The sequence below is a fragment of the Rhea pennata genome, chromosome 5, assembly GCF_028389875.1.
Source record: "Rhea pennata isolate bPtePen1 chromosome 5, bPtePen1.pri, whole genome shotgun sequence".
In the NCBI taxonomy this organism is placed as follows: Eukaryota; Metazoa; Chordata; class Aves; order Rheiformes; family Rheidae; genus Rhea; species Rhea pennata.
The window spans coordinates 18,007,464-18,059,339 of record NC_084667.1 but is presented as its reverse complement, the minus strand read 5'-3'; the positions used below and the strand labels follow the sequence as shown (position 1 = coordinate 18,059,339).

At 48.7% G+C, this 51,876-nt stretch overlaps 1 protein-coding gene across 4 annotated transcripts; it reads right to left on the bottom strand.

Annotated features, from left to right (window-relative positions):
• Nucleotides 1–443: 443 nt before the first annotated feature.
• Nucleotides 444–50,176, bottom strand: CREB3L1 (cAMP responsive element binding protein 3 like 1). Of its 4 annotated transcripts, none has more exons than XM_062577797.1 (12): nt 50,043–50,176; nt 22,266–22,494; nt 17,323–17,483; nt 15,602–15,680; nt 14,521–14,681; nt 13,751–13,900; nt 12,972–13,030; nt 11,022–11,090; nt 8,500–8,599; nt 3,795–3,915; nt 3,081–3,327; nt 444–2,686 (listed from the first exon to the last, which is right to left on the bottom strand). In XM_062577797.1, the coding sequence occupies exons 1-12, from the start codon at nt 50,148–50,150 to the stop codon at nt 2,650–2,652; spliced, it is 1,521 nt and encodes a 506-aa protein (XP_062433781.1). In that variant the 5' UTR covers nt 50,151–50,176; the 3' UTR covers nt 444–2,649. The 4 variants fall into 4 exon arrangements, with proteins under 4 accessions (XP_062433781.1, XP_062433783.1, XP_062433782.1 ...); XM_062577799.1 differs by having other exon boundaries at nt 3,801–3,915; XM_062577798.1 differs by having other exon boundaries at nt 14,521–14,678.
• Nucleotides 50,177–51,876: the final 1,700 nt, after the last annotated feature.

The following is a 51,876-nucleotide window of genomic DNA, read 5'->3' as shown; positions in this document are numbered from 1 at the left end:
TACAGCATATCACTTTTTGCAGATGTAAATGAACTACCAAACATACAGGTTAAGAGACAATAAAGCCTCAAGTCTTTAGCAAAGAGAGTGCAGTTGTTCTTTTATAGTTAACTAAGGGATTTAAGTATTGCTTCAAAGGGGATGGCACCAGAGTCACAGAACTACTAGCATTGCCTTTGCCACACAGACTCCACTACAGCACAGACTTCCCTCTCATCAGAACAGCTCATTGCACTGTATTGATTTGTCCAGAACTGCAAAAGAAATCACAGTGCACGTTTGCAGTTTGCTTCTAGCCACAAGCACCGTGCATGAGGTCCCAGCACTGGAGCAGTTCTGCACACAGCTAGGGAATGGGACAGGCAGGGAGTACGAGGTGAGAAGCTGTGCCTGTGGGCTCACGTAACAACCATGCCTGAACAAAAGAACCCGTCAACCCAGGGTTAATGCTGCATCTTTTTATTTTATTTTTTTTTCTGCTTCTCTAAAGCAAACGCAGAGCAAGCGATAAGAGGAGGGGGAAAGGTGTCTTAAAAAAAATGGAGGAAAGAGGCAGCTGCTGGAGTATAGGGGGAAAGTGAGCTGCTAACAGGAAAAAAGTTCATAGATGCAAAGCCCGCATTAATTCTTAATAAAATACAATACTGAAAATAGGATCTGAGAGTCTCCAAAATACAATATCTTAAGGGATTGGCAATAATACAAAATAAGGTTCACTATGTACAAATGAGTTCTGCTCTTGGTCTCTGTACAACGGTGTGAGTGGGAGGCACGGGGGCAGGCACAGTGGAAATGTTGGGGTGGAGGAGGGTGTGCTTGGGCCCAGCAGTGGTTCTTTGTGCTGGGGTGGAGGAAGAGACCGGGGAGTGCAGTGGTATCTGGCGACCAGCGGATCTGTTGAACTTTAAGAGGCGCAGAGCTGTGCTGAAGGCCTTCCTTTTCCCCACCCTATTGGCCAAGCATGTATGGCTGAGGCTAGCTGCATCCAAATTTGTCCCAAAAGGCTTCAGGGAGCAAAACCATTTTTCAAAGGGGAGAAAAGAGAGAAGGCTCTGAGGCCCCTACCCTCACTTCTTCCAGTCCTTGAGTGATAGCCATCTCATGCTGCCTCTCCAGGGAGCCCTCTTCTCTCCCAGTCTGAGGGGAGAGGAGAGGCTGGTGGAGAGGCTGTAGCGATGTGGGGCGATACCTGGCGGAGCACACAGGGACTCCCACATACAAATATGGAGCAGCAGGCACATCCCTGATCTCAGGTGCTTGTGTCTCACATTGTCCTTCCAGCAAAAGGCAGCCAAGGTAATAGGAGTGAGGGGACACTTTAATCTTTCAGCAGGGCTTCTCCCGGGAGGGAGAAGGGACAGAAATGGATGTCTGGGTGCCAAAGGGGGATGGCACCGGCTTGAGATAAGGTTGTTTCAGCACCACATTCATCAAGTGTGGTCTGAAGGGCACCTTTGGTGCCAGCAATTATAAGAAAAAGCCCTAAAACAATCTTTGATGACCCCAGCCAATTCTACTCTCTGTTACCACTTTCTTGACAGAAGCACCTGTCATCAGAGCTGCCTGCATAATGTTCGTAGGGGCTTTCACAACAGTCTGCTGCATGCATGGAGGATGTGAGGGGAATGATGGCTCCCAGTGACAGCCCTCCCAGAGCAGAGAGCTGTCACTGCAGAGCTCTTCTTGGTGGTTCTAGGTCCTAGACAAGCCCTGTCTGACATGATGCAGAACTGGGAATGGAGAGCTGGGAGGGGAAGCAGGTTACAGGAGTGGGTTTCTTCCACCTGCTCTCAGAAGGAAAGCTGCAGAATGGAAAGTAGGAAGGCCACAGACCTGGTTAGCACCGCACTGTAGGGCCCAAGCTGGGGACAGAAAAGGAAATTTTTTTCAGCACCCACCAGAGCAAGGGTGCTCAGGAAGGGAAGTTGTGGGGGAAATTGTTTTCTATCTCTGAGAGCTCTGGTTGCCCAGACGCTGCCAGTTAATTCTGAGTTTGGGATCTGTCTCCCCCACTCCGTTTGTGTGCAGATCTTTGCAGATAGTTGGTCTGGAAGTTATGTAGGCACATCCATCAAGAGAAAACTAGAGCAATGAAGAACTAGATTTTCTCTCAACGGAGGCAGAAGGATATTAACAGATGGAGGGGAAGGAATGAGCTCAAATTCTCAGTCATCTCTCCAACCCCAGCATCACCCACCCCTGAGTCCCTCAGGCAGGGCAGTAAACCCAGCATTCACTCTCTCTCCTTCAGGTGCATCTGATGTAACCAAGGGGAACATGCCTGGGGACAGCCCCCTTGGTCTGGAGGCTTTGGGGAATGCACTGAATAGTTTGGAGGCTTCCCTCTGACCTCCTTCCATTCCAGGGTGAGCCCACACCCATAGGGTAGTGCTCATTCAAGCAGGAGACAAGGCCAGGAGGATAGGATGTCTCAGGACTTTGCCAGTCTTTTATTGCTGGTTCTGGCAGTCCTGCAACTCCCCTCAGAGAGATCAGTACTAAGGGGGCCATGGGGAAGGGGAGGAGCTGAACCCAAGGCCAGTTTAGGAGCATCTGAATGCAGCGTCCTCTCCCGCCAAGTCCCCTTGGTTGCTCGGTGAGGAGGGAATCCTGCAATCAGACAGATGAGGCCTTGAGGTCCAGCAGCTGCTACAAAAATTCAGCTGTCTCACTGGAGCTTGTCTCCCTGGGAAAAAGAAAAGACAAGGCATCAATAAATGTTCACTGCATCCTCCTGGGCATATTCCCTGCCATTGTGCCCATTGCTCTGATCAGGATGGAGCCCTTTCCCAGGGCAGTGAATGACCAGCAAACCTGAGACCATCTGAGTCACCTAGTTCCCAGCTCTATGCCAGAGGGACACCGAATGCTTTATGGAAGTCCCATTTGTTTGCTCTGGGAGACAGCCTTGCTCTTATGCCTCCTGCCATCAGTGGCCTCCTTCAGCCATTGTTCCTTAAGTAGCTGCCTGCCCCAGGGAGCTCAGCTGTCCTTAGCTTTGAGCAGCGGGGCATGTCTGGTGATCCCTCCCAGCCATCATGATGTGGTTTGGGGCTCTGAGGGTGGCCCCACCTGCTTACCTCTCATGGAATTGCTCTTTGAGGTGGGTGACAGTTGGGTCAGTTTGGTTCTGCTCAGGACCCTCCAGCTGGGATTTGCTCAGATATTTGCTTGTCTCATGTGTCCTGGCCAGATGAGGCCTTCGCTCTTCAGACTGCCCTTTTTCGGCCTCCCATCCCTCAGGATGGTCCATGGTTAGGAAGGAACTATACCTCTCTTCTAAGGAGCCAGCACCCTCATCATAGAATAGGAGGCTCCGCGACTGAACTGGAAACAAGGAGAGTGGGGGTTAACAGCAAGGACAAGGGCTCATGCACAGGGTGTGGGTCATAGTGGTAGTCAGCACATGCTCAGCCAGCTACAGCCTAGTCCATGTGCGACTGTGCAGGAGGCCTGCTCTACTTCCACTCCCCCCAGTTTTGTGAGGCAAACGCTCCCCTGGACACACAGGCTCTCCAGAAGACAATCAGTCTGCCCTGGGACTTTTCCTTTATGGTCTATCTATTAGTATCTGTCAAGTTTTGGGACAATGACTAGGAGAGAATGAAAACAGGTCCAGACAAGGTGCTGCTATCAGGGCTTGTACCACCAAGAGGCCAGGAACCTCCCCCTGCTAGGGCCCCAGCAGACAGGGCAGGTGCTGAGGGGAGAATGCTACCCCCGAACTCTCTGTGTCGGAAGAAGAGTTGGAAATGCTCTGAGAGGATTAATGGGAAGTGCTACGTTAGACTCACTCTTACTAGTTGTGTAAATGTCTGGTGCTGGTGTTGCTTTCACTGTCTGTGATGCTGAGGAGAACTCAGGGAGACAGGGCATCATGGATCCCAGGATCAGAACGAAACAGAGCGCCAGCACCTAGCAAGGAGGTATCAGAATACAGTCAGTGCAGCCAGCCACAAGGAATGCATCCCGCAGCACACAAACAGGAGGCTGTGAGAGGCCATGTGGTCAGCTGGCAACTGGGTCACCATTGCCGGTGACCAGCACTGGAAAAGAAAGGGCTTGCTCTGCTAATCTCTGCTGAAAATTTAAGAGGGGGAAGTCAGAAGCTTTGTCCTGTTGCTTTCTCTGAAGTTTTTCTGGTTCAACAGTGAGAGCTTGCCCATCCAGCTGACGAGAAATAGTGGAAGGCATAGCTGGGGAAAAATTTGGGAAGGAGGGAGAGGGAGGCTCAAAAAAAGAGATGGACTCTGTCTTGACCAAAGAGGACCTAAGCATTTGCACAAGAGCTGCTGAGGTGGGCTGCAAGAAAACAATCTCATTAGGAAAAATCTGTAAGATACCACAGCATACAGCAAAGTGAAACTATTCTGTATGCTAGGATAGAAATGACAGCAGAACTGCAGCAGCCCAACACCTGACAGCATGAACAGAATGTCAAAAGAAAAGGTCAAATTTATGCTTGCCAGCTACAGTGGTGGGCTAGTGGTAGCGGCAACAATAGGACATGCTTGTTCTCTTGAGTTGAAAATTCTCACTCCTGTGAGCCTAAGCAATGCCAAGCGGTTGTGCTTGTAACTGACTTGTCGGCTGAAGGTTTAATAGAAGTAAATGATAGATCAGGAGTAATAATTCCAGTGATCTCCATGCTTGATATAGAGTTGCAAGCAAAGCCAGGGGATTGCAAACTCCTGGCAGAAAGAAAAGATGGGTGTACCCAGATTTTTTGCTCGTGGGAGCACAACAGAAGTTGCCTGGTGGTATTTCCACAGACAAGCACAGCTCTAATCTGAAAGAGGAATGGATATGAGGCTATCACTTCAGCTCAGGACATGGTCATTTGTACAGGGCTCCCCCACATCTTGCCTCTACTGCAGGCAAGCAGCATGCGTGAAGCCTTGGAGATATGCCAAACCTATCATTTGTGCTGAGAATGGCTAAGAAGCATTTGAAGATTTGATCTGCATGTATGCAGTGCCATGTGTCTGGGCCTTCTGGCTGTCAAGCAGATCAGTCAGAGCTACTGGGCATGAGGAATGGCAGAGAAAAGCTCCCTGGAAATCTCCTCCTGCTAAGTATGCCCTTGGGATTGCTTGTCTGTAAATCCTACAATAACGGTTAAAGTTCATAATGAGAAGTCTGTGGTGATCATAAAGGGCTCTGTAGAGTCTAGGGAGATAGCAGGAGAGAGCAAGAGGGGATAAATGAGAAATGATAAACAGCCAGATCCTTATTACCTGAATACTCATGTGCCATGGGTGACATAATGCTAGCTGTCTCCAGCTCAGTGTTCAGCTTGAGGAAGTCCAAAGAGGCAATGCATCTGTTGGTGATTTCTACTACTTACATATAAACAGGCTAAACGTCACCTTTGGGGACAGGGATCCAAGCAGCATTTCTTGATTGCTTTTTGAAACAGTCAACTGTAGTATACCAATGAAGTGATTATTTTCAGCTCATGCCTAAGTAACACACAGAAGCTGGCTGGTACATCAAGGTAAGATTTACCACCAGTGCACTCCAGAAGATGTGGAAGACCAAGTAACAGCACAGTGATACTATGCTGTGCAAAGCAAGAGTTTAACTTTCCAGCTTCTTCATGGCTGGTTTTAAAGTCAATTAAACATGGACTGCATGGATGCTGTCTATGCACACCACATCAGGCACACAAGGCATTGAAAGTCCCCTACTCAATAAAGAATTTGTGAAGATAAGGGGAAAACAACCCCCCATCTGAATAGATGTTGCTTTGAATAATCATAGCCAAATACACAGCCTTCAGAAAGGGGAGCCAGCCCCATGAAGCCTTTTCTTTTCTTCTAAAACGAAACAGCTTTACAGGCAGAGAAAGAGAAGTGTACATAACATCTTGCTTAGCAAGGCTTTCCTTTGGGGCTTTGCAATCTCTCATTGTTTTTATTCTGTTCTATTTCAGGTTAACTTTGAGAGATACTGTTCTGATTCTGTTCTGGTTCAAGTTCTACAACATTTCTTAACAAAAGCTCTTGGTTTGAATTTGAGCACAGTTCCTCCTCCAGCTTTTGACCATCTCACATAATGTCATCTTAAAAAGCCAGGGAAACTAGTCTAGGCAAAACTACTGCAAAATCAGTTGGAAAAGAGGATGCAAAATTCATCAAAAAATAAGTCCTCAGAGAGTAGTTATCAAATGGTTCATAGTCGAACTGAGAGGATGTGGCAGGTGGAGTAGCAAAGAGATCTGTTGTGGCTCTTGCAAGAGTCAATATTTTTAAGCCTGACTTGGACAATAGACTGTATCAAATCCGCATTGGCAGACATGGCAAGCAGACTAGCTTTTGGTCAGGATTAAAATTCAAAATAATTTTGACCAAGGGGAAGAGAAGTCAAAGAGAACAGCTGGCAGATCCACACAGATGAATGCAGAGACCTGAGAGGTGACAAGACAGATAGATTAACAGAAGAAATAATACAGTGAATAATTGGTCAGGCAGCTGCTCTACAGAAGGAGATCTCGGACTTAAAGGGGAGCACAAGATGGACACAAGTTCGTGTCACTCTGCAAAGGGCAAACCTCAGCCTTGGGCTTATGAGCAAGACTTCTGGCTGATCAGCTGGCTCTGCACGGGCCTTTGGGTGAAACGCTCTGTCCAGTTTTGGACCCTGCCTTTCCAAAAATACGTGAGGCAATTGGAGAAAACCTGAAGAAGCGTACTGAGAATGAGCAGTGATTCAGAAACTCTGCCTACAAGAGAAGACTGAAGAAACTGTGATGATTTAGTAGAGCAGACTAAAGGTAGTTGCTTGAAAACAGTAGTTTTCTAATATGTAAAATGCAGCTGCATAAAGGGAGGATAAACTGATCTGCTTACAGTGAATAGAAGAGGTTTTAATAAGCTTAAACAGCTGCTAGGAAGAATTAGATGAGATATCTAGAAAGCTTTATCTGTGTAAGATAGCAAAGCACTGGACTCTCTACCACTGGAGAGCCTCAAGAACTGGTTGGACAAACATCCATAAGGAGGACAAACATCCAGAAGGGAAGGGTCCTCTATCCAACTCCCAAGCCACAAGGCATAATTATTCTACATATCTACTGTGATAAGGAGTGCTCTCCTTGAAGAAGAAATGGACAATGGAAACTAGGAGGCCTATGAGAGGAACTGATCGAAGAGAAAAGCAAATTACAAATTCCTGAAATGCTTCAAAGCTCAGAAGCCTGTGAGAGTTGGTGTGTGGGCTGGGATGCTGTGGAATGAAGGGAGCAGCAAAGAGAGATAAGACATTGCTGGGAAGCTAAATTAGGTATTTTATCAGCCCATAGCACAGGAGATGTATGGAAGGTACCTCTCCTGGATTTGATCATTTCAGGTAATAGTGATGAACTGCTATAGCCAGGGGTGCTCTGACGAGTTGCTGCATTAAGGAGCAATGAGTCACTGGGCCCAGATAGGTCACACCCAAAACATGGAAAGAACTCGGGAATGAGGCAATAGAGCAGCCAGTAGGAAAGACAGTCTCTCATTAAAATCTGTTCTGACATGGTAGCAGCAAAGAGTAACAAAAGTTTGAGCAGATTTTGAAAACAGAAAGTGCTGGGAATTACAGAGTAGGAGCTCTGGAACCAAGGAAACTGACTGAACCAAGACTGAACCAGTAAACTCTCAGGACACTGGGGGTACTGAGAAGCTGAAGCAAACATCTCACTAGTTGTATTTCATCACTGTTACCAGCACAGAAGTGATAGAGAGATGACTAGATAGCTTTGAAAAAGTTGTCACAAGTAGCTATCATGCCAATCTTTCAAAGACATCACAGAGTTGGAGTGTTATTTTTATCATGGGTCAAAAAATGTTCCTCAGGCAAAAAATAAGATGAGGAATAAACAATTGACCCTTATGGCCACATACTGGTATGCCCTAAAGTTCCACAGTGAAGCCAAGACTGCTTAACTATGATCATCCATGATGAGAAATGAGAGGCAAACAGGGATTGCCAAAACCAACAGATGAACCCAAATCATTTTGGTAGTCAAGAGAGCAAACAGGAAGAATTCCAGCTGGATTTAACAAAGCCTGATGTGCAGGCAGAGCAAGAGCAGATGCCATTTCTTGCTGATAAATGCAAGGTAATGCCCACTGGGAGGAATACTCAAACACTTTGCCTACCCTGCTGAGTTAAACATTAAGCATTACCAACCCAGCAAAAGAAAAATCTACCCATTAAGATGGGAGCTCACTAAATCTCCAATAGCTAATGAAAAGCTATCCAAGTGATCTTTTGCCCAAAGAACAAGACAGTGAAAATGCAGGAGTTATTATAATTCTGCTGCATAAACAACTGACAGCACTCACTGTATAACACAGAGCCCAATCCTGGTCACTCTAACATAAAAAGAGAGAGCAGCTATAACAGGCGGGTGATGGAGGCTGGACAGGGAAAGAGGGCAGAGACAGGCAATCGGACAAAGCCTAGAAGGGAAGCACATCTGATAAGCAAGGAAGAAAATGAAGCCCATACCATTAGGCAGGTCCCAGTCTGGGTGGAAGCCATTTTGTAAGGTCTGGAGACTTTCCCAGCCACGAGAGCCTGCAGCTTCTGTAACTGTTGTAGCAGAGTCCTGGGACAGGAAAAAAAATGAATCTTGATAAAGAGGTAACAGGCAGTGAGAGATGCAAGAATACCACTAACTCCTTCCTATTTTAACCCAGTTTTCACTTCTTGTAACAATACATCTCTCCTCATTGTTGTATCTTGCCCAAGTTCTCCCACCGTACAGGCTTGGGAAGCACAAAACAAAAGACAGTGAATTTGAGATATGAATTGTGCAGGAACTGGGTGAGACCCTCTTAGGTGCTGTGGTAACCTCCTGCACCACCTTCTTTCACAGTCTCCTCACTGGTACACCCAAAACAACCTTCATTACCACTGTTCATAGCTATGAATGTCCCATTCATTTAGGATTCCTGACTGTCTCAAAGTCCAGTCAATCATTTGCCAAAGCAATGGAGTGATGGGCTACCATGAAAATCAAACTCTGAGATGGAGGCTGAACTTTGCAGTTAGGGTCAGAAAAAGCAGAGAGGCCTGCCTGCTCCCACTCTACTCAGAGGCACATGCTCTGCAGTTTGATCTGTCCCCCAAACCATATGGTGGAGAAAGAAACAAAAAACAGTTTTGATCCCCTCCAGCTTCTTCACTCTTGGCAAACTCTACAGAGGGATGTGGGCAAAGCCAAATGCTGAGTTCAGAAATTAATTCATCCTCTGGCTGGCTTGGCTGAAATGCATGCAAAGGTCTCTCTGCCCCACTTAAATGAGCACAGGCATCTGCACACATAAACACAGAACAGTGGTAGATGTATTACTAAGAGCAGACGAACCTGTTGCTGAGTTGGTGGAGAAATCTGGGACAAGGACGTCTAACTACAGAGCACACAACTCACAAAGACCCTAGATTACCAAAATACAGACTATTGAGAGTTCCCTTCTGGGAGCGTTGGCTGTTTTATACAACTACGTTGGAGCTTTTATAAAATGCCATGTCCCAGAGTGAGGACATCACTGGACAATCTCAGTTTTGTCTCTTTCCAAATCCCCTTCTGCTCCTTGTACATATGGAGATAAGCAGTGAGAGTCCCCCTGGCAGCACTCAGAAACCAAACCCAACTAGAAAGAACAGTGTGTATTTTGAAAAAAAAGAAAAATCTCCTGGCTTTTAGGCCAGTCTCCTGCTTTTGCAGGGTGGAGCTCATGCTTTTTCAACATTGGGGGCTGCCTGTGCTGCTTGTGCTCTTGGTGAAGTCGGGGAGGCAGGCCATGCCTTGTGAGTGAAGCTGGGTGGTGATGTCTCCAGCAGATGGCAGGCTCCAGCCACCCACACACGTCGCCAAGGCCCTGCCCGACAGCCCTGGGGTCCCAGGAACAGCATCTGGCCTGGAAGCTGGGATCAGAGCACTCGTGTCGTGAATGAGAGGAAGGGCGTGTAACAGACCCTCAAGGAATGCTCTGCAGCCCCTTGCAAGCTCTAGTAGCAAGAAAGGGTCAGAGTTGGGGGGAGGAACTGGCTCCCTGACTATATTTCTTCTTGATCTGAGCTAGCAAGATGGTAGAAATGGGGCTATGGCAACGGGCTTTCTCCTCACCACCCCTGCAGCTGATCCTGCCCTTGCTCAAACCTACCATACCCAATAAGAGCTGGACTGTCCTCCAACTTCTGCAGTCACTCCCACTTTAGGGACATGAGTCTTCCTTACTTGCTTCTAAAGAAGCAAATTTGCGTGGCAATCAGTCTGGCAGCTCTGCATACTGGGAGCACAAACGCTCACCAGATTCTCGGGTGAGGGAGCCAGAAGCCTGCTTTGGGGCTGTGGGAGCAGCTTGCTTCTTTTGGGTGAGCAACAACAGCAGCAGATGGGAATGAGATCCTCCAGGCTTCCTTCGCAAGGGGAAGAGGCAGGCCAAGGGCTGGGGAGCTGCAAGGTTCCCACTGGTTTCGGGTGCAGAGGGAGCTGCCTTGGATTATGTGGGAGCTGGTATCTCTACCCCTGCTAGAGGAAGGCGCTTTCCTTATATCTGCCAAGTTCTGTTCAGTACTTTCTCCAGGGGAACCCAAAACAGCCACATCGTGCCGAAGGCCTTATCTTCCTCCAGGAGCCTGAGAACTGAAACAGCAGGTCTGAGAGGCTGGTGTTAGGGGCCTCCCTCAGTGCAGCTGCCCTGGAGATAGCCAAAGGCCTGTGGGGAAGGCAGTAGGAACCCAAAAGGCTGCAAGGAGAAGGAGGAAGAGATGTGAAAAATAACTCTTCCCTCCCTCCTCTCACTGCGGCGTGGCCTGGCTGTCCCAACACAAACATTCCAGGCTCACTAACCAAACCCAGCTGCCTCGCTGCTGCCACGGGCCGAAAACCAGCGCCTCGCCGAGCAGCACCCGTCCTGCCAGAAGATGGGGGAAAACTGCCTTGCTCTTGTTACCATGCTGCCTGTGCACTCTCCTGGCCTCCCTTCCTGCCCACATACCCCACAGAGTTTGGCCTCACTCACCTGTTTGCATTTTCTAAGGTCTCCACTTTTTTCCAGAGTTCATTGTTTTCTGTCGTGTATGTCTCAACCCTGCAGGGATAAAACCCAGTCAGTTAGTTTTGAAGGCCAGAAAGATGAAGCAAATGTAGTTCTTGCCTCTCTTGGACTGTGGAGGCTCAGCAGCCTCATCCATCATCTGCAGGTATGGTCCTGAAGCCCAGTGTTCATGACTAGTCTGTCTGCAGCCAGCCAAACAGATCAGAGGTAAGACTGCAGGTGGAATCCGTTATGTACAACAGGGCACACATACACCTTTGTTCTGGCTTTCACTAGGATGGAAGAGCTGTTAGCACTGCATTACATGCAGAATAAGTCAGGACAGACCCACGCTACGCAGGCACTTCCATGACTTCCAAAACCCCCTGGTACATGTGGGAAATGAACAGGAGGACAAATCCTCAAATGGAAAACCTGCCTTGGCTGTGCACGTTGCACATGAAAACCAGGCAGTTCTGTGCAAACGCTGGGCCAGCTTTGACTCTATGCACTTGAGGGCAGCAGAGAGTACAGGCTCCCTCCTACCCTTTCTCGGGGGAAAGTGGTTACACTGCACTTGGGGCAGTGGGAGGCGTTAGCTCCAGGACTGGAGGAAGAAGAGCAGCCGAGGACAACCATTCACACGGGAGGCATGTGCCCACGCCTGGACACACATACACACCAAGGAGCCGCTTATGGAACGGCATGAGAACTTGAAGGTGCCTTGAGCCGCCTGTTTTCATTTGGCATTTCTGTGCACTTAGACAAGATAAACACATACCATCAGGGAAAAGAGTTAATTAAGGTTGGGTTTGAGGTTGTTTTTTTCCCCCAATTTTCCATTTTGCTGCTCTCAGGCAGTATTAATAAACAGGGAAGAATTTAAACAGAAGTATTTAAACAGAAGTGCGAGTTTGCACCTGAATCCCTGCATGCTTCTTTGCTGGGAAAGCCCACTGGGGAGAGTCTTCTGTTTGCTGGTACAGAGAGGATCATGGGATCAGGCCCTCACGGGTTATTTTCTACCCCGTTAGTGTCAGGTGACATCACCTTAGGCTTGCATCTGCCATACAGGCAGGGACTGAGGGTTGCATGCAGAAAACGAAAGATCAAGAAGGGCTGGGTGGAATGAAAGTGACTGTGGGGAACAACTATAGCGCAAAGCTTTTCTTGCTATCGGATATTTGTGTCCACCCTCACAGAGTGAGGGAAGAAAGATGTGTTTAGTGCCCTGAGATGGCCTGCTCCCTGTGGCACATGCAAAATAGGAGTAACTTCCAGTGGGGAAACATGACTCTTATCCAAAATCCCACCTTATCAGGAGCCAAAATGGCCCGTGTTCAGCAGGAGATCAGCCAAACTAAGCAGCAGAAACACAAGGTTTCTAGAGCAATCTTCATCCTGCAAGAGGACTTCTAGGAGGGAGGGGATTTGGGGCAGGATCCCAAACCAAACTTCTGTGCAGCCAGACTTGCAAGGAATCGTATTCTTTGAGCAATTCAGTGGTGTAGTGTGCTGAAGCTTCTTTATCTGCAGTCCCCTTGCAAGTCCAGTGTCTGATGAACACTTCCCACTGGTTGTCCCAAGACAGGATCAGGTGCTGAGTCTCACAAGAAGATAACTGAGATCCCTGCTGCTCCACTGGCATTTAAACTTTATAACCTTTATAAGGAGAGGTTCTCTAAGTCAATTCCATTGGTGCAGTGCTACTGTCACTGGTGGGAGCAGAGGGTTTGGGACCATCTTTGTACCATACTGGGAATGGCAGGGGGAACCTTGACCCTGACTAAGCCACTTTTGAACTGAGATGTAGTGGGGAAGAACAATTACAGCTGAATGGGACTAAAAGGGCTATCAGAGCCAAAAGCATTAGGAAGTGGGGGCTGAGAAAAGACAGGATTCCTTCTTCAAAGGTAATTCTGAGATGACACTTACTTTTTCTCAAGACACTCCACATACTCCTTCTTCTTCCTGCGACTCTCTTGAGCAGAGATCTGTAAAGAAGTGGGAGCCATTAGAAAGTCAGTCTCATAAGTCTTAAGATACTTCTTTGTGGGTTTCTCCTCTTGTCTGTTCCCTGTACACATAGTACCCTGAAGTAAAGGGGGGAATCACCTCCCAGTTTCCCCTTCCTACTGGTTTCCAGGTCAAAACTGTGAGGGATGGAAACTGGAATCATGTAGTCCTCTTTGGCTTGTAGGTCACAACCATTTTTTGGAGTATGCCTGAACCCCTCACTGCTGAGAATATCCTTTAGGTTGTTCTGACCTCCTCTGACTCATATGGGTACGTGCTGTAGCCATCTAGGCAGATTCTGCCCCAGACCACTTCTGAGTCACCAAGTGACTAATCCAGGGTCTCATCAGTTCTCCCACAGGATGATTGCTAATCAGTCTTAAAATCTCACAGCTTCTGCATGGCTAATGAGCTCCATACATCACTCATGTCCTGCATCATGTAGTAACTCTTGTCTCCCTCCACTGGGCCATGCACTCTGAGGAGCCTGGCTAGAGGCAGACACCTCAGATCCAGCTGTGTGCAGAGCCTCATCCCACAGCAATCATTCTTGAAGGCTGAGAGATCTTGCCAGTGCTCTAAAGGCAAGGTCTAATCCCCCTGAGCTGCACCACAGCTTAGGGAAAATACAGCATGGTTGGCTAAGGATGCTCTGAGATCATGGGAATTGCATGTTTAAGTATTTCAGCAATGGTCACCTTGTTCTTGATTTTCCTCCTGACCCTCTTCAGTGCTTTCTCCTCTGCTTTGGTGAGGGGCAGCTTGGTAGGAATGGGGTAGCCCTCAGCAATCAAGGTGCGTTTCTCCTCTTCAGTCAAGAGCAGAGGGCCAGAGGTCCCTTGTAACTTCTGAAATACATAGGGAGCAGTTATCAGTGTCAGCAAGGAGTCCCATCCCAGCGGTCCTCCTTAAAGCCTGGCAGAGCAGCTGGGGGCTCAGTACAAATAGATCAGACAACAAACAGGCAGTGCTCTTCCCTGCTCTCAGCCTCCAGCTCCTGCACAAATCATCAGCAGCCTTCCTCTTTACCTGGGAGAGCATCTGCTCCCTCGTGGTGTGGCTGGTTAGATGCTTGCACTGCAGCATCCAGCCAAAGATCTTTTGGCAAAGGTTAAAACATGATCTGGTTATGGAAATTCTCAGTTATTCCTTCTTCTTCCCTTAATCTCCTGAAAGAATCCCCCAGTGCATAGGCCACTTCCCAAAGAATGGGATGAAAGACAGTACTTATTAAAACAAAGTAGCCACTGGTAGGCATTAGGCAAGACTCACTGGGCCTCTCCTAACTCCTGTGAACACTACATTGTCCCCACACCCTCATACTAGGATATCACATTGCTTTGCCAGGACATTTCAGCATGGAGACCTTAACAGGGACAGGATCCCCCACATAAGCCTCAGAAAGCCTCCTGCCCATTCTGAGCATGAAGGAGCCCTAAGTCTCAATGATGTCCTGCTGCCTCCTTACATGTGGTGCTGTGAGGAGAGGTGAGGTGGAGATGGCAGTGGAAGAGCGAGCAGCGGGTCGGGCTGGGCTGGAGGGAGGCAGGGACCGGGGGCTCTGGGATCCGTCGCTGTCACTGCCATGGCTGCTGGGGGGAGTTGGAGGCATCTGAACCAGGTCATCTACTGAGAAATAAGAAGATCAAGTCAATTGCTATCATGCCAGCCTCTTGTGACAGGCGTAGGGCTGAGAGTAGCACAAGGGGAAGGCATTTGTATAAAATAGGAGGTGATGAGCCTCACAAGAAGGGTGGTCAGAGAACATGGCTGGGCTGAGCTTTGCCCAAAACAGAGATGAGGATGATTTCAAATCTGCTGAACTAGGAACTGCAGGAATCATAGAACTGGCAGAGGCTCTGCCAAGACACTGAAGGTGTCTCACAGAGCAGAGAGATGCTCAATGTCACTCAAAATAGAGTACAAAGACTATGGTATTTTGCTTCATAGTCTGTTCACATGCTTAGAAAGCTCTGTAAGAGAAGAGCTCTCCCAAAAGCACCACAGGGCTCACACACTTGCCAGCACACATGACTGAAGAGGCTCTGGTCACTCAATAGTTTGGCAGGCACTTGAAAACTGTCCCCACTTTGTATCAGAGAGCCCTGGAAGTCTCAATGGAGGTGCGAATATGCCCAAGGAGCATCTCTCAGGAGCAGAGTGGGAGTTCCTATAGCACTTATATTTGTGCATTGGCAGATGCTTGGGTTTCTTTCAAATTAAACTGGATACTGAATTTCCTGACTTTCCAATGGGTTTTTTTTGGATAACGACAAGGTCCCTGTGAGGATTTTAAAGGCACCTTTGCATATTTCCAGCTCTGAAGTAGCCTATTTTGCCTGGGAGTCCCTGTCTGAACAACCCTGTGTGTGGCTGTTGGTCCAGACACTGATCTGTGCTGGAAAAGTGCTCACTCCTCTGTTAGTCTGTACCCCAGTATCACCTTGTATGCATAGCTCTGTTCTCAGATATTGTTTCTCCTCCCTTTGTAGGAATGATCTGGATAATTTAGGGGGATGTCTGTCAACCAGTAAGTTCTCTCTTCTTACCTGCAGGTACATTTAGAAACTGGTTCACCTCTTTGGGCTCAGCTTTGATCACAGGTGCTGGAGTCATTTCTATGGGAGTCTGTGGAAGAGAAGCAGAAGGAGCTCTTGGGCACTGTCAAATATCTGCCCTGCCTATAAGGCTCCCATCAGCTCTGCTCATAGCTCCCTACTCTCTATTCTGCCCCATCTGGGCTATGCCCCAGAGTTCACTTCCCACTGCACACAGCAGCAATCAGAAGTCCAAACTCAACCCCTACAAAGTCTCTGTTACTGGGCGCATAGAGTGCAAACACACATTTGCTGAGAAAGAGGCAAGGGCAGGTAGATATGTGGCCATCGAATGCATGTCTTTTCCTTAACCATTCTCCCCTTGCTAGACCCAGAGAATGCAATTTAAACCATCCTCTGCATTACCATGGGAAGTCTCTCTTTGATCTGCCTTCATTAGATATGGGAGTATAAATAGAGGAGTTTGTACAGAAAAAGAACAAAACTCCTGTCCTGCGCATATGATTTTTACCAGGGCCTTCAGACAGCTGTTTCCAGTCGGAGGAGACTGAGAGTTAAATAAAGAGTACTTTTCTTCCCAGCCAGGCTGTGCTGCCCCTGAGCTCCCAGGCTCGCCAGCCCCCAGACCACCACAGGCTGGGGGAGTCTTTACACTAAACAGATACATTGCAAACTGCCCCAGACTGTAAACACAGCTGAGAGAGTGCCATGATACAGCTGCTGAGCACACACAGAGGAGCTTCGAGGGCACAGCAAGTTTGAGCTGTGTAAATAACGGAGGAAGTTTGTGCACAGTTTTGGCTGGAAGTACCCATTTGTTTTGGATGATTATTTAAAAGGGAAGAAGCTCAGCATGAGTGAAAAAAAGGAAGTGAACCCCAGAGATGCTCTACTGTTATCTACAGAGCTGCTACAAGATATTCCAGGTCTGTGTGACACTGGCCAGATCTTCCTTTCCAACACAGCTGAACTCAAGGCCAGCCAAACTGAGCCCCAGCTTCCTCCTGCATACCAATGGCATAAATGAGTCTGCTTCACACAAACAAACTTTTAAAGATCTTAGATATTAACAAGAGACTTGGCCTGTTGTTTCTTAGAAATAATAGTCCTGTGGAGTCATAGGCAAAAGCAAGTGGGACTACCGTTTTCAGTGAGCAGTTCAGAAAAGTGTGGTAAGCCCAAGGCCATGAAAAAAGACAATGGCAGAAAAGGGGTCTGTACTCAGGAACAGCGGGGTCACTGGCACCAAATTAACTGACAAGATCCTCCCAGGCAGAATGGAATCCCTAGTTGATGAAAATAACAGTGGCTACAGAAATACTGGCAGATTGGAGGGAAAGGCCTCCAGCATATGCAAGCTTAAAAGCCTTTCGGTTCTGTGCCAAGGAAATAGGCTTGTATTTAACCCAGATTATAAAGCTGGAGAAAATCCTCCTTCCATCATTTTCTCTGGAAGGATAAGCTAGCTGCCTTGTACCTTCACTCAAGAGATCAAGAACACATTTCTAACTACCATCAGGTCTGGTACTGCCATTTCAAGAGGGGAATGATAAATAATGCAATATTTGGGCTTTGGCTTTGCATCACCTTCCTTTTTCCGTCCAGTAGCTTAAACACCTAGCAAGACCCTGCAGTGACATGGCAGGGTCCACATCACCTGGGGTGCCGCTCTGTTAGAGCCGTGGTTCACAATGGATCTTAGATTGGCTCACCTCCTCAGGGGCTGGCAGTCTCTGCAGAGGGTTGAGGTTCAGCATTGGTATGGAGCTGGCAGCTAGCTGGGACTCAGGCAGGTCTAGAGCCAGGTTCTGTTCCTGTTTCACCATGATGGAGCAGAGCTTGGGCCCCAGAGACCACACTCCATTCTCCAGCTCTGAAACATGCAGCACAACGTGAGAGTCAAACTCTGTCAAGAACAGGATTAAAAAAAAAAAAAAAAAAAAAAGGAGAGAGAGTCCCATGCAGACAGCATCCCCCCGTCTGGGAAGGCTGCCTTTCCAAGTCTAGCATTCACCACACAAGCATGCACAGGCCCACAACACAGAGCCCAAAAAGGAATGAACTCCCAGCATGCAACGACCAGACAGGATGGAGCTAGAGGGATCATGTCTCTTTTTTGCTCTCCTCTCCCTGCACAGCCAGAGTAGTGGAGGACAGCTGCAAGGCTTCTTCCTGCAGTGATATCTTGGTTTGGTCCTCTGGAGCTTATTTATATTTAGAGCTCAGTAAGAGGAAGATGCTGGCCTGCTGCTCCTTAGCAGTTATGGCCAGCATCACAGAGGTGCCAGCTAGGTTAGGAAGAATGGTACTACCTCTGTGCTAGAGAGCAGGCAAGCAGGCAAATGTGATGACAGCAAAAGGCTGACAGGAGGCTATACATGCTGCTCCAGCCTTGTGCCGACAACACTATAGCAAAGAGAAAGCTGTGTCGCATGACAGGAGGAGAGGAAGAAGGACCATTTCTGTGGAAGGAAGTCCAGTGTGACACCTCGTGCATGGCTGTTCCCATCAGTTGCACCTCACAGGTCCCCTCATCCTGCATGCATGGCTCTGAGGGCCTACTGCTCACAGCTATGCCTGGCTACAGTTGCCAGCAGATTGAGGAGTAGCATGGAGGTAAGGGAAGTGTCTGAAGAGAACTGAATGGAGCTGTGTGGGGATGCTTTGCTGTCCCGTGCCTGCTCTGTCCCCACACACGCTTGTGATATGAACCTGCCTGGCTAGCAGCAGCAGAGCTCCCTGAACTATGATGCTGGCAGTGGAAGATAAGCTGCAGTTCACATAGGCAAAAAAAAATAGCTAGGCAGGAGAGCTGCCTGGGCTCTGCTTTTAAGTTTTGGTGCCCTCATTGCTCTTCAAACACTTCAGTCTGCCAAGAAGCTACTCCCAGCTGGCCTGGAGCCTATATGCTTCTCTCTAATCTTCATCCCTTCCTCTCCTCTTTTATCTGACAACCAGAAATGCATTTGTCTTGACACATGACAAACTCGTGCTAAGTGTGTCGCCAGATAGTGACCCGGTTGGCTCAAGGCACAAGGCCAAATCTGGGCTCACTTGCAAGCCCCTCTGCACTGCTCTCTCCACTTACAGCACCCATGGACTAGATGTTGGCTACCCAAAGTGGCTCTTCAGTGCAGCTCCCAGTCTAGTAGACATCCTGGCAAGAAAAGAGGGGGGGGAAAGGTCTTCCTCAGCTGTAGAACAGCCTGCACAAGAAAGAATATAAAGCAGCAGCTGTTCATGCAGGAGCTGCCATCCAAACTAAACTTAATGGCAGCTTGATCTCATCTTTGCCCATCTTAGGCTATGTGGCCCTTCAGGAGAGGATAGTACAGAATCCTGCCTCTGGCTTTTGCATGTGCATAGTGGGCTTGAAGCTCAGACAGGAGTCTTATCAGTTAATACAGTGTTGTCCTTGACAGTGGTATATGTTGTCTTCTTGTCTTTGGTTTGGCACCTCTTATTTTGCTGTCTGGACAGGTCTTTCTGGCTGAGGGTACTTCTTTCCTGCTCCCAGTACGGCAGGACATCTACAAGCTGAGACACAAGCTGCTGTGCCCTGCTCTGTGCTCTGAGCTCTGTGCCCTGACTTCGGCGCTTCAGTAGCTTCCCAGAACGCACCAGGGCTAGCATTGCCAGGGAGCATCTTAGGCACGGGTGTGTGGGGGCACCGCACAGCCATGACAACGGATAGGCTGTTGGGCAGGCACAGACTGAATTGTTTTTCCTCTGTCCTGCTAAAGACACCAAACGCGCAACTAATAAAGTCCCAGTTGCCCTGGTACACTAACAGCCCTGTCCTATGGAGGAAGGGAAAATGTTGCATAGCCACAGGTATTATTTGCAACCAGAAAACTTGAGACTTCTTCTGCCTGACCGTAGCCTGTCATTGAGATTAAGGTTTAAGGGATCTTGAAGGCTTCCAGTCCATTCCCCTGTCCCAAGGCAATTTCAGTTATACCTGTGTCAGTCCTGACAGGTGGTTGTCCTCTAACCTAACTCACAACGATGGAGACTTCACAATTTCCCCATCAACCTTTTCCTAGGGCTTCACTATGCCCACTAGAGGAAGGTTTTGCCTACTGGCTAATGTGAAATTCCCTTGCTGTGATTTAAGCCCATTATTCCTCATCCTCCTTTTCCATTGCAGAGCTCTGCATTTCTCTTTCTCTCAGGGCGTGGGGCATCCTTTGCCTGTGGGAGCAGCTGCTGAAGCAAATTACCAGACAAAGGCAGCAGACCACCAAGGATTCTCTCTGCTCAGACTTGACTGGGCAAGAGAGCAGCCCCCTGTCAGTCCAGACAGTCCAAGGAGCAGACACCCAAATAAGTACATGCAGTCTTCCCATTTCCTGTCTACATTCTGACCCCAATCTCTTTCCCACCCTCTGAGTTTCATCTGGGGAGCGATTGGGTTACAGACTCAGAAATACATCAGCCATCAAGAGGTCATCGAGAGATTGAGGAGGAGGCATGTGCGGACACATCTATGTTGTGCTGCCTGAGAGGATGTTTCACAGGTATGGCCAGCCTGTAATCACTGCACATACCACTGTGTCCTGCCGGCTGAGATAGGCCTGCAAGCTCATCCTCTGTCCCAGGTACTCATGTTACCATATGTAACAGGGACAAATATGGCCGTGAGATAACCATAGCTGCCCTGCAGTGGGGAGGGAAGGTGAAGAGTAGTGAAGCAGGACCCATAAAGACATACAGTCACTAGCCTGAGGCTGGCCCAGCACATGCTGCTCTGCACAACCCCATCTTCCCCTGCTCCTGGCATGGAATCACACCCTGCAGAACTGAGGACTGGTACTGAGAACTGAAGCATCCAGCTCATACATGCAAACCATCTGGAAAGCAGGATGCATTGATAAGCAGGGTCAAAATGCACCCAGCAGCTTCCCCTACCTGACCCATATTAGTGGGGGACCATGTGGGAAAGGGCAGGATTTGGAAGTGTAGGAGATCACAGCCAGCTCCAAGCCTGGAGAGAGCCCGGGCATTCCTGGGAAGCTCTGCAGAACAAGCAGGCAGGCTACACCAGAGTTAATGTTAAAGGAAAGCCATTCCTGGGTAATTAATTTGACGTGAATGTCTAAAAAGGATGGAGGCTGGATGGAGCTGTGCCAAAACGACTGCACAGTGTTACAAATACTGGACCTGACTCAGGACTGCACTAGAATATGACTCATCCAACTACGAGCCAAATAGCCTTGGAATGATGGGCTGAATTATCCCACTGCAGCACTGGGTGCATAGACACCCTTGTATCTGCCACATTAATATTTGGGCCGGGTCTTACACCCTTGTAGAGAACTAAATTGCACCCTCAGAGGGCAAATGCCAGGTCCATCACAAAACTTTCCTGGGTTATAAACTGCATATTCTATGCTGGCCTCTGTCCAAGGATGAATGTTACCCTTCATGCAGGATATTGTGGCCTTGCCTTGGAGAGACTACAGCTGAAGTAGAGACAGGTCTAGATACAGATGAGAGAAGCAGAAGCGGCAACAAGTGTCCCTGAGACAGTTCCCTGAGGTAGCTTTGTGCAGCCTGATTCCAAGGGCCATTTCACTGTCCTCTATAACCTCACGCTTTTTGCTTTTCTTATCCCCATTCCTCATCCTCCTCTCATTGCCCGAGCAAAATAAACATGTGTCTGTATGCACTGATGCTGGTTTGCTCTCTGTTAGTTGCCTGGTTGTCTGTTTAGGCCAAGTATCCTCCAAAAACATGCTGGGGTTAAAGCTAGTGAGAAAGACGTGTGCAAATTGACAGCTTTCTGATGCTAGGGCAGAAGTGAGCCATAAGCCTCTCTCACAGCACCACTCCAAGCAGCCCTTAGGGAATGTGGTGCTGACGGCTGTACCCTTTGCAGGGAACAAACAGGCAATGGAGGGCAGCTCCTCTCCTCCTGCTCTGGCATTTGTACCATGGAGCTGGGATCATTCCTGGCCATGATAGGAAGCCTCTGTCCCAGGCCTCACTCTCACACAAAGGAATGGCTTTCTTCTGTATATACTGAGCCAGTGCCACTGCTTTTTCAGGCAGCCTGGTGTCCATCAGCTGCTGGGACACCCACACAATCCCACAAATTGCAGGACTCTCTGCAAGGATGGCTCTAAAAATATCCAGCCATCATAAATTATCCTGAAATGAATTGTTTTAAAAATAGGTTTCAAAATGACTGTTCCTCTCTGTCTCCTGCTAAAAGATCTACTGGTAAGGAAGCCGCTTAGCTTTCCACAAGTACCAGCACTGGTTGCAGCCAGAGACTCATGCTTCCAATATTCAAGCCAAAACCCTGCTTGACTGGTGCCAAAACAGACCTGGATCTAGGGCATCCACACCCAGGCTTGCAGGGTCCTAAAGAGATATTGCCTGTTGCTTGCCAGAAGCTGGCAGAGCACAGAACCACAACCAATTACCGTTCTCTTAAATAACAGCCCGGCAAAGGAGCAATGTGACTGTCAGAGAGCAAACTGAAGGAAAAAATGTGGGCTGTATTCAGAAAGCAGCAGATCAAATTCTTCCCTGGATTAGCCATGCGCAAGTCCAAGGAAGAGCCAGTTTGTCCTTATATGCGGAAGACAGCCAGAGCCTCCGCTAACAGATGTGCCTGAAGCAGGGCAGGTGCATGTCTCATGCTCACCGTTAGCATTATCTTCAGTCTTGACAGGCATGAGTGGGCTCTGGGGAGCAGAGTCTCCACTGAGGGAGTAGCTGTGCTCTGCCTGGATGCCTGGAGTGGGTGGATCCAGGTCCATGTCTAGCAGCGGGTTCTTTTCAGCCAGTACTGGGTCATCGAAGAAGCTGCTGAAGAGCTCATTGGAGAAATCCTCCATGTTGTCGGAGAAGTGATCCAGGTTCTCAGAGAAATGCTGAGGAAGGACCAAGGGAGAGCGAGTGTTAGTGTGAACACCAAGAGGGATCTGAGAGCTTTCCCCTGCCCTGAGAACCAAACGTCAGCAAACCCCTATTTGGATGGGAAAAAGTAGTTCCCCTCCTTTGGAGTTAGAGTTTTTTGTTAAAAACTCTTTGAATTAACATGGAAATGGCCTCGGTGCTGTGTAACTTCTCCTAGCATCCTCTCACTATGACATGTAGCATAAGGAAGAGCACAAGGCAAGACATTCCTATGATAACAAAGTGCAAGTGTGGCAGAAAGTCATGCTCTTCAGCACCTGTCCTTAGTGACAGGCACTTTTGCATGTTTTCTGCCAGCAGCAATAGGCACTTTGATGCCCCAAAGAGCACCGAAACAGCTGCTGATTTCTCTCAGAGGAAAAAAAATCAGTTGGATCAACATAACAGGAAGACCCCCTGTTGTATTTAATTTCCTCTGGGATTTCACAGCCCCTCTGTGGACCATATGAGGCTGTTCTCCAGCCAGATAATGCCTGTGAAATTCTGCTCCCCAGTGAAGTTTAAACACTACAGATGGGCTGTTAACAACAAACAATCATTTCACTAATCATTCCAGTAACACTCAGTAAATCTGGCCAGTGCGGCTGTGGAGCTGGGTTCCTGATGCTACAGAGAACCTGCTTCCTTTAAGGCATATTCTCCTATTCAGAAGTTAGATCCCTAACTTTTCCATTTGCTACAACAAAGCATTGGTTGGGCAGGGAGAAAAAAGACGATTGCCAAACACCAGCTGAAAAAATTATCCCATTTGCTGGCAGATTAAGGCATCTGGCTCAGGGAGAGGAAAGAAAAGACAGATACATTCAAGTGACTACATTACACAGACGGAACTGTGTAACTTAAATGAACTGGAGAGAGCTGAGCAAAGTCAGACTGGGTCCCCCCTGCCTGGAAAAGCATCTGGGTGGGCAGAAAGGCATTGAAATAAGTATACTGAAATACCAAGAGCAACAGGGTATGGATGAGAGTGTGGGAGAGAGCACACAGGTCCTAGAGCGGAGACATGAACGCCAATGAATTCCAGTATGATGGCCCAGCTCAAGAGAGAGACAGGCTCCCAGAGAAACCATGGAGGGCATGGCGTGTATTCAGTCCTTTCTTTCCCTAGCAGTAGATCAAAGGGAGGAGTTGGCCAGAGGACCCCGGATGCTGGAGTCTGCAAGTTCCTGTTCCAACAGGAAGGTATATTTACTTTACCTGAGCACAATATCACTCTGTCAACAGAACACTGGCTGTCAGAGGCTTAGGGTGAGGTTGGAGATTGAAGCAGACTCCAGCTGGACAGATCCATGCCTCCCGCCACAAGATGAGAGAGAAGGAGAGCTGCAGCAAACTGCAACATGGCAGTGCTCTTTTCCCTCTGGTGTCATCACCCAACCACTTGATTTAAAAATCAGATGCCCTTGGAGCATGTTGGAAGTGGGGAGAAACCATGCTGCCTACATTCTGCCTGATAGGCAGTTTCACTCCTTCTGCTTCCTTCCCACTTGTCTGGTCCTCACACTGCCTTGAGTGACAGCCTGACACAACACCATCCAAACCTCTCCTGGGAAGGCAGATACTGCATGTGCAGATAAGGTGGAGAAGGCACATTCATGCTAAACCCCAGTGTTGAGGTCCTCCCTGGAATGTCTGGGCTGAAGTTTTCTCCACTCATTCCCATACCAGCAGCAGAGTTGGTGAGATAGTTTGGTAAAATCTGCCCAGCCATTTCCAAGTTGGCCTAGAAGCACTTCCGCATTTTAGTAAGTGACAGAAAACACCTCCCCTCTGTGCTAAGCACAACCATTTTCCACAAGGCAGCTGAGTCAGCAGAGGGATTTGTGTTAGATATTTATCAAAAAGCACTGGAAAACCATGTTTTGTCCCATCCTATAGCAGAAAGGCATGACAGCATGTACAGTTCTGAGCATTAACCCCAAAGAGTGCCTGCTCAAATAACAGCTGTTCTATGTCTTGCTTTCTCTAAACAAAATAAGCAAACATAGGATATGTACATAATAGCCTTATGGTCAAGATGACAATACAACTGCAGAAAAGTGAAGAGATTCAGAGTTCTGTCTGTCAACGCATAGTGGAGAGCACAGTGGAGCTGCGTCCACTATGAGGCATCCAAATTGCATAGTGTCATAATCATCAAAATTAGAATGACCATGTAAGCCTCAGGGAGGACCGTGGCCAGATGGACAGCTGCAGGGAGAACGCTTGAGATGTTCTTGTGTTTCAAATTTCTTTCACAACTTTGCATTAATGAAGGCAGAGGTGGGAGTGAAGACAGTTAGGGAAAAGTTGCACTTATGCAGGAGTTCCACCTTTTAGCAGCATCCCAATCACAGTTAGTTCTCTTGGTCAATCAGTTGTCTTCCCCTTGTAGGACAGACCTGCCCAAAGGGAAGAGGAGGAAATGTGTCCCTGGGTTTATTTTAAAACCAGAGTCACGTCAGTGGCAGCTAAGGGGTGAGAGACCAGTAATGAGGGCAAGGGGCTGAACATCAGAACCTTGACACAGGCAATATTATTGGCAGAAGTAATTGCAGACTTCTGGTACTTCTTTTACACACCATAAAGTAAGCTTTCTGAAGGACCTCCCTGCTTGGAAATGAGGAAGCATTGCTGTTCGTCCAAATGCACAACAGGTCAGCTCCTCAAAAGCCCATTCTCTCCCAAGAAACAGAGACCTACTGCACACCAGGAGAAAACACGAGTGATGAGCACAGAATGAGGCTCACATCTTTCCTGGAAATCTAGAAATATTGCAGCAGGTACCACTCCCTGAAATCCCGGGATTTCCTGTCCACCAAAGCTAAATCCTGAAAATGCTTTCTCATCAAAGGAGCTCCTTTTTATCTTTCACCAATCACATATTCACCAGTTCAGCACCTCTAAATGGGAGTGGTCAGGAGAAAGAAATACTGTGTTTAAGGAGGTCAGATATTCTCTGTGATTGGGAATAATTATGATTATTATCAAAGATGGCACAAGGGATCAGGAACTCTGAAATATAAAGTTTACCTACAGCTATTATAGAGCTGAATATTGGTATTTTACTCAGAGAAGATGGTAAGAGGCTGGAGGCAAAAGAAGATAGGAGAAAGGAAGGACAAAGTAAAAGACGACAACACAGCTTTATAACGTACTATATCCACAATGGAGACTAAAGGACAAGCAAGAAGCTAAATGAAGTCCCAGGGAGATTGATGTGTATTTTGGCTTGGCTTTGTTCTCTCCAAGAGGAGAGATGCCAACAGATAATGTTAACCTTAGGACAGACGGTATCCATGCATGTAACCACCTGGTAACAGGAAAAAATGTCCTTACGCCCAGATACAGCTGAGATGGGCAGTGTGACGGGCCACCCAAACCTTGTTTTGGATAGATACCATCAAACCCACTGCTAATAAGCTCTGATTCAGCCAGCTAACCCAGGATGTGCCAACTCCTTCTCAACCGATCTCCATGATTAGGAGACTGCACCTATTTGGCAAAACACAGAGAAGGCCACAGCTGTCTTTTTCCTTAAATCGAGAGAGAAGGCTCCAAGGGAGCCAGGGAGTGTCTCGTGGCTGTGGATCATGACAGAGCATGGGGGGGCTGGTTCCTGGTATTTTCACTGTATTTCTGTGCAACAAACACAGTGCTTACTTCTGTGTAATAAGCAAAAGCAGGTTTATCACTCAATCAGGTGGACAGTAGTGGTCCTTGTAAGAAGGTCACTTGCCACAGGAGGTGCTGGGCAGCCACTGGCCTTTCCTCCCATCCAGACTAGGGCTGGCATAGCTGAGGCCATGCACATGTTTTTGCTAACACTGTTGCAACGAAAATCTCAGCAAACCAGGAGGTGTACATTTAAGTGTAAGGGTCACAAGAGTCCACAGGACTTGGATGCAAATGAAGGTGGGACATACAGACAGGCACAAGCAGAGGAGGCTCATCTTGCAGCCTCTTCAAAGCGTAGACTCTCTCTGGGAGCTCCTGCTCTTCTGGAAATCAGCCAAATATTTCTAACTGTGACAGTGAAGGACTCTGCAACTCTGAATAGACTCTCCTCCAGTAGCTTTCATGCAAATGGGCCTGGCTTGAGCAAAGGGGACCAGACAACTGGGAAACGTGATCCTTACCATCCTGGCCCAGAGGGAGCGGGTGTGAAGTGTACTGGGGGAAAACAGCTTCCAGATGGGATAGTAAGCTCACAGCACAGTCTCATTTTGCATTGTTCCCTCTTGCTATCTCCCCCTCCCTTTCACACCCTCCTTCCTTCTCCTTACTACGCTTCAAAGCCAAGAAATAGCACGAGATGCGTTTCCAAAGCTGTATTACCAGTGAGCGGTCAGGGAGGGGGCAGCCAAGGGACAGAAATGCAATGGTGAGGATGTGCTGGATTGCCTGATCCAAGCCTGATTTCTCGCTGCCCATCCCCCCATTGCAATTTTAGGAGGATGGGGAGGCAGCACCAGAAGGGGACATACCAGCGTATGCAGGTACAGGGGAGGCAAAAATCACCTCATCTCCAAGCCCAAGAGAGAGCCTTAAACTGCTCTAATGCCACAGGAGACTGCTCAGGCTGAGGCCACCTCAGCCCCATGGAGAGAGTGAGAATCTGTCAGCCGCTGGCTCCTGCTCCCTCCCAGTCCTGGTGACTGACATAGGCACTGACTCTTCCAAACATGTTTCCACCACATGTTTTCACCCTGACCTCATGCTCAGGGTTGTCTAAATAGCGAACTGTGTGTGCGTGCATGCATTTCTCGTTCGAACACCCCTTCCTGTTGTACAACAGTTACCTTGGGAGCTAATGTAAGACATCCAGACATTCAAATGCAAACTCTCTATTTCTCCCCACTCAGACTCCATATTAGACTTCTGGGGGCCTTCTGGGGAGGTGAGAGCCTTTTCCTCTGCCCAGTTTTGTATGGGATGTCTTGAGGTGCTGTGATCACAGCCCAGTGGCACCATGTATGGCTGAGCAGGGGAATACTTCCTCTTCCTGAACCCACTTCTTTTCCTCTGTGGTCACCATGGTTAGGTCTGTGCTTCCCTCTTCCTTTAGCACCCCCATCTTTTGACTATGACTTTTCCCTTCCTACCTCCAGCTGAGTTGTTTGTAGACAACCTCCCTTCAGGATAAGTTTAGTTCTCACAGCCTTCTTGCTCTCACTGCAACAGTCTCTTTCCAAAGAGAAACCGGCAAGGGGCTAATCCAGTTGGGCGGCAGCCCAGGCCCAGGAGACGAAAGGCCTTTGCAGGTTGGAGGTTCTGCTCATACTGGCAGGCAGCGCAGATGGGGAGGGGATTCTTATGAGTTTTGAGTTTTCTCTTTTCTTTTGAAAGTATTTTTCCTCTTTGCTTGCCAAGATAAATCTCCTGTCCCAGCTGTGACATCTGCATTTCCCTTCTCTGCTTTCACTAAGGAATGAAGCCCCCTGCACTCCAGCTTCACAGCCGAGGTTTCCTTTACATTCCAGGAAAGAGCCCATATACTCCAGACGGTCCTTTTGCTCTCTTTAAAATGCAGTGAATTTTAGTGCACTCATGAAAGTGAAGGTCTTGACAGCATTAACAAGATCCAGGCAGGATGGACAGATGCTATGCACACTTCTCTTCACAGTCTAGTCAGTGCATCTGCACCCTGAGGGGCACTAGGGATCATCCAACCACCTCTTGGGTCTCAAACCCCTCTGGCGCCCCTCTGTCTTGACCTGTATTGCTCTTGGTCTCTTCTCTCACCCCTCAGATACTCCAGATGCCTGCTGCTCCCTTCTGCCTGTGTACACTGATACTAACCTCCTACACCCTCTTGCTGTTTCTGGATCTCTGCATGACACAGCTGAAGCTCTCCAGGCCTGTCCATCTGCAAAATCCAATGCTACTCAGACCAGTAGTACCCCTCAGTTTTTCCCAGATAATGCCCAGCTAACCCACTTCCAGTGTCACAACTTTGGGCTATGCAGTTAGCCAAATGCCTCCCTGCCACCCAGTCTCCAAGCAGCAGAGGGGCTGCCTGCACCTGATCTGGAACCATGCCCAGGACACATTGCCTTCTGTAAAACAAACACCGAGGGCCAAAAAGTAAGGAGTTTAGGGAGTTTAGTGTTGCCCAAAGCAACTCAGGGGAGCGACTTCCCTGCAGATGAGCTGTGCCAATGGCTCCCTCCCCACATGGGATGCAGCCCCTCAGACCAAAGGAGCTGTGAACTGTTTTTCTCTGGTGGCAGCCTTGTCCCTGGTGCCTTGCAGAGTCCCTGCAAGACTCAGGCTCGGCTCACTGTGGAAACCTCCTTCCATGAAGCATCCGTGCCAAGGGCCTGGATTTACAATTTCCAGTGCTAGGCGCCACAAGACCTAGGAGGGACGACGGAGGCTCAAGACACAATCAGGGGAAGGCGATTAGGGAGCCGCGCCAGGAGAAGGCGCTAGCTCGGGCGCCGCGGCGAGGCAGCCGCAGCCATGCCAGCAGCCCGGGTCGCTGCGGCCGCCTTGGCCTCGCCAAGCGTGAGGCAGCCGAACCCCGGGCGCCCGCAGCCAGCTGCTCCCCGTCTCCCCAGCCACTCTCGGGCCTTGCTGGACCGACTGGCCCGGCACAGACCTCCCGGAGGGGAGTGACTCCGGGACGAGGGCTGCCCGGAGCGGGAGGGACACGCGGGCTCCCTTCCCGCCGCCCCAGCCAGCCCCGGCGTGCCGGGCGCCCGGGAGCCGCAGGGCGCCGCGGGGCCGGCGGGGGCCGCGGGCGCGCCCCTCCCCCCGCCGCCGAGCGTTGAGGCGCTCCGCGCTTCCAACCGCCGGCAGCGGCGGGAGCCCATTGGCCGGCGCCGCGCGAGCCGGGCCAATGGGAGGCGGCTGCCAGCGGCGCGGGGCGGGCGGCGCGGGCCGCGCGGGAGGAGTGCAGGGTTAGGACGGAGCGGCCGCGCGGGCGGCCTGGCGCTGGGGCAGTGACGGCGCTGCCTCTTCAGCGCGGCCCGGGCCGCCTCTGGGGGCGAGGCTGGCGCCCCCTCCCCGCCCCCGGGTGTCCCTCCTCGCGCTGGGCTCTGTGGGGCCGCGGAGCTGGGCGGGGGTGAGGAGGGGGAGGAAGGTTCCAGAAGCCCCGCGGTGGCCGAGGTTGTGGGTCAAGGCTCTCGAGGAGGGGGCTTTTCGTCCCCCTTGCACCACAAGTTTCTGCACCGTGGCTGCCTGAGCAGCAGGGCAAGGCTGGAGAGCCTGGCAGCTCCTCGTGCAGGAGCCTGCTGCAGTCCTGCTGCTGCCTGCAGCCCCCAGTCATGGCCAGCTGGGGCCCTGTGGCTTTGGTCAGGCATTTGCATCCGCGGATGAGCGTTGCCTCACTTTCTTCGCAGAGACCTTGGCCTCCCCGGGGCCCAGGAGTCCGAGGCTTTGAGTCATCGTGCTTGCGTGGGGGTGGGGTGGGAAGGCCGCCCTGCAGCCGGCTCACACAACATATCAACTAACCAGCTGCAAGCCGCCAAAGCGACAAACTCGGCGCCTGAGCGCTGCACCAAGCAAACACGGCCTCTGAGTCCCCTGGCAGCGTTTCCTGGGGACAGTTGGGTCCAAACAGAAGCGTCCCTGGCGCTTCACTGCATCTCCAAAGCGATACAGGTCATCTTGGGCACATTAAAGCTTAGGACATTTGAGACTGTTTCTGCAGTGGAGGGACCAGAAAGCAACTGTCCTGTCCCATTCAGGGCACTCCTAAGGGTCACTCGGCCTTGGCTTGGAGGCTCCCAACCGCCTTTCCTCCGTAAATGGATAGGGATAGATAGCCCTCATGAAAACCCTTCTGGGACCTTGTCCTCCTTTCCTGACAGAGGATGTTAATACAAATCACATACAGCAGGAGCTGTCTCCCCCTTCATCCGCTGGGGAATACATACTTGGGGGAGGGGGGGGGAAGAGGTCATAGAAATCCAGCTCGGGCTCTATCCCCTGGGACTCCAACCAGGGCATGGTTCTCCCAGGCTTTGCTCTTTGTTTTAGAAGTGTGTGGCTTTGCTTTTCATAGAATCATAAAGGTTCTGGAGATCATCTAGTCCAACCTCCCTGCTCAAGCAGGGTCACCTACAGCATGTTAGACAGGGTTGCATCCAGGCGGGCCTTGAATATCTCCAGAGAAGGAGACTCCGCAACCTCTCTGGGCAACCTGTTCCAGTGCTCTGTCACTCTCACAGCTGAGAAGTCCCCCCTCACATTTAGCTGGAACTTCCTGTAGTTCAATTTCTGCTCATTGCCTCTTGTCCTGTCACATGGGACAACTGAAAAGAGCTTGTCCCTGTCCCTTTGACACCCTCCCTTCAGGTACTTGTACACATTGATAAGATCCCCCCTCAGTCTTCTCTTTCCCAGGCTGAAGAGGCCCAGCTCTTGCAGCCGTTTCTCATAGGGCAGATGCTCCAGCCCTCTGACCATCTTCATAGCCCTACACTGGACTCTCTCCAGTAGCTCCATGTCTCTCTTGTACTGGGGAGCCCAGAACTGGATGCAGTACTTGAGGCCTCCCCAGGGCTGAGCAGAGGGGCAGGATCACCTCCCTCGACCTGCTGGCAATAGTCTTCCTGATGCACCCCAGGATCCCATTGGCCTTCTTGGCCACAAGGGCACATTGCTGGCTCATGGTCAACTTGCCATCCACCAGCACTCCCAGGTCCTTCTCTGCAGAGCTGCTCTCCAGAAGGCCAGCCCCCAGCTTGTACTGGTGCCTAGAGTTATTTTTTCCTAGGTGCAGGACCCTGCACTTGCCCTTGTTGAACCTCATGAGGTTCCTCTCTGCCCAACTCTCCAGCCTGTCCAGGTCTCTGAATGGCAGCACAGCCCTCAGGTGTATCAGCCACTCCTCCCAGCTTGGTATCATCAGCAAACTTGCTGAGGAGGCACTCTGTCCCCTCATCCAGGTCACTGATGAAGAAGTTGAACAGGATGGGACCCAGTACTGAGCCCTGGGGGACTCCTCTAGCCACAGGCTTCCAACTGGACTCCACACCACTGATGACAATCCTCTGAGCTTTGCCTTTCAGCCAGTTCTCAGTCCACCTCACTGTCCACTCGTCTAACCCACGCTTCCTGAGCTTATCTAGGAGGATGCCATGGGAGACAGTGTCAAAAGCCTTGCTGAAGTCGAGGTAGACAATGTCCACTGCTCTTCCCTCATCCATCCAGCCTGTCATTCCATCATAGAAGGCTATCAGATTGCTTTTGTAAAGTATTTAAGCCTGAAGTTCACTTGGTCAGTGCTGTGCACTTGCTTGCCCTCACGCAGGGATCATGCCGTCTCTGTTGCTGCTACACCAACTGGGCTTGCTACCTGAGTGACACTATCCTTTTTTTATAATGGATTTGTAATCCACTCTGCCTTGCTGATCCAATACTGGAGCTCAGAGATCCGGGCCCAAAATACACAAAATATTAAAAATAATACTCTGTATCTAGCACCTGGTACTATTTTCCCCTAAATGAGCTGAACTGTAATGTGGCCTCATATATCCCTGTAACTATTATGTGTGTGTGTGTGATCTTGATTCTTTGCCCCTTCATGTTCTTGGCTCTTTCTCACCCCGGGACTTAATGAGTCTCTGAAAGGAAGTAGTCCCAGTCTCTCCAGGAGCTCCACTGACTTACCACTTTTGGTACATACCACTCCCACGATTTGCTGTGACTTCTATGTTAGACACAAAGGTTTTGTATTTTCTCCTCCTCCCCCACAACCCTAGTGGAAAGAAAAGCAGCTGACAGAATGTATGATACTGTTAAAAGCACGCACACAATACAGACCACATCAAAATTTTGTGGCTGCAATCACAGTCATGTAATACCAAACTCGAACTTTTCAAGTCTGCCATTCATTGGGGAAGAATTTGGGAGACACCCAGACACAAGGGGAGTCAAAGGCAGAGATAGTATGTTTTTTAACTTATTTTTCATCCCCAAAGCACAAGAAATGAAAAAAAAAAGGTATATGGAAAGCTGTAGTCTCCTAGTCCATGAGTGGATTTCTCAGTAGCCCTGAAAGAAGCACTAGAGGCACCTGCTATTACAATCGCAGAGAAGACAAGGACAGCAGTATATTAATATCTGGGTTTTGTTTGCTTAGCATAAATAGGGCTGTGAGTAGTGATGATGTGGGAGGGACTGGAAGCAACTTGCTAAGTGAAAGACTGTGGGGCCGGGCAGAGCCCCACAGTGAGAGGAATCAAAGGCAAATGGCATAAGCTGTATGTGGCCATCCATGTGCCCTGGAGCCACAGGTGCGGTGTGCTGAGCGGGTATGTATGTGCGAGGGAGGAGGGTGAACATGCCAGATTCCACCAAGGCAAAAAAGGCTCCATTGGCCTAGGGTGGAAAATAGCTAGAATATGTAGTTTGCCTGTTGCACGAGACCAGCTGAGTCTGTAGAGACAGGAGCATCTCTCCTCCCAGCAGCAGCACCCTGGAGGATAAGAGGAATGCCTCTGCTTTCCAGCTAGCTTTTGCTGCGTGCAAACTCATATGCAATGAACATCCCAAATTTCCTTTGGCTTACAACTTGCTTGCAGCTGACTTGGGCAAAAAAAAAAAAAAAAAAGAGCAGGACTTACGCCATGCTCAGAAGTGGACACAACCCTCTCAAAATGAAACATTTAGATGAGATATTCTTAACTCATGTTATATAATATATAACATGTTATATAATATATACTCAACCAGCTTGGAGAAGGCACTGTCTTCTGTGTCACCCTGGGGGACCTCCACTCAGGCTTGCCCTTTGCAAAGCCCAGCCGCATGCTCAAAGGCATGGTAGCCAGAATGCAATTGGATTGCAGCAGTCATACACATTTGCATGCAGCACCGCTGTACAACCTAAAGATGCAGCTGAGGCCCAGCCTTGCACATCTAAAGGCAAAATCTGCCTAGAGAAAGTCCACGTGGATTTAATTGTTTGTGGCAGGTCTGACTGGACAATTTAGGCACAAGTTCTGCTTGATGCACAGTGAAAGTCAAAACAGTGAACAAAAGGCTAGAATGCATAAGAAATGGGTTAGGGAGATTACTTTGAGTAAGATTATGCCATGCTATGGGAGGGCTTCATCTAAATTCCTTTCTGATAACAGGACACGGCATAACAGAGATGATGCAGAGAACATCAGCTCCAATGATCAGGGAACTGAGAGGGCTAAGGACACAAGGAAAAATCCATGGTTTAAAAGAGTGCCTGAAGTCAGTGACCTGGGAGCGCCTGTCTGTGCCTCAGTATAGTCTGAGAGGTGAGGGATACACGGTATAACAAAAGGCAGCAGGCAGGGCACATGAAAGAAAATACTGCTTTGCTCTGCATGACTCTGTGTGAAGTATATTGCCATGTTACAGTGAAGCTGAATTCACAAGATCCTGAAAAGACATGAAATACAACACAAACCTTCATTACAATTAAAAAATAAGTTAGAGAGATGCAATTGCACAAGCCAGTTACTAGTCAATGGGATAGAGAAGTTTATTCCATAATGGAAATGAATTGTAATAAACTCCACTCCACTAATTCTTCCACCTTTCTTGGAAGCTTTTGGCCCTGTCCAGTATTGGGTTGGAGCCACCAGAGTAGGCAGATCTCTCCTCTTACACAACCTGTCATCCCCATGTTATTATGAGCTTTTTGTTCTGCACGTTGCTTGAAAAGCAGCCTAAGCAACAATAAGAAAGGTGCCCCGGGAGTTGGAAAAACTACTTTGGGAAATAATCAGAGCAGGAGAAAAGATACGTACTATCTTTATGATCAGCTTCATTTGCCTCATTGAAACTATTTCTCTTTAATAGTCAGAGAGCAAAATCACAGATAATGCACATTTTGTCCCGTGGCAGGTCCCAGGAGAGCCATAAAGAAAGCAGGCCTTGAAAAAGGAAGATAGTCATACTCAGTTCAAGTCCAAAAACAAAGGCATGCAGCTAATACCAAACATTACTAGTGGCTTTCATTCCCTCGGACTTTGTGAAGGGCAATTACAGAACAAGTAAGTCTGGACCAGGGTAGAGATGAACTGTGATTCAGGTACATGAGAGGTTTTCATCTCAAATTCTGCAAGAAGCAAGATCAGAGACTCTCTTCAGTGGCCAGGTTGTGCAGGAGCTGCTGTCAGCTGGGTTATGCAACCATCAAGTTGAGTGGGGTCCTACCAGCTGCTGAACTGTTTAATGGCTCTGGCAACGTGATACACACAGGCATCACGGCACGGAGGGAGCTCTGTGTGAGCCTGGATGGAGGGGGAGGCAACTGTGTGTGCATATATGTATGTATGTGTGTGTGTATGTGCGTGCGCACGTGTGTGCATGTGTGTGTCCGAGAGAGACATTCCTGCTTCTGGGCATCAGGACTGTTTTCAAAGCAATTCAGCTTGGAATGCAGATTTCTGACCTCCTGCCAATATCCCAGTGGAAAATCTGTGCCATGAGCAGCAGATAGGAAATTAAACTTAAGCTGCAACTCTGAGGCTATCATTTTCACCTCAGCAATGCAGCTGAAGAAGCTAGTCTCCAGAGAATCTCTTGGGAATGCCACCTGGAAAGGTGGCAAAACCTCTCAGGCTGTTTGTCACTCCCGGAGCAGCATGGATTAAGAGGGAGAATGAAGGCTGTGACATTAGTGAGTGTGAAATCAAAGCCCTATATTTCCAAAGATACGGATGCAGATCTAATAGTCCATCAGTCACATCAGCCAGAGGATGAAAATAGGTACCAAAGGGGAAAGGCGGCCTGTGTCAAGGCCTTCCCAACATTTTCTTCTCCAGCCATACCCTTACTGAGCAGGGCTTCTCCATGACAAGGCCTTGCAGCTGGGACCTGAGTTCCCTCTTACTTGTGTTTCTAGCTAGTGAAAAGAAATAGAAATCTGAAGGTATCTGGGATCATTTGCTCAAGGAAAGTCAGAAGCTTCTCCTGGGAAGAAGAGATCCCATATTCCTATGAAGACAGTAAACCTATTATGTTCCCCTGGAAAGCTCCTGCATTTCGGATTGGGCCAAGCATCTGTGCTCTAGCATTGCAGGGGTCTCTGCAGAGAAATCTGTGGATTTCAGACTACATTCTGCTGAAGTCCCCAGGGCTGCAGAAGGAGCTGATGGCTAGCTTCACAGGTTGTAGGGCCAAGGAGTACTGTTCTCATAAATGCAAATATGATTCCTTACATAGCTAAGCACAGGGCTTTATTCATGGCTCCTAAAGGTCTTCATCTGCAATGGAGCCACACAGAAACATCTAGTCTCAGTTTAAAGACTTCAAATAAATCCACCTCTTTCTAAAAAAAACTTTTGTAGAAGCTAAATACACTCACCAAATGTATGAGTCATTTCAAACTGAGTTGTCTAGCTTAAGCTTCCAGACAAAAGGCTTTCTCAGGCTTTTTGCTGTTAAATGAACAGGTCCCTACTAACAGAGACCTTCCTCAGAAGAAAAACAAGTCACTTTTTAATCTGTGCAGTAGAGTATGGCATATCCATACTAAGAGGTTGGTTGCAAACAGCAAAAACTGTGCTGGTCTCATTGCAAGCAGGGAGAATTTGGATATCTGTTTAGTGATGGCAAGTTGTAGCCAGACAAGTCAATGTTAGCAGTGGATTGAAAGATTAAATTATCTTTCTGTATAATTAATTGTTGTATTTTAACATAATCAAAGCATAGGAACTGAGTGATTCCTGTGGGAGAATAAGTTACAACCCTTCCATGGCAGCTAGTGCTGCAAAAAATAGCAGAGTCTGCTAGAAAATTAAGACCAAATCTACAGTGATTTGGCTTCTGGGTATCCTTTCAGATATAGCCTTATTGAACGGGTATATCCTCCATGACCAGGAGCAATGATAGGCTCTTAATATCAATGGGTTCTTTATGTTCAACAAAAGAATAAAAAGATCAGTGAAATCTGCCCCTGTTGCCCCTTACTTGCAACAAAAAGTGTTTTTTTTTTCTGAGTGTGGAGCTCTGCTTATGCATGAAATTCCTCACAAGTGCCCACTTTGCATCCCAGCACACAAGCAACCAGCTCCTGGTCCTATGTGGGTACTCCCAGAAGCAGACCCTTGTCATGCAACCCTCTTTACCGAAGCCTCTGCAGCCTGATTCTCCCCTGCTTTGCTCCCCCATTGCCTTCCTCCCTTCTGTAAAAGGGTGCACACATCTGGCTTGTCTTTATTGTGTGATAAATCTCACCCTGCATCTTGGGTTCATTTTCTGAAAGTTTTGAATGGTGTCTTGGAAATGCTCTTGGACAATAGGAGCTCTTTGAACCAAGGCCAGCTGGACAGGGCTCCCCACGTTGCAGCTGACATGCAGGCTTTGACAGTCTTTCTAGGCTCTTTTTCTCTCCTCTTTTCTTTACCGCATTTGAATTGTTCTCAAGTTTTATTTTTGGAGTGGGCAGCACATTTCTGAATCTTTTCATCATTATATTATTATTAATTATGGTTATGATTACTTCTCTTTCTGTTGGCACTGCTGGGTGGATCTCTCCTTCTCTCTCTTAATGTCTTGGGTAAGATTACCTTGGCTGCAACCAACTTAAGCAATGACTCAGAATCCCTGGCCTGCTCCCAGGAGAGATGCAAGAGTTTTGCCAGTCGGTTTATAAAGAGGCCATCGTTTTCTTCAGCTACTCTCCGGCTCAGCAGAGCTGAGTCGGGTGGAAAAGCTCAGCTGTGTGGTTCCAGTAAGTCCATCCCAGCCCTTGTGGACACGCCAGCCCTGGGGTATTACTGCAAGCAGAGCCCTGCTCCCTTTGGATGCAACCAGAACAACTTCTAATCAAGCAATGGAATTCTCCGCTGAAGAGAATTTTGCTCCCTGGAGGTCACTCTGCTTAACTTCCCTGTCCCCAAGCTCCTGGAGGAAATAAAGCTAAGCAAGGCATGTGGGCAAGATGAAGTATCATGAGGGAATACCATGAATTATTGTCAGACTGTGCCTAATGGCTCCTCATACAGCTACCCACAACTCTTGAGTCAGTGCAGAGAGCAGCATTCTCTGAAGCAGGTCCCTTGTATAACTGTGTTTGAAGTTTACTTGCAGCAGTGGTACACTAGAGAAATCCCATCTTCATCCTCTTGGCACCACAGACCTTTCCAGCCACACAGAATGTTGGAGCTTGTTCTGCCTGAAATCAAAAGGGGACCTATGGCTCTACTACTTGCTCCTCCACACCTCGAATTTATGTAGTGAATAAGAATACTTTACTCCAGTGTGGACGTTAAAACAGTGTGTAGTTGTGGAGGTGGAATTGTAAACCCTTTCAATTTTGTGGAGTGGGAAGGACTGAGGGAGAAGGAAATGGCTTACCTTGATGGGGCAAGGCCAGTCTCTGACAGACCATGGAGGAAATCCAAGCCTAGCTCCCACCCATGAGACTGCACTGCCTCAAGCAGTGTGGCTGTGCCCTCCCTGTGACACTGCACATAGGAAATGGCACTGAGGGATAGAGGTACAGGGACCATAGTCCTCAATCTAGCAAGAGTGAGTGCCTGGCACAGAGGGCAGCTCCAGACCCCATCCTCACCGAAGTCCCCTTCCGTGTTCCTGGGAAGCCCACCTAATTCACTGGGCAACGAGGAGTGCTGGGCTTCTGTGTGCTGCGATCAGCAACAGAAAGTGACTGAGATCATCTGTTGTTGCTTTTTGCTCACATCTACCAGAGGGAGGAATAGGTCTGAGGCCAAATAAAATTCTCCTTCCTCCCATTCTCCTGCAGGAATAAGCAGACAAGGGAAGCCCACAAGAGGCAGGGAACGGACGGCCCGCCAGGCGCTCTCCACAGGCCTGCTCTTGCTGGTGCTGAAGGCTAGCCTATTCCAGAGCACAGCAGCAGCGGTCCAAGCACCAGGCAGAGGTGTCATCCTCTCTCCAGCCCACAGCATAGCGCAAACCACAGTTGGCCCCCTGTGCAGGGCTGCCACTCCCCAGCGGAGAGGCTGGATAGAGCTAGCCTCTACTCCAGCAGGATGGCATTTGCTTCTTCAGCTTGAGGAATGCAAACTGCTTGAGCTGCTCTTGAGGATCAGCCAGGAAAAGTCCACAAATAGCAACAGGAAATCAAAATGCCCGCTCCAGACATGCACCAGATACGAAGCCATCCAGAGCAAGGAGAAAAAATCAAAAGCTGGACGATGGAGATTACATCATGCTATGGATAAACCTGTGAGCCTGTCCAGCTGGGGCCATGCCAACAGGTCCAGATGGCTCAGGAATGCTAAATGCATAGCTACCTCTCTCTTGTCTTTACTTTTTCTTCCCTCTCTCTTTCCCTATTCTCCATTCCTCTTGGCCTCTTTCCCTCTTCCCTTTCCCTCAGAATAAATAAATAAATCCTCTGGCAATTCTACATAATCTAATTTCATCAAATATCAGAAAGGCAACGGAGACCAGTGGACAGGGCACTGGTTAGGACTCAGGTCTCCAGCTCTTATTCACAGACATCTAGGCTACTGGGTGATTTCACTACACTGTGTTGCTGCTGGGTTTGACATAGCACCGGAAACCTTGATGTCACCTGGGATTTCAACTCTTGGCTACAACAAAGGAGGTTGCCAGGGCAGATCCCCTGGTGCCTGGAGCACACAGGAAAATTAAGAAATGAGCATTGTGCTCCCACTCTGCTGCAGCTTACCCCAGCTGCATACAGCTGCCACGGACTGCTCAGCTATGACTCAAGCGATGGGGGAGGGAGAAAAGAGTTTTGCTCTCGCAGTTTGCAGCCTCTACCTATCACCCTGGTACTAATTAGTAAGAAAACAGTGTAGCACCCCCTGTTCTGTTCCCAGAGTTGACCAGACCAACGTGTGGTACTCAGCTCTCTACCACTGTGATATAAACAGGGCAAGAAAATATGTGAGAGAAGTAAAGGTGTGTGCTTTGCTGGGTCTGAAAAAGAGCTGCAGGCCATTTGCTCATTATTTAATGCTAATCCAGCTGTTGCACTGCTGCCAATTATATTTGACAAGTCCTAGAGAGCAGAAGATGAATCAGAGAAAGAGAAAACAACCTTTGCATCACTCTTCCAAGTGGACGATAGCAATCCTAACTTCACAGGCCAGACAGACTTACTGTGGGGAAAACAGCTCTCCAAAGAGAAAAGTGCTAAATTATGCACTGAGCAGCAGGAAGGCCTGAAAGGGGCAGACATGGCCTTGATAATGGACTGATAAAGCCAGGACATTCTGACACCTTCAGCTTGTTACCTCCTTCTTAGATATAAAGCAGATTAGATATTCTTTGAGCTCCAGGGAACTCAGCATAGCCCTGACTGGAAAGTAGTTTGGGGCAGAAATGTAATGGAGTGCTCTCAGCTACTTGCACCAAAACCCAGGAAGGAGTTAGGTTTTGCAACTGAGCCAGGATCTGGTTGTTCAGTGGAGGATGAGGTATGAGTGCAACCTATTCACTGAATTTATAAAGAACAAATTGTTTGGTGTTCAGTATGACCCAAAGAGGCCAGTCCAGCAACATTGTGGGCCAAGTGCTTTGGTTAAATCCTGATGCTGACCAACTTAGTCATTCTGACTAACACAACAAGATTGCTCTGGTTAGCTTACAGCATCTGGGGTCAGAATCAGACACAGGAGAGGGGCGAAGGATAGGAGTGACATCAGTTGAGGATGAAGCTGTCAAACTGAAAATGTTGCAAGTGTCATCAATAGCTGCAAAGTAATACAAACAGACTCTGACTCAGGAAGCATAGTAGCTCCTATGAACATTTCCTAGCAAAAACCTATCACAATCTAATATTTCATTAGTCCATTTCCCCTCTTGATTGCACTGCATGACCCAAATGAGAATAAGGATGTGGATTTTTTTATAAACAGCAAGAGCTGCAGTGTAGCAAGTGACATCCTGAAGATCATATTCTAAGTAACTGGCAGAGCTGGGACTAAAACGCCATTCTCCTGTCCCTGACAGCCTCACATCCCTGTCACTGCACCACTGTCCATAAGGAAAAAAATAACAAACAAACCCAACATCATTCAATTGGCAGTTCAATATTTGTGGCTAAACAGCACCTCATCAACTCCCAGTCTGCCACATTTGCTTGGAAAGAAGAGCCAGATTTCCAACACTCCCTGGGCAAAGAGCTCTCAGCTTGAGAGACTGAAAAGGCTTTGAAAGAAATCTTCCATCAACAGTCTTTACAAATATCATAGCTAGCTCCTTCCTCCCTGAACTGCCTAACTTACAACCCCTCCCCTGGGGCAGCAGTTAGCTCAGCCAAAAGCACCTGCCCAGCTCTTCCCTACAGTTGTCATGAATTTATGGTGCTCATTTAAAATTAAGATGTTTTGACATGCAGCAATTAACCATCAAGGCTCTGGACCTGGTCTTTCTCTTCTTCCTGCTCACCTTCTACTTCGAGGTACCCCTTTGAGTGAGAAGAGCTCTCCTAGGAGAGGGAGGGCTGTAAATACTGCAAAGGGAGGAGAAGGCTCATAGGGTAGAGCCCCTGGGCTTGAGCCAGCAGAGATGTGTTATTCCTGAGCTGAAATGTTCTCACCTAGACATCCTGGAGGAAAAGCTAGATGTTCCAGTGACACTGTGGCGGAGGAGCTCAGTATGAGGGAATTCCTTTGGACATCGGTCTGAAAGAGCTCACCTGCAGGAGGAATCCTAACAATCTAACTATGAGTGCCTAGAAAGAATGCTGTAGCCTGTTTCCTCCTGTGTAACAAGCTTGGTAACTGGCCCAAACTGTATTTATCCTCCAGTCTTGGCTGCCAGGTTCCTCCCAAGGGAAACCTGACATTCCTGTTGCACAGAAGTTCCTGACAGACTGCTGAGCTGAACATGTTACTTTGCATCTATTCTAGGAAAACTGATAACTGATTTTTGAACAGGCTTTCCTAACTCAGGTCAGCCAGACCCAACCTAAACAAACATTCTTCCTAGTTAAGACAAAGTAACAGTGTAAAGAAGCCAAAAGCAACTTTGCGAGGTAGTCAAGGGTGAGTTTCCTTTGAAATAGGTTGGACAGTGATCACAACGAATGACTTCATACAGGACATCACATTAGAGCCTTACAGATGGTACTAACTACCCCAGCTATTCCAATACTAGCTTAAATGATGCACTCATTTCAATCAGAATAGCTATCCACATTGTTCCCATCCTATACAAGGAATTTCTGCAATCTTATAAAGTAAAAAGATAAAATTGAATGTGTTTTTTACAAGGAAGAGAAAGAAAGGAGTGAAAGAGCCTGTGGATTTACAGACTTCATGAGACTGAACAACACATCAAGATCAGTGTCAAGCATCTATTGCAAGAGCAGAGCATCTCCAGATGACTTCAAAGACAGTCAGCCACCTTTAACAGTTTTAAGAAAAAGGAATAAAAGCAGAGATGGCAAAGAAAGAGAAGAGATGGTGGATAAAAAAGTCAGAAAGGGATGGGCTAGAGGAGAATGGCTGGAAAGTTCAGGTAAGCTCAAGAGACTACAGGAAAGAAAAAATCTTAAAAGATGTGTCCCTACAGGAGAGGCAAGGCAAAAGTTTGTTTTCTTGAGCAGCCGGGAATAGGTTAGACGGATGTAAACATTGCACAGCAAACACATGGGGAGCAACTGGGTTGAAAGACACAGCCTGCCTTTCAGCATACTACCTGCAGCCTCTGCTTCTCTGGCCTTGCGCTTTGGTTCCTCGCATCCTTTCAGCTATTTCTGCTCTGAGGGCTGATGCAAAACTTGCAGACAGCAACCTAAGAAAACATCTAACAACTCACAATACAAGTTGAGCTTCAAAGACAGGAAAAAGTGAGAAAAGGGCTCCTGCAAGCACCATCCGTCATATCGCCAGGCTGAAAATACTATCGAGTGCAATTTCAGGATGATTTGGGGCAGAGGTTTCCCAACTGTGTTTAACAGTCAGAAAGTCACGTCCTGCAGCAGGACAGCCACCATGGCAGTATGGGGGGCAGCAAAGAAGCACTGCCCTGGATCCACCCTCACTATCACTTCTCATCTCCAAGGCAGACATGAAGTCCCAGCAGTTCAAATGAGCAAAGAGGGGAAATACAGTCCACAGCAGAAAATGCAACAAAAGCAAGGGTGTGGGGGATGTGGTTATGCCAGGACAGAGACTGGCTTGGAACTGAGGACCAGCACACTTGGCCCCTCCAACAGATGCCTCTCCTGCAGAGGAACAATGTGGGTACAGGGTGATGATAAGGGAGTAGTGACCGTTTCTGACCCCTTAGCACATAACAGGAGTTTTCCTGGGAAGTCTCTCAGTCAAATCCAGCTGAAAGATGGCTCTTAGCTGTTTCTTAGTTGAGTTATAACAATCAACTTTCTCATTAGTGCTCTGCCTGTCCCCCTATATCTTTGCAGCAAGGAGAGTCACCAGTAGGGTTTTGCATCTCATCTGATTTCCTGTGATGGACTCTCTACAACAGGACAAACTAATGAAGGATGCACAGGCTTTAGCAGGTTGACATGTCTCTTTGCTAAAATGTGACAATATAAACCAGTCTTGAGAATCAAATCTCCTTCATATCAAGCACAATCCTAAACATGTCTCTGAGAAGAGAACTTGCCATGAGGCTGTCATGGAGACACTATCAGAGGTTACCAGAAAGTGATGTATTTTTGTTCACTTCCTTTACATTACACAGATTCTTTAAATAGTGAATAAAATAATATGCTAAATGCTAACTAAATGCTACAGTCTTAAAACTTATGGGGGTGTGCTGAGAACAAATAGGGGGAGTCAGACTCTTTTCAGTGGTGTCCAGTGATAGGACAAGAGGCAATGGACACAAACTGAAACACAGGAAGTTCCGTCCGAACTTAAGGAAAAACTTCTTTACTGTGAAGGTAACAGAGCACTGGAACAAGTTGCCCAGAGAGGTTATGGAGTCTCCATCCTTGGAGATATTCAAAAGCTGTCTTGATATGGTCCTCGGTGATGTGCTGTAGGTGACCCAGCTTGAGCAGGGGGAGTAGACTAGATGATGTCCAGAAGTCCTTTCCAACCTTAACCTCTGGGATTATATGAGCCCTAGACCAGATGATTTTCAGAGGAAACACAGGAGCATGATATATTTTGAATAGTGAGACTCCATCTTTAGCTATGAAATCTCTCTCTGTAGAATTTCCCTTAAAGGCTCTGCATCAGAAAAAAGTCTCTTCTTTCCTTGTTTGTGACTACAAGTAAATTCAGCCTCTCTACCAGAGACAGCTCCATTGCAGTCTTCAACAGGACCAGCACAGTGCCGGATGGGCTCCTGGGCAGCATGATGCACTTTGCATTGATGAACCCAACACTCATGGCATGGCATTAAGAATTCACAAGCCACTGAAGCATTTCCCAATGTCCTGATGCTCCTCAGGACTTGAAACTTTCTAACAAACAGCTAACAGGTGACCAGAACACTGCTAAAATCTCTGAAGATATTCAAATTACCTGATGAAGGCAAAATGCTGGTTGTGTATTTTCCTACCCCAAAATATTCTTCCTAGCCTGATCATTGTATCTCTGGAAAATGGGTGCATGGTATGGCAGGATGCACTGCCCCAGCACTCAGCACCTCAGCCAGACTGAGATGCCTCCTGCCACCCTGCGAGGGGCTCACAGTCCACCAGGCTGGCTAGTGTCCTCTCTTGCTGTACATGCATGCTCCTGTGTGAGAATGGTGGGCAGGGAGGATTACTTCACTAAAAAATTGAATATACCACCCCTCTTGGCACAACCATTGCCAAGAGAAGTTCCCTGGTTGTCCCAATCTGATAGGCCATGCTTGAGGCACTTAGTGCTGGTACCAGGAGGAGATCCAATGGGCTAGTAGATAACCTCAGAGGTTTTCCACAGCCTGGTCCACACAGATTAGACCCTCAAGTTTCCTCCTCCCTGAAAGCAGTTGTGGCAGCGAAAGATTGCCACATGCCAGAGGGGATGGTGACTGCCTGGCAGACATGGCTGGAGCCATACACATCTCCAGCATCTCCCAGCTGGTGCTGCTGACACCCCTGGGGGGAGTGGACGGTATGCACAGATGTGCTTCCCCCCTGCCAAATGTTCCTTTGTTTATTCTGCAAGCTTTTCACCAAAGTCCTTCCTGCTTCTCCCTACTAAGATGATTGTTTAACCCTTTTTTGGACATATGCCTTGCTGTGCTCCTGCTCTGAACTGTAATCTCTCACTTAGTTTGAGTCTATCAGTGTAACTAAGGAGTTCTTCAGCTTTGGCTGAGATGAGCATTTTGGGCAGCAGATCCCCCGCATGTACTGGCAGCTGTCCAACAGGTGAACATTTTTATTCAGGTAGAGTATTCCAGATGTTTCTCAGATTCTTTCTGGATAGAGGGATGATCCCACAAATGATCCCCAGTTGCTGTGGAGGGAGTATTTGCCTAGAGGCTTCCAAAGGAAGTTCACATCTCTCTTCATTACCAAAATGGAAATACATTTCCTGTATTGGAAACACTACACTGTATGGAGACACTGTAGTGATGATGATGTAGGCTCAGAGACACACAAACTGCTGTGTTCAACTGTGTTGGTTTTCATTCTGCTTCTTGGACCTCTGCAGATAGAAGTCCAGCTACAAGATGACTAGAGACAACTTGGAGATGAGGTGGAGGAACTATAAGATAGATCCAGAGAGACTTGTGAAATACAGAAAATCTGCAAAGTATTATTTTAGGATTTGTTTTCTTCAGGCCAGGTCTGATAGCCATGCCAGTTCTCCCTGTATCTGTAGTCCAGATCCCACAGGAATCTCTGACTGGCAAGTTCTAAGCAAAATTTAAAGATAAAAGTCTTGCCTCGCCCAGTACTTGGCTGACTAGTCAGTGATGTCTCACTGAGCAAACTTTACTATGTGCAGGGAACAAAAGTCCTGCATGTGTCCCAATGCAGGACTACCCTCAATCCCAGGGACAGATGTCTGCCTCCCATTACAGCTGAGCTTCCTTCTGTAGTAGCTGGAAGGAATGAGAAATGGATGAGAAAATTTGCCTGAGTTCTTCATCCTCACTATGGGAGGAGATGCTGGGAGGGAGCTTACAGAGCATGAAACTTAAATGCCTGCAAAAGACCTAAGCACCACTTAAGTGCTCTTTATGTCTGTTTAGTAGGCATAAGAGGAATAGAAGTGTGTACAGGCCTTTTGCCAGAGTGACAGTCAACTATGGTTGACTTGTATTTACCTTCGGGGAAGCTCCCTGTATGAGTTCTGCCAGCACTGCTTTTAGCTTGCTTGCTACATACAGTCCGGCTACCTTCCTGCTGCCTGTTGGCTATGACAATGTTAATGGGGAGGGTAGACAGTAGGCATAAAGCCCAATGTACACCTGGGGCGCAGCCTACAAAGACAAGCAAGTTCTTTTGCCGTTCTGCTGTATCCTAGCCGGCTCCAGAAGACACCGCTTGTCATGTTGCCTTAGCTTACAGGATCACACAATGAAAGAGCACATTGCAGCGCATTCACCCAAAGAGCTCCAGTAAAATTACTGAGACATTTTGAATTTGCATTTTGCAACTTCTAACAGGGGAGAATTCACCTAGCAAATTGACTTTTTTTTTTGTCTTGAAGTCTCCTTTTTTAGAATGAGATATAGAATATGTTTTGAAAACCTGTCAGAAACAAAGCTGTGTTACATGAACATCCAACCTCCAAAGCTACTTTTGAAGATATTTTTCATACTATGAAATACAGAAACATAGGAAAAAACAGACCCACTAGGATATAGGGTTAAAAAGAAACATGTGCATCCTGTTGTGCTGATTTATCCTGGCTTCATTCTAACACTGCAGTATCATAAACCCAGCGAAGCATAGTAGTGAATCTGACTCGAAAGATAAGCATTTTGAAGAGCTTCACAGTACCGATAAGAGCTGAGAGAGAACGAAAGAGTTCTCTGATTGCAGCTATAATAGATTGTAAGTGAATAAACGGATCCTAGCAAGAACAACTGGAAATATGGAAGGGTGGTTTGGACTGAACAGGAGACAGACAGATGGAATTGATAAGTAAGCACTGCATGAAGGATTAGCCTTATTTATGATGGGTTCTTTCTGGCAAAAAAAGGTGAACGAAGTTGTCTAAGTTTGAGAGCAGTCAGCAGCTTCCTGAGTAAAAGGAGACTCTGATACTGTTGTTAGCAGTCATTATATACAAGTCTTGTTAGTAAAAGCTAAGTGAACTAAAAAGAAGCATTTTGTGTCCCTTGGAGAATGCCTCTCCAAATACCAAGTAGACACCAATTTCATTAAGTTTTTCAAAAGAAAACATCGTATAATCAGAGACTCATGTGGGTTGGGAGGGACCTTAGGAGGTCTCTCGTCCAACCTCCTGCTCAAAGCAGAGCCAACACTAAATGCAGACCAGGTTGCCCAAGCTTTATCCAGTCAGGTCTTGGAAACCTCCAGGGACAGAGCTCCTACAGCCTCTCTGGGCAGCCTGCTCCATTCTTATTTGTTCTCACAGTGAGAAATTGTTTCCTTGTACTCAGTCTAAGCCTTCCCTGTTCCAGTCTCGTCCTCCCTCCATGCACTTACATAAAGAGCCTGGCTCCATTTTCTCAGTAACTTCATCACAAGTGCTGCCAGACTGCTGTTAAGTCTCCCCAAAACTTTCACTTCTCCAGGCTGAACAAGCCCAGTTCCATGCGCCTCTCCTCACAGGGTCTGTGCTCCAACTCTTGACTATCTTAGTGTCTCTCCCCTGGATTCACTCAAATTTATCAACATCTTTCTGGTATCAGGGATTAACACTGGAGGTTGTGTTTCAGATGCAGTTCTACAATTGCTAAGGAAAGAGGGGTAATCACTTCCTTCTATGTACCTACTGGCTGCACTCCTGCTGATACATGGCTAACTAGCCTCCTTTGCTGCTGGCAGGTTTAGCTACTCTCAGCCAAGAGAGAGCCCAGGTCCTTTCCAGCAGAGCTTCTCCCCAGCTAGGCAAGCCCAGCCTGTACCAGTGCTGGGAGTTTGTGATACCAGTCCATCCTGGATGCAGAAGATTGTGTTTGTCCTTGCTGAATCTCTGAGGCTTCTGTCAGCCCATTCCTCTAGCCTGTCTAGGTCCCTCTGAATGGCAGCCCCTAGACTTACTCAAACCAATATTTTTTTCTTTTTCAAGCACACAGACCTCTTCAAGGATGCATCTACAGATGTGCTGTCGTTCCTTCAGTTTGTCACATCATCAAGTAAACAATGCAGAGAATCATTTTTTAAAGAAAATGATGATTAGTTAAGAGTGCTAGACTTCAAGAAAGGAGAGTAGTTCAGAACAATATTATTCTCATCCCAAATGAGTATGGCCTTGTCAGTCAGGAATATGAAGGTTCCTCCATCCTTTCTTTATTTCTGCCTCAATTCTAAACAGAAGAAATCTTCTTAAGAAAAAATTTCATACTGGCCAAAGTTCCTATTCTAAAAAAATATTTGCTGAACAATATCTGGAAAAGTTTGCCTGCCTTTGAAGCAAAGGCACTGGCAACTTTGAGTGCTGTTGTGCACTATGATGCTCTGCACGGTTCTACGTAAGAAAATCTCAAAAGATTTCAAGATGCCATGAGAACTGCTGAATTTAGTAGCAAAATGTAAGTGTATTCCTTTCCACCATGTTATCACGCAGAACTAGAACAAAGAGAGTGAAATATTATGCTCTGGCTCATGTATCATCAACAGATTTGATAGCTGAGCAACAGCTACACAATCTCTTCTATTTATCATACACAGGAAGAAAGGGTACCAGCTTGACTTTCACACTCCAGGGAAGTTTATGGTGCTGGCAGTAGGGAAATAAAAAAAACCCACAAAGCATTTCTTTTTCTACTGGTAAGTTGAGCACAACAATGCCAGAGTCAGCTAATGAAAGTGGAGACCAGAGCCGGCTACTTCGAGAAGCAGCACTGCAAGCAGAAAGGCCATTTAAATGAGGTAGGAAAGAGCCAGCCTCTTCATGGTCAGTGTGTACTTTAAACACACTGTCCTGGCAGGTGGCACCAGATGGCACTCTTACACAAAAGCTTCTTTTTTACATGGTCTGCTTGCACACAGAAGATGTATTCAAACTGTAAGGACATACCCTGTATGTTTTTAAGGGGTTCCCTGCCTTCTTACTGCAGCCCATGTTGCACCTATATAAAAGGACTGATGTCACTCCATATTATTTTCATGTAGGTAAGAGGATAAATGGTCCTGGCATAAAGCACTTCTCTATCAGCAAAGCTTCATTCGGGTTTGATGTAGATGGAATTAGAGAAAACACGAGACTCATAACAACAGGTCTTTCCAATGCGAGCAGACAAGGCCTCACAGCCCAAGCAAGCATTCGATCTCAGGGTGACTTGCCAGCACACCAAGTGTGGTGCTCCTAACATATATGCAAATTCTGCTTCTCTATCTCCTTCACAGGGGAGACAGCATAAAAGGCTTCAGGCTTCTGCTTAGGAAAGCAGAAGTGGATTTATCAGGTGCTTCGTGACTACAGCTCCCCTCTCCCTGCCTCCTGCTCCATGGTGCCAGCATCACCCCTGCTCCCCCTGCAAGGCTGGTGCTCAAAGACGCTCATAGTGCTGCACTGGGAACACAGGAGGTGCGAGCATTGTGGCAAGGGAATAACAAGTCAGGGCTAAAATCTCTGCCTGGAAGCCTGGTCTGTGGCAGGCGCACTGTCCTGTGGCTGAAGCTGCTCAGAGGCTGGGAAGCCCTGAGTAGGGGCAGTGCCTCCCTGCTGAGCGTGGACGAATCCCCCCACCCTCATCCCAACCCACCCATGACGTGGAGCCCTTCCCCTTCTTCATCAAGGCAGCATCCTCCCTGGCAGAGGGGCAGTAAGATTTGCAGCACAAACTTCCACCAGGAACACAGCTCCCATTGCTCAGGCAGGACAGCAAAGAGCTTTGGGGCAGAGTTGCTGGAGCTGCTGGACTCGGGACTCGCCTGACTCCGCAGAGATGCTGGGCAGTTTCCTTAGAGGTGAACAATGCCCCTTTGGTTTCTTGGGACTGGTGATACATTTTTTCTCCCAAGTCACTCTTCCCCTTCACCCTTCTCTCCAAAGTAAATTGTCCCAGCTTTAACAGGCGGGAGATGCTTCATCTCCCAAATGCCCCTCTGCAAAGAGGTTACAAGCACATGCAAACAAGCACCGAGCCGAAAGGTCTCCCGACACCAGCCGACCGTGCCTCCTGCGCTGTCGGAGCTGAGCTGCGGCAGTTTGTGTGCTCCCTCTTCCACTGCACGCTTCTCCCCAAGAGAGGAGTCTTTAAGAAATAGCATTTTAAGAAGAAACAGCTATCTTCCGGCAGGCATCTCCGGCGGGCACCCTCGGGCGCCCCGCTGCACGATGCCTGTGGGCAGGGGGGCGCGGGGCCGGGCCCCGGGAGATGCTGGCCGTGAGCAGTGGGAGCCCAGGCACCCCCGGAGCGCCGCAGCCAGGGGCCTGCGCCCGCAAGGCCGGGGCAGGCGGCCAGGCACCCGCACCCGCACCCGCGCCCGCGGGCCGCGCCGCCGCGGGAGCCGGCCAAGCCCCGACGCGTGCCGCGGCCGGGGCCCGCCCGCTGCGCCCCTTACCACATTGCTGAGGAAATCCGCCTCGCTGAAGTCGCTGAGGTCGAGGAAGCCGGGGCCGCCGGCGGGGAAGAGCCGCTCGGCGGGGAAGGGCTCCAGGATACTGTCCATGGTGCCCGCGGCGGGGCGGCCCCGGGGCTCGCGGCCGGGCTCACTGCGGCGCGGCGGGGCGCGGGCAGCGCACGCTCCCGCCGCCCAGGGGCCCGCGGCGGTCCATGGGGCGCCGGGGCGCGGCGCCGCCGCGGGAGCGAGCTGCCTGCGGGGCCGGCAGCGCCGGGAGCGCTGCGCCGGGGTCCCTGCCGCTCGGGCCGCCCGTCAGCGCCCGGCTCCGGAGGGGCTCGGCGGGCTGCACCGCCCGGCCGGCCCGGCACGCCCCCGCCTCATGAATAGGGAAGCGGCCGCGGGGCGGGACTTCCCTCGCCGACACCCCCTTAAGGGAGCGCGGGGCCGCCGGGCAGCTCGCCTGGCCCGCTCGGGTGTCCCCCCCACCCCGGGGCCCCCGGCCACGCTCCGGCGTACCGCCGGGCAGCGCGCAGCACCTCCGCAGCGCCCCCGGCATCGGCCCGCGGGGCCCCGGGCACCCCCGGGATGCCGCCGGGCGGGGCGCAGCATCCCTCCGGCAAGGCGGGCTGGACGCAGGGTACCAGCCAGCCTCCTCCCGAGTCTCCCTCTTCTGCCTCGGGACACCCGGGACTAGTGGGGAGCGCTGGGTGACCCGCTGCGGTGCCAGGACGGCTGTGGAGGGCGAGCCCTGCTGCTGCCCGCCGCCGGCGGTGCCACCGGCGCCTCGGGGCTCCCCGGGCTGCAGCCAAGGAGGGTGCCTGAGGGCAAAACAGACCCCCGCAGTGTGATTGCAGTTTGATGAACTGAGTAAACCCTCCCTTTAGCAGATGCAGCAATACCACCGCAAGCAGGTAGGCAGTGGCAGTGTGTGGTGGCTCTTGAGTTTCCCTCAGGGAGCAGAGCCAGAAAAGATGGGTCTTCAGAGAGCTCAGCTCCTGAAGTGGAGCCACAGGCCTGCAGGGAGATCTCCTTGCCCATGGCTCACAATAACAGGCTTGCAGGTGGGCCTGGCTGCAGCAGCCCGTCTGACTGCTCCGTAATTAAAGAGCTTCAGGAAGATTATATGGCATCAGATAAGTAGGATTATGGATCCCTGTCCTCTCTGATCCTTATTCCAACCAACGCTCAAGAAAACCACTTATAATAATCCTGCTGAAGAAACGCTGATGTTTTATTAATCTGTCCCTGCCTTCATGGCTCCACAGAGAATGGACAAGTGTCCCAACTCCCAGCAGTGGCTCTCTTGATCACAAGCATATGGATTAAGAAAAAAAAAAAAAAAAAAAAAAAAGATAGATGACAATGGTGCATCTCTCCTGGAGAATGTAGCTGGAAGATGCCAACAAGAAGGTAACCACAGGGAAATGCAGTTTTGAGGCTGGCTGGAGCCTCTATCTGAACTGGTCACCAGATTTCCATGTTATGGCCATCGCAGGGTCTTGCCATATTCCACACAGACCTCAGGACTGACACCACTACCCTAGGCACTCCTTGGCTGCTTGTCACACTAGCCTCCACACATTACCTTCCCCACGCAAAAGCCTTTATACTGGTGCACACAAAGGGCTCTTTCAGTTAGTTTACTTTTACCTTATGTTTCTGTCAAGTGTAAATAGCCTTCAGGTAAAACGGCCAGAGACATAAATTCAGCTAGGATGGAACTGTGCTGCTGTTTTCACAAAGTCAGTTGATTTCTTACTTATATGAGGGAGGAATGGTATTTGGAAATAGTCTTCTAAAGACAAAAGACACTTGCAGTTTCCACAAAGCAGTA

Excerpts from the sequence above, each read along its gene's own strand:
- CREB3L1 (XM_062577797.1), bottom strand. The coding sequence starts at position 50,150 with ATGGACAGTATCCTGGAGCCCTTCCCCGCCGAGCGGCTCTTCCCCGCC. Across the intron at positions 15,681-17,322 it reads GACTGCCAGCCCCTGAGGAG|ACTCCCATAGAAATGACTCC; the intron begins GTGAGCCAATCT and ends TCTCTTCCACAG. Across the intron at positions 13,901-14,520 it reads CTCTCCTCACAGCACCACAT|AAGTTACAAGGGACCTCTGG; the intron begins GTAAGGAGGCAG and ends TATGTATTTCAG.